At 38.5% G+C, this 72,089-nt stretch overlaps 1 protein-coding gene across 1 annotated transcript; it reads right to left on the reverse strand.

Moving 5' to 3' along the window:
• Positions 1 to 7,056: 7,056 nt before the first annotated feature.
• On the reverse strand, positions 7,057 to 52,527 carry ECSIT (ECSIT signaling integrator). Its single transcript, XM_053717858.1, has 7 exons — positions 52,412 to 52,527; positions 49,434 to 49,803; positions 23,141 to 23,361; positions 22,997 to 23,051; positions 9,177 to 9,325; positions 8,986 to 9,085; positions 7,057 to 7,778 (listed from the first exon to the last, which is right to left on the reverse strand). Exons 1-7 carry the CDS (start codon positions 52,502 to 52,504, stop codon positions 7,516 to 7,518), a joined length of 1,251 nt encoding a protein of 416 aa, XP_053573833.1. The 5' UTR covers positions 52,505 to 52,527; the 3' UTR covers positions 7,057 to 7,515.
• Positions 52,528 to 72,089: the final 19,562 nt, after the last annotated feature.

A 72,089-nucleotide genomic window follows, 5' to 3' on the forward strand; every position in this document is an offset into this window, starting at 1 on the left:
GATTGGTGGATAAATTCATCCACCAATGAACAAGTGCTTTCCATGGTTCTGAACCAAATAAATAGCTTAAATGCCTTCTATTTCAAATGAAGATAGCAAGAGAACGAAGAAAAAATGATAATAGGAATAAATTAGAAAGTTGCTTAAAATTGCATGCTCTATCTGAACCATGAAAGAAAAAATTTGGGTTCAGTGTCCCTTTAAGTACCTCAGCTTGATCTTTATAATTATTTACATCTGTACTATTCCTCCTAACCCTATAAAATTGTCCCTCGGGAATGTTATTCAACCAACAGTTATAATGGTAACTATTCTTTTCTATATATGAATTTGAAATGTTGAAAAAGTTTTTGGTTTTAATTTTATTATTTTCAATATAGATTTCCAGATCTAAATAATTAATAGCTATTTGGCTAGCTTCCCAAGTTAGTTTAATACCCCAGTTATTATTAAGGTAATCCATATATTTTTCCAAATCTGTTCTTGGGCCACTCCAAGTGAACAACATAACACTGCTGTATACGTTTGAGCTTTACAAATTAAGCTCTAAATCACGTGAATAATTAGCTGTGAAGTTGCTAGAATCTATTAAGAAGTTTAACAAGATTGCACTATTGTGTATTTTTTCTTTATGTTTTCATGAGGAAGAATTGTGGATAAAGTGTGGGACATTGTATCCTCTTTTAGATATATATAATATATATATATATATATATATATATATATATATATATTTATTTCCAAAGATGATTGCACTCCAAGTATACAACTTAGCATCTCTCAGGGTGCAAAAAGTCAGTATTGATACAGTATTCAGTAAAAGGACTGCACTCTCTGGTATCCATAAAAGATAGTTTTTATTATAGACAATTAAAAGTAGGGAAGAAACATGACATTTTGATGCCTTACTGGCACCTTTATCAAATGTCCCCAAAAATCAAACGAACACCACCATAGTGATGTCCCAGAGGAAGGCATTTAATTGTCTCTAATAAAAGCTATATTTTATGGAATACCAGAGAGTGCTGTCCTTTTACTTAATACTATATATATTTTTTTTTCCACTAGTACAATTTTACTTTATTTATATATTTTTATGTCACATAATATATTAGACAAAGAATAGGCCAAATACTCTTCTATAGTTTTGCATATGTTTGTATAATAAGAAAAAATGTAGTCTCAATGTTTTACCCAGTATAGTTTGTGAATATTCTAGGGATTATGTGGAATCATAATACCATATAATTTATCCCTAGAATATCCACAGAGTTTATATTTAAAATATACTGTGTAAAGCATTGAGACAATTTTTTCTTATTATACAAACTTTTGCTGTGGTCTAGTAGCGGAAGCGAGCTACATTGAGTTTAATAGTGCGATGCGCTTAGGAGAAGAGAACAGACCCGCTCCGTAAAGTCAGGAGCGGCATTCTTTTTTATGTTGTAAAATATCTAACGCTTTGCTAGCAAGACGCACCATCTCAGAGCTCCTGGCATTTGCTCTAAAAAAGCTTTATTTCTGACATAATAAGTCTCTTCCCTAACCTATTATTTTATACCTATACGTAGAGCATAACATCTTGGAAGTTGTGCCGGCCTGGGACAATAAACACAAGCAATTTGTGCCACGGCTGAACTGGGGCCTACTAGCTAGCTGAGACGGCGAGGCCAAGTAATCTGCCATACCTGGATACTCCTACTATACTTTCTGCTATAGCCGCAACTTCTCTTCTATCAATCTCATCTCTACGGCTTATCTATGGAGAGACAAATCATCTCTGCACTAAATGAACTCATGCTTTCCATGGATCTCCATCGGCGGGCTATTTCCGCAGACCTTAAAGCCGCCATGAACCCTCTACAAGCAGAGACACAGATAATGTTCATTACTGAGGTTGCAGGTGGCTATACACATGACTCGCCGCATCGGAGAGCAGATCTGCTTCGAGATCTGGAGGAGACAAGAATCGCAGTAAAAGATGGTCCCACTCTGGAGCTTGAAGCACAGATAGCCATGGATGGCCAAAACAACCTCCCACAGCCCTCCCCTAGCCGCACTGAGTCAGCGCAACATGCCGTAGCTCAGTTAGAGCTCCCACAGACCGGACCCAATACCATATATCCCCCAAGAGCTATCGCCACCCTACAGACGGCAGTGACAGACAACCCTGCCGAGGGAGCTGCAGCGCACACAGTTACTCTGCATTCCAAGAGTCACCGCGACCCATACCATGAGCTCACTACAGCTCCCACTCGACACTCTGAACTCTCTCGGCTGTGCAGCGGTCGCTCCTCCATTGCCTATGTGTACCTTACTAAAAAGATAATGGCTTTGACTTCTCCCTGCCTGCATATGCCGGTGAGACCGACATGGGATCCAGGGAGGTTTCTTATCTCACTGCTGCGGATCGTCTGACCAGCTGGCTCTCATAACACTAACGGCTCATTGCTGGCTACATCTTGCAAGCTTCTGACCACACAAGGACATCCAGCTATGGTTCCAGCTAGTTGGTATTAGAACACAAACTGCATCAGGGTGTTACTAAATATTAAAGTCTTGTAATATATACTATATACTGGCAGCACCACTGTTGGATACTACCTTTAACTATTTAAATATCATGATTGCATGTATGTCTCAGTTTAAAAGTTATTTTCTAGCCTACTATTAGATCCAACTTAATGTCTTGATTGTTAGCAGCCTTATCAGTGTTAATGACAACTTAACTTGCTTAACTCCTCTTATGCATATTTGGGTACATATAGCTTAATATTTCTTTTTTAGCCCTACACCATTCATAATGTCTGTCATTGTATTTCATCCCTCATAAGCCTTTGAAATACTAGCTTACTCCACTTCAGTTATTTTTGCTCATATAATACTGCAATTACTTTCATCACTGTTTATGATAGCACACAGTATATCCCTTACTAGGTTATGTATGTGCTTCTAGAAATAGTGCTGTTTAATGTCTAATGTCTGTTAAACTCCTTAATTATGGTATGCTTATATATATATGGTAACTTTGGGATGGCAGGAGATAATTGTTATAACCGCTATAGTAGGTTTAATAGTACAATAAGTACAGTATACATATTATATTCAGCCCCCTAGTATATAGCTGACAGGCGAGCAAGATAGAATACAAAGGAGTCCCTCAGGAGTAACTGAAGTCATGTTGCTATGTGAGTATTAATAGGATTATTCTAGGAGATATAACAGCCCACTTAGTACCTTTAATAACAAGCTTTACAGCAGAATATTGCACATGCAAGTAGTAACCCTTTAATTAAGCTAGCCTACTTATTTTAATCTTTTCCCCACCCTGCTTCATTAAGAACTCTTCTCCCACCCCAGGCAAACTATATTACATTAGCAGATGACTCCCCCATCCCACATTTCATCTAAGAATATATAATCTCACCTTTAGTTATTGTAGACGCTGCTGGGCCGTGTTCACTGGGAAGACACGGCTCGGCATAATAGTTGATTTAGTGAACTTGATCTGAGATATATATATACAATACCTAACAGCATACATGGTGATAGAGATATCTGTCTAAGTGGGTGCCTTGTTTTAATTATACCCCTTAATCGGTGCATACTCAGTCATCTTACTACTTCTCCTACCGTACACTAGCAGGATGTACGTCGGGTTTCCCCCAGCCTCTATCTAACTCTACGTCATGAATAATACAAATACAAAGAATTAACTAAGTCATCCCATAATTTAGAAGCATCTCCCCCACACAGACATTATCTATACATACCTGCAATCACTATACTAATTAGAATGTTCCCCAAATTAGCTTCCTGTTTGTCTATATGTCTGGGCCTAGCATTGTGGCTTACCATAAGCTTACCTAACACCATTATTTTGCTCCCAGCATAATATTTACCTTGACCCTTAGCTGTGCGGGGGGCATTTCCCCCAATACACCTGCAGTTTAAATAACTATCCCTGAATACCTTTAGACTAACTCATCTATTAGGCCCACTTTACCATGTTCCCAAGAATCTCACAAAGAAATTGATATTTCACCTCACCTTCAAAGATACATTCCCCAAGCAGACATCCCATGTATACATATATACTCATGATGCTAATTAAAAGACTCCCCAAGTCATGTATACCACCCTCATCTAATCTAAATTTATTTATTTTTTTTATTCATTTTGGAAACCCAGATATGCTATTCAGTTACCTTAAAAGGCTCCGCCCCCCCCCCCTTCACTCCCCTCCCCCTTTTACCGAGCGGTTCTTGTCCGCTGAATTTCCCCTCTATACACTTTGGCCCAAGAGAGGCCAGACAAAAGCCAACTCCCTACATCATACAGTTTAAATATTATAAAGCACCTATGTCAGATTAGGGATCATTTGCTATATTATATAAAAAACGAGGTTCCATTATTATGTGTCTCAGTCACCCTTGTTCATTATAATCTAAGCTACACTTTAAGCTCATGGTCTCAGAAGTAGTGTTACAACTCATCTCACTGGTTATGCCATCTCTATTGAATATATTTTGATATATGATTACGGTTCTCATCTATAAATGTACAGTAATACTACTACTTGAATACAGTGATAACCATTGTTACACAGAGACTTTAATGTTCTAGTTCAAATCTCCTTTTTATAAGAGTCATGTATAATTATTCTTATTACTTATGATCCGTGCCTGAACACATTGTTTGTTTTGTTGATACTGTTCAATACCTCAATAAAAAATTATTTAAAAAAAAAAAAAAAAACTCACGATGACCCATTCACAGGCAACAAAGTCGTCTTAAACCATAGTGGGACTCATCCCACTGAAAAGTGCTGAAAAATCTCGACAACAGCTCCCAACCAGAAAATTACGGAATCCAAGGAGCGATCCATCCCAGCAACAGCCTCCGCCGGTAGAGAGATGGTCACTCAGAGTCCCACCAACAAAGGGGGAGGACAGATTCAAAAAGTAAACGGTCCATGCTGCAAAAGCAGACTAATCCCCGACCTTCCTTCCAAGATAACGGTCCCAGCCCCCAAGGCTAGTGAAAGACCTTTGCAGACAAGATTCTCAGACCCTGGGAAGAAAAAAGGATTGATCTACGAGGCATCAAAGCCCCAGAGTAGAACTCTGACTGCTACTAAAAATTAGCATGCTACCTTAAACCATGAGAGGAACCTCATGCTCGGGGTCCAAGGAACCCTACACTGCAGCCTTCCATAAGAAGGAACACTCCTCCAGGGAAGAAAGTACTCTGACCCACAGCATTCCGATACCAGTAATCAATTCCGTGATACTGAAAACGCAAGAGAGGATAAAAACCTACAAGGCGAGAACAAGGACCCACTGGCCCTCAACAGATACTGAGGTACCTCCAACCCAAGGAGAACAAGTAAAAATCCCTTCCCCACCCTAGGTGAGAAGATCAACGGAAAACACCCTACCAGAGGCCAACCCTCGGCCGATATTGTCAGCTCAGTTGAATAGCAACTGGAGCCTACCAAGAAGCATCAGATGTCCCAGCAGACAAGTAGGGACCCGTCAGAAAACCTCAAACTGAAGCCTCAGGTTGATATCTCTCATAAGAGTCAGAAAACCCCCACCCCCTCCAAAGGGACACGCGAGAGACCAAACCCTAAGGTTAAGCAGAACCATCCATACCCTTTCCAGGCAAGAGACATGGTCCTTAACCGGAGCCTTTGAAAAACGGAACCAATCCGAAGATCTGAAGCCCCTGAGGAACCCATAAGCTGCCTCCTATAGTTAGGAGCGCACCCATACAGAGCCTTCCGCCATCTAAAGTCCTTAGATGTAAAATACAGAGCAATATCCACAAACCCAAGAGTCTGAAAAGAACTCCCAACCGGTTTAGGAAAGGGCCACTAGTACCCTTGGATCACAGGTAATACATGTAGACAGGCCTAACGACCTGACCCCACGCTGGAAGGCTAAGTGGTCAGTTTCCTGATCCCAGACAGGCAAGCAGACTAACTGACCCCAGACCTCCTACTCTCAAGCCCGAAGGGCTAGATTTTCAAAAAGATCGATGGATAGCACCCTAGAGTCAAGGACAATGGTATTACAAGGGGCAGTTTTTATCTTCAACAGACGACAGTCTCCAGAGATCTCCCGACATCCTTGAATGGAATAACGGGAGCCTCGCAGCTCCTGGTAGAACAGCAGGGAGACCCCTGCACTCCACGCACTAGAGAAAACGAAACACTGATAAAAAGAAGAGCTGTTAATAGGAGTCGGAATGGTTTTGCAGAAAAACTCTTCCTGCATCTCTGGACGCTAACCTTCATCCATGCTCTCACTGAGAGGCTGACAGGACTACTTAAAACTCCAGTCCCATTTTCGAAGATTACTAACCTCTATAAGAGACTTAACTTGAACTTCTGACACTTCTCTGCCAACCTCCTGTGACAAAAGGCAAAGAATGACTGGGGGATGAGGGAAGTGGGGGAGGTATTTGAAGCCTTTGGCTGGGGTGTCTTTGCCCCCAACTAGTGGCCAGGTTCTGAATTCCCAAAAGTAATGAATGCAGCTGTGGACTCTTCCTGTTTAAGAATAAAATAACATTGGCTAATTTCAGCTTAATATTTGCTCAAATTGTAGCTGGGTGATTAGTAAAAACAGCCGGGCGGTGTTCCCATCAAATAGGTCCTGGGGAGGACACAGTTTTGTATGTGTCCACTCAGGCCCTCGGCACCTACCTCCCTCTAACTTAGACAAACATGAGAACCCTCATTTGAAAAAGAAGTCACATGCAATTCTTATAATACATGATTATCAGAAAGTCAACAATCAAAGATAATAAAGTTTAAAAATTTAAAACTGCTTACAATTTTTTTTTTTGCCTTTGTTGTGTGGAAAAATTTACAACTTATAATTATTTAGTTATTTCAAACATACTGTGTATTGTATAAGACTCAGCACTAATTTTGCCAACGACTAACCTTATTTTATGATTGCTTTTTGCAGGTTTCACAATTCAGAATGATGTAGATTACAATATTCAATATGTAGCACAATCAAAAAAAAAGAAAAAAAACACAACTTTTTTTTTAAATAACTTATTTAATACATCCTTGCAGAAACATATGTTCCTGCATTATGAATAGCTTGCACACATTACAAAGACTGAATTCTATAATGCAAAAATGGTGGAGGCTTCTGTTATTTCAATACCCCCTTAGTCATATGGATGTGGATCACCTTTAAAATGCATTATACACAAGGAAAGTGTGTATAGCTTTGTGTCGCATTACAAAGGGCATAAAAAGATTCAGTCATTCACTCACTTGTATTACAATTATTAGGATGCCTGTTTGTAATTCTACCTTTAGCAGTTAGAGACTAGTCAATTGTCTCAGACAAATAAAGCTGTAGAAGTCCTATGATTTATTTTTTTGTCTCTAGTCTCTGGCTACAGTAGCACCACTAAATTCTAGAGGTGCCATATTTATTATAGAAGCCTATATATTTGTATAGGTTTCAAGGAATTTCCACAATAAATTCATTGTTTCTGTCCCATTCTACGATTCACTGGTTCCTGATCTTCCTCTTCAAACTGTTCCTCCTGTTTTTGTTCCTTAGGTTTGGATTCAGTTTCTCTTTCTTCGGATGATATCAGTTCTTGGGGACCTGAGTTGAGACGAAAGAGGACTGGTGTTTGAGCAAGAATTGGGTTGGTCTCCTGAAGAGATCGGATCCACTTTCCTAGTGTCCTCTCATCTCCTGAACCTGCCATGCACATGGCAAAAACAGGACCTTCTTCAACTGTACCACACGATAAAGAAAAAGATATGAAGAGTCACATAAATACAAAGTCTTTGCAAGATATAATAGGTTTTGTTGTGTGTACACTCTACAATAGCAAGATTTTATTAGGATTTTATCATACACAAGGTCACTTGAAGAACCTATAGTATTATTTTATGGAATGGTGTCAGTCATATATCCCTGCGACATACTGTATTTAAAATGTTGTTCATAGTAGTTTGGCAATTAGCCCTATGGGCATGATGCCATTTCAGAATGTATTTGGCCCAAAGATACTTATAATATTTATACAGATTTTTCCTTGAGGCTTTTCCCACATTACCTGATACTGATGAACATGAATTTCAGTAACATATAGATTGAACATTTGGAGTGACTGGTGCAGACCAATGAAGCTGAATTCACTGAATAATTGATATCAGAAATTAAATGAGGAGTACATAAAGAGTGTACGTGGATTACAACAATTTACAGTTGGGGGGGTGCAGAAGTTCTCATTCAAGATTTGAAGCTCAAAGTGACTGAATGCAGATGGAAAGTGTAAATAGATGCTGTAAATGAAAGTTGCATAGCGATGGTGTGAGTGGGGAGCGGTATATATTTGGTGTGAACATTTAGGAAGTGAAATAGAATAAGGGAAAGAAAATATGGTGATGAAGCACTGAGAAAGGCTATGGTGGGAATTTAAATGATTGAAGAAGATTCAACTAAAGATTTTTTTATATACATATATTAAATGCACATTACAAGCAAAATAAAATGTAAGTTAAAGTCATTGTTATACATGCATAGAATAATTAGCCTGTGTGCACTGACTGTAAACAGAAATATGTGCTTTATTTGTGAACAGAGGTGTGGTCTGGGAACTGCTCAATATTTTATAACCTGATATTAATATTTAAAGCACGCTGCTCAGTAGCATGTTGGCCTACAAAAAGACTTATACTAGACAGCAGTGAGATATGGTTATGTATATAGTTTTACAGATGCATACAAGCCGTTGGTTATATAATCAGATACTTCCCTACCAAGGACAGGTTACCCTACGCAAATAGGTCTAATGACCTATATAATTATACATGAGCTATTTTCATTATCTGCTACATTTCATTAAATGCTGCTTGCCAGATATGCAGATGATCATTTTATTAACCCTTAATTTTGAAGCCACTACAAGTGAACTGATCCATTAGACCTTCCTTACCATCATCAATATCAAAGGTTTCTTCATCACCAAGATCTCTCTCCAGCTCTAAATCCAGGCTAAGTGGATAATAGAAACACCGCTCTGGGTCCACTTCCTCCTGAAAACAGAAACTCAGTGAGTGTTAAAAAAAAAGATGGAACCATCTATAAAAAGATACAGGATGTGATATATTTATTCACATTGCTCACCTCCTGCTTCTGAGGGAGGGGATCAGCACGCAGTATGTAGTAATACACACAAGTCTTCCTTAGCCAGAGAGGAAAAGGGCCCTCAACAATGACTGGAACACTAGGATCATGCGCAGCAAGTGATGACATCTGATCAGGAGACTGAATACCTTTAAAAGAGAAAGAAAACATAGTGACATATACGTAACATCTGTCCCTTAAAATGCTACACACTATAGGGTGCAACAACATGTGCAGTTTGTCTCTGACATTGCAGGATAACATGGGCATAAGGGAACTGTAGGACATGGAGTCTGCTCTTTCCAACTACATTGTGACAAAACTACATAGAGTGGAGATGCCTATAGGAAATAGTGTGACCCTCATGCATGATCACAGAATGCAGGAGCTATCGGGAATGACTTTCACACTGTAGGAGTATCTATAGCACATGACGATTGACCTTCTCACCCCAGGGTGACAGAGGAGGAAGATAAGCGTGTAAAATTCCTCAAAGCTTTATTTTATACTAAATTAAAAATCATAACACATGTACAGTGTCACATATATCATAAAGCAAAGGTTGACCAAATTTACAATAGAATATTGTACCTCGGAAGCTGGGCATTCTGTCGAGATGCCATGAAATCCAGTTCCGGCTGTCCCCATCTGAGAATCAAATTTGAAAACACTTCGGAATGGAGTTCCCACTCCCCCGGGTGAAAAGTCTGTCTGCTCAGAAAATCTGCTTCCCAATTGTCCACCCCTAGAATGTGGATTGCAGATAGACAGCAGTTGTGGGCCTCTGCCCACTGAATAATCTTGGCTACCTCTGTCATGGCCAAGGAACTCTGAGTTCCTCCCTGATGGTTGATGTAAGCCACTGAAGTTATGTTTTCCGACTGGAACCTGATAAACCGGGTTGATGCTGAGGCCAGGCCAGAAGAGCATTGAAGATTGCCCTCAGCTTCAAGATGTTTATGGGGAGAACAGACTCCTCCCGAGTCCATGTCCCCTGAGCCTGGCTGGCAGGCTGGCGTCCGTTGTCACAATCACCCAGGTGGGTCTGCGGAAGCAAGTTCCCTGGGAGAGATGTTCCTGAGCCAACCACCACAGATGAGAATCTTGTCACCTGATCCAGAAGTAATCACAGAGCAGGGCCGCCATCAGGGGGTGACAGGGGTGACTCCTGTCAGGGGCCCAATGGGCTAGGGGGGCCCCATGAGGCAAGAACTAAAAAAAAAAAAAAAAAAAATTTTTTTTTTTTTTTTTTTTTTTTTTAAATTTTGGCAGCCACCAGTGGGTACTACAGCAGAGTGCTAATTGAGCATGAGAAATGTTATTACAATGAGAAAAGTATTAGCATTTGAGAGGATTTCTGAGTGTGCACTAAACCACTATGCACAGTGTGAGACAGACTTGGCACTTTGTTTGTAGAGTGTGTGCCTGAATCAGACGGCTGATCACTTTCATTTGCAGAGGAGGTAGGAATTACTTAGCAAATGTTTTTTTATTTCTTTGTGCAATTTAAAATTGTAACTTCAGTGTGGTAGTAGTTGTATGGTGGGGACAGGGGTCCATAAAAACGCATTTTTTTAGCAGCAGTGTATTTATGATTATTTGACAATGCTGTAGAAATTCTATATTTAAAACCATGCAGAAATGTTTCCTCCTCAATACACAAATGATATATATTACATTCCAGTTTACTGCCCCTTTATGCAAGGACATTCCAGATACAAGGAGGCATTTTATCTAAGTTTTTTACATCTGCATAACATGTTATACTCTCAGACTAAGATTGCTCAGTGTTGGAAATGAGACAGGTTAACTTAAAACTGTTCAGTTTACTCTACAGCTGACTTAATTTTGAAATGCATACCAACAATCTTAAATCCTGCATTTAACCAGATCTAATGGCATGAGTACCACAGCTTATGGTTCCACCAAGACCATATAGAGTACAGCATTTTCTAAATCCACAAGTACAGCTGACAGATGGGAACATTTGTACACTATATTTGAAGTGGTGCTCTTGGTTGGGGAAAATGGAGAAAATATCAAACAAAACATATGTCAACCTTTTAAAAATACTTTTCTTCATCTAGCCATCTACCCAGATCATTAATGTACAATTTTGAATTCACAGAATTATTTTTGTTTGCACATTTACAAATACGATTCTTTAAAAAGTGATCTCTTAATTTCTGCATTTTTTTATCATGCATGTCACACACTTTTGATTTAGGGGATGCAAGGTGCATAAATGTTTCCTACTGTGAGTGTTTCTGTGGGTGTCTGTGTTTATGTCTTTGTGCTTTTATTTGTGTCTCTATGAGTGTGTATGTATTTTTTTCTGTTGGTATCTCTGTGAGGGTGGGTGTGTATGTCTTTGTGCATTTTCTGTGGATGTCTGTGAGGGTGTGTGCATATGTCTTTGAGCTTTTTCTATGGGTGTCTCTGTGAGGGTGGGCGTGTTTGTCTGTGTATTTTATATGGATGCCTCTGTGAGGGTGGGTGTGTATGTCTGTGTTTTCTGTGGATGTCTCTGTGAGGGTGTGTATTTTCTGTGGGTGTCTCTGTGAGGGTGTGTGTATGTCTTTGTGTGTTTTCTGTGGATGTCTCAGTGAGGGTGTGTATGTAATGTCTTTCTGTGTTTTTTGTGGGTGTCTCTGTGTGTGTGTGTGTGTGTGTGTATGTCTTTGTGTGTTTTCTGAGGCTCTCTGTTGGTGTTTCCTTGGGTGTATGTGCAAGTTTGAGTTTGTGTGCGTGTCCATTGTCTGTTCATTTTTAGGACATTTTGATCTTACTACTGATTATTCACATCTTTCTACCGACTTTTAGACTAATGAGACCTTTCCGGAAGTCACCAATCTACCATTTAACCTTTAAATTATTGTTTAGGCAGTTCAGGGCCCTTCCTTTCAGCCACTGCATGCTGTTGTCATCATTTACTTGGTATCTTCCTTTACAAAAAGATAATCAGAACTCCATATTTTGTTTTCTAAATCTCCTTTTTGTTACAAAACTGTAGTTTACCTCATTACTTGTCAGGTCAATGTAAACCAGTGCTAAGTGTCTGTTTGGGTGTCTGTGTCTGAGTTTCTTTGCGTGTTTGCTAGAGTGTCTATATGTGAATTGTTATGTGTGAGTGTGTGTGTGTGTTTCAGTGTATGTTACTACCTTTACAACATTTCCAAGTTTAAATAGACACTTAAGAATAAAGTGCATATACGTTTTAGTCACTTGGTCAAAAATTGCACATGTCAAAGGAGGGGGGGGGGGCCTGATCAATGGTTAAGTCAGGGGCCCCAAAATTTCTAGTGGCGGCCCTGCACAGAGACAGATCTGCATAATCCCCGTTCCATTGCCTGAGCATGCATAACTGCAGAGATCTGAGGTGGAAACGGGCAAACGGAATGATGTCCATGGCAGCTACCATCAAACCGATCACCTACATACATTGAGCCACTGACGGCTGAGGAGAGGACTCAAGGGCCAGACAAGAGTCGAAGATCTTTGATTTTCTGACCTCTGTCAGAAAAACTTTCATTGATAGGGAACCTATTATGGTTCCCAAGAACACTACCCTTGTAGCTGGAATTAAGGAACTCTTTCCCAAATTCACCTTCCATCCGTGAGAACGCAGAAAGGATAACAACATCTCCGTGTGGGAGTTTGCTTGTTGAAAGGATGGCGTCTGGACCAGAATGTCGTCCAGATAAGGTGCCACTGCAATGCCCCGTAACCGGAGAACCGCCAACAGGGACCCCAGAACCTTTGAAAATATTCTGGGAGCTGTGACAAGGCCGAATGGAAGAGCCACGAACTGCAAGGGTTTGTTTAGAAAAGCGAACCTCAGAAACTTGTGATGATCCCTGTGGATAGGAACATGCAGGTATGTATCCTTCAAATCTACTGTTGTCATGAATTGACCCTCTTGAACCAAGGGAAGAATGCAACAAATAGTTTCCATCTTGAAGGACGGTACTCTGAGGAACTTGTTTAGACTCTTGAGATCTAAATTTGGACTGAAAGTTCCCTCTTTCTTGGGAACCATGAACAGATTGGAGTAAAAACCCAGACCCTGTTCCTGCATGGGAACAGGAACTATCATTCCGAGATCGGAAAGGTCTCGAACACAGTGTAAGAACGCCTCTCTTTTTATCTGGACTACAGATAATCTTGAGAGAAGAAACCTGCCCCTGGGAGGAAAGGTCTTGAACTCTAGTTTGTATTCTTGGGACACAATGTCCACCGACCAGGGATCCGGAACTTCCCGAACCCAGGCCTGAGCAAAAAAGGAGAGTCTGCCCCCCACAAGATCCGGTCCCGGATCGGGGGCAGACCCTTCATGCTGACTTTGAGTCATTAACGGGCTTCTTAGATTGCTTTCCCTTGTTCCAAGACTGGTTAGTCATCCAGGAAGGTTTGGACTGATCTTGCTTGGCAGAGGGAGAGAAAGGCTTACCTTTGAAGTTTTGAAAGGAACAAAAATTACTCTGACATCCCCTTCTGCTTATTCCTCTTATCCTGAGGGAGAAAATGACCCTTTCCCCCGTAATGTCAGAAATAATTTCAGCCAAGCACTGCCCAAACAAAGTCTTACCATTGTAGGGGATCGCCAAAAGCTTAGACGAAACATCCGCAGACCAGGATTTCAACCATAAAGCTCTGCAGGCCAAAACCAGAAATCTTTGCTCCCAGTTTGATAACCTGAAGGGAAGCATCCGAAATAAAGGTATTGGCCAACTTCTTATCCATAGGACCCTTAAAGGAACTATCCTCTATGGGAATAGTGGTTCTCTCAGTCACAGTTGAAATTGCCCCCTCCACCTTGGGAACCATTTGCCAAGACTCCTTGATAGTCTCAGCAATAGGAAACATCTTCTTAAAAATAGGTGATGGAGAAAAAGGGATACCAGGTCTCTCCCATTCCCTAGCAATAATATTTGTAGCCCGATCTGGTACAGGAAAACCTCCACCATGGAAGGTGCATCAAAATACTTGTTTAGTTTACTAGACTTCTTAGAGTTGACTACGACAGTAGTGTCGGATATGTCCAAGGTAGCCAAAATCTCCTTAAGTAACAAACGGAGGTGTTCCAGCTTAAATCCAAATGATACCACTTCAGCATCAGCAGAAGGAATTACACTGTCATAGTCTGAGGATTCCCCCTTAGATGCCACCGAAGTATCCTCCTCCTCAGATTTCTTGGAAGGAACACACGGAATAGCTACTACTGTGTCAAGAACGTTACTCCCTGAATCCATAGATTTCCTCTTGCGCTTTCCCTGCAACATGGGAAAGGCAGACAACGCAACGGATACCACAGAAGACATGAGGCTAGAGATGTCTTGCAACGTAACTCCAGGTGGAGCTTGAGAGGAAGCGCAGGGCACTGCATGTGTGGACGACAAAATTTTGGACACTTGAGGAGAAAGCTGTAGAATATCTTGAACATTGTCAGAAGACCCCTGAACAGCATCCGCCTTAGACAATGTTGGCTCAGAAACAGAATTTATGTTTACCTGATAAATTACTTTCTCCAACGGTGTGTCCGGTCCACGGCGTCATCCTTACTTGTGGGATATTCTCTTCCCCAACAGGAAATGGCAAAGAGCCCAGCAAAGCTGGTCACATGATCCCTCCTAGGCTCCGCCTACCCCAGTCATTCGACCGACGTTAAGGAGGAATATTTGCATAGGAGAAACCATATGGTACCGTGGTGACTGTAGTTAAAGAAAATAAATTATCAGACCTGATTAAAAAACCAGGGCGGGCCGTGGACCGGACACACCGTTGGAGAAAGTAATTTATCAGGTAAACATAAATTCTGTTTTCTCCAACATAGGTGTGTCCGGTCCACGGCGTCATCCTTACTTGTGGGAACCAATACCAAAGCTTTAGGACACGGATGAAGGGAGGGAGCAAATCAGGTCACCTAAATGGAAGGCACCACGGCTTGCAAAACCTTTCTCCCAAAAATAGCCTCAGAAGAAGCAAAAGTATCAAACTTGTAAAATTTGGTAAAAGTGTGCAGTGAAGACCAAGTCGCTGCCCTACATATCTGATCAACAGAAGCCTCGTTCTTGAAGGCCCATGTGGAAGCCACAGCCCTAGTGGAATGAGCTGTGATTCTTTCAGGAGGCTGCCGTCCGGCAGTCTCGTAAGCCAATCTGATGATGCTTTTAATCCAAAAAGAGAGAGAGAGGTAGAAGTTGCTTTTTGACCTCTCCTTTTACCGGAATAAACAACAAACAAGGAAGATGTTTGTCTAAAATCCTTGGTAGCATCTAAATAGAATTTTAGAGCGCGAACAACATCCAAATTGTGCAACAAACGTTCCTTCTTTGAAACTGGTTTCGGACACAGAGAAGGTACGATAATCTCCTGGTTAATGTTTTTGTTAGAAACAACCTTTGGAAGAAAACCAGGTGTAGTACGTAAAACCACCTTATCTGCATGGAACACCAGATAAGGAGGAGAACACTGCAGAGCAGATAATTCTGAAACCCTTCTGGCAGAAGAAATTGCAACTAAAAACAAAACTTTCCAAGATAATAATTTAATATCAACGGAATGCAAGGGTTCAAACGGAACCCCCTGAAGAACTGAAAGAACTAAATTGAGACTCCAAGGAGGAGTCAAAGGTTTGTAAACAGGCTTGATTCTAACCAGAGCCTGAACAAAAGCTTGAACATCTGGCACAGCTGCCAGCTTTTTGTGAAGTAACACCGACAAGGCAGAAATCTGTCCCTTCAGGGAACTTGCAGATAATCCTTTTTCCAATCCTTCTTGAAGGAAGGATAGAATCCTAGGAATCTTAACCTTGTCCCAAGGGAATCCTTTAGATTCACACCAACAGATATATTTTTTCCAAATTTTGTGGTAAATCTTTCTAGTTACAGGCTTTCTGGCCTGAACAAGAGTATCGATAACAGAATCTGAGAATCCTCGCTTCGATAAAATCAAGCGTTCAATCTCCAAGCAGTCAGCTGGAGTGAAACCAGATTCGGATGTTCGAACGGACCCTGAACAAGAAGGTCTCGTCTCAAAGGTAGCTTCCAAGGTGGAGCCGATGACATATTCACCAGATCTGCATACCAAGTCCTGCGTGGCCACGCAGGAGCTATCAAGATCACCGACGCCCTCTCCTGATTGATCCTGGCTACCAGCCTGGGGATGAGAGGAAATGGCGGGAACACATAAGCTAGTTTGAAGGTCCAAGGTGCTACTAGTGCATCCACTAGAGCCGCCTTGGGATCCCTGGATCTGGACCCGTAGCAAGGAACTTTGAAGTTCTGACGAGAGGCCATCAGATCCATGTCTGGAATGCCCCACAGCCGAGTGACTTGGGCAAAGATTTCCGGATGGAGTTCCCACTCCCCCGGATGCAATGTCTGACGACTCAGAAAATCCGCTTCCCAATTTTCCACTCCTGGGATGTGGATAGCAGACAGGTGGCAGGAGTGAGACTCCGCCCATAGAATGATTTTGGTCACTTCTTCCATCGCTAGGGAACTCCTTGTTCCCCCCTGATGGTTGATGTACGCAACAGTTGTCATGTTGTCTGATTGAAACCGTATGAACTTGGTCCACGCTAGCTGAGGCCAAGCCTTGAGAGCATTGAATATCGCTCTCAGTTCCAGAATATTTATCGGTAGAAGAGATTCTTCCCGAGACCAAAGACCCTGAGCTTTCAGGGATCCCCAGACCGCGCCCCAGCCCATCAGACTGGCGTCGGTCGTGACAATGACCCACTCTGGTCTGCGGAATGTCATCCCTTGTGACAGGTTGTCCAGGGACAGCCACCAACGGAGTGAGTCTCTGGTCCTCTGATTTACTTGTATCTTCGGAGACAAGTCTGTATAGTCCCCATTCCACTGACTGAGCATGCACAGTTGTAATGGTCTTAGATGAATGCGCGCAAAAGGAACTATGTCCATTGCCGCTACCATCAACCCGATCACTTCCATGCACTGAGCTATGGAAGGAAGAGGAACGGAATGAAGTATCCGACAAGAGTCTAGAAGTTTTGTTTTTCTGGCCTCTGTTAGAAAAATCCTCATTTCTAAGGAGTCTATAATTGTTCCCAAGAAGGGAACCCTTGTTGACGGGGATAGAGAACTCTTTTCCACGTTCACTTTCCATCCGTGAGATCTGAGAAAGGCCAGGACAATGTCCGTGTGAGCCTTTGCTTGAGGAAGGGACGACGCTTGAATCAGAATGTCGTCCAAGTAAGGTACTACCGCAACGCCCCTTGGTCTTAGCACAGCTAGAAGGGACCCTAGTACCTTTGTGAAAATCCTTGGAGCAGTGGCTAATCCGAAAGGAAGCGCCACGAACTGGTAATGTTTGTCCAGGAATGCGAACCTTAGGAACCGATGATGTTCCTTGTGGATAGGAATATGTAGATACGCATCCTTTAAATCCACCGTGGTCATGAATTGACCTTCCTGGATGGAAGGAAGAATAGTTCGAATGGTTTCCATCTTGAACGATGGAACCTTGAGAAACTTGTTTAAGATCTTGAGATCTAAGATTGGTCTGAACGTTCCCTCTTTTTTGGGAACTATGAACAGATTGGAGTAGAACCCCATCCCTTGTTCTCTTAATGGAACAGGATGAATCACTCCCATTTTTAACAGGTCTTCTACACAATGTAAGAACGCCTGTCTTTTTATGTGGTCTAAAGACAACTGAGACCTGTGGAACCTCCCCCTTGGGGGAAGTCCCTTGAATTCCAGAAGATAACCTTGGGAGACTATTTCTAGCGCCCAAGGATCCAGAACATCTCTTGCCCAAGCCTGAGCGAAGAGAGAGAGTCTGCCCCCCACCAGATCCGGTCCCGGATCGGGGGCCAACATTTCATGCTGTCTTGGTAGCAGTGGCAGGTTTCTTGGCCTGCTTTCCCTTGTTCCAGCCTTGCATTGGTCTCCAAGCTGGCTTGGCTTGAGAAGTATTACCCTCTTGCTTAGAGGACGTAGCACTTTGGGCTGGTCCGTTTTTACGAAAGGGACGAAAATTAGGTCTATTTTTTGCCTTGAAAGGCCGATCCTGAGGAAGGGCATGGCCCTTACCCCCAGTGATATCAGAGATAAACTCTTTCAAGTCAGGGCCAAACAGCGTTTTCCCCTTGAAAGGAATGTTTAGTAGCTTGTTCTTGGAAGACGCATCAGCCGACCAAGATTTCAACCAAAGCGCTCTGCGCGCCACAATAGCAATCCCAGAATTCTTAGCCGCTAACCTAGCCAATTGCAAAGTGGCGTCTAGGGTGAAAGAATTAGCCAATTTGAGAGCATTGATTCTGTCCATAATTTCCTCATAAGGAGGAGAATCACTATCGAGCGCCCTTATCAGCTCATCGAACCAGAAACATGCGGCTGTAGTGACAGGGACAATGCATGAAATTGGTTGTAGAAGGTAACCCTGCTGAACAAACCTTCTAATTTTTTATCCATAGGATCTTTGAAAGCACAACTATCCTCTATGGGTATAGTGGTGCGTTTGTTTAAAGTGGAAACCGCTCCCTCGACCTTGGGGACTGTCTGCCATAAGTCCTTTCTGGGGTCGACCATAGGAAACAATTTTTTAAATATGGGGGGAGGGACGAAAGGAATACCGGGCCTTTCCCATTCTTTATTAACAATGTCCGCCACCCGCTTGGGTATAGGAAAAGCTTCTGGGAGCCCCGGCACCTCTAGGAACTTGTCCATTTTACATAGTTTCTCTGGGATGACCAACTTTTCACAATCATCCAGAGTGGATAATACCTCCTTAAGCAGAATGCGGAGATGTTCCAACTTAAAATTTAAATGCAATCACATCAGGTTCAGCCTGTTGAGAAATGTTCCCTGAATCAGTAATTTCTCCCTCAGACAAAACCTCCCTGGCCCCATCAGACTGGGTTAGGGGCCCTTCAGAGATATTAATATCAGCGTCGTCATGCTCTTCAGTATCTAAAACAGAGCAGCCACGCTTACGCTGACAAGGGTTCATTTTGGCTAAAATGTTTTTGACAGAATTATCCATTACAGCCGTTAATTGTTGCATAGTAAGGAGTATTGGCGCGCTAGATGTACTAGGGGCCTCCTGAGTGGGCAAGACTCGTGTAGACGAAGGAGGGAATGATGCAGTACCATGCTTACTCCCCTCATTTGAGGAATCATCTTGGGCATCATTGTCATTATCACATAAATCACATTTATTTAAATGAATAGGAATTCTGGCTTCCCCACATTCAGAACACAGTCTATCTGGTAGTTCAGACATGTTAAACAGGCATAAACTTGATAACAAAGTACAAAAACGTTTTAAAATAAAACCGTTACTTTAAATTTTAAACTAAACACACTTTATTACTGCAATCGCAAAAAAACATGAAGGAATTGTTCAAAATTCACCAAATTTTCACCACAGTGTCTTAAAGCCTTAAAAGTATTGCACACCAAATTTGGAAGCTTTAACCCTTAAAACAACGGAACCGGAGCCGTTTTAAGCTTTAACCCCTTTACAGTCCCTGGTATCTGCTTTGCTGAGACCCAACCAAGCCCAAAGGGGAATACGATACCAAATGACGCCTTCAGAAAGTCTTTTCTAAGTATCAGAGCTCCTCTCACATGCGACTGCATGCCATGCCTCTCAAAAACAAGTGCGCCACACCGGCGCGAAAATGAGGCTCTGCTTAAGCTTTGGGAAAGCCCCTAACCTGCCGATATTATGATATCAAAATACCCAGATAAAATGATTCCTCAAGGCTAAATATGTGTTAATAATGAATCGATTTAGCCCAGAAAAAGTCTACAGTCTTAATAAGCCTTTGTGAAGCCCTTATTTACGATCGTAATAAACATGGCTTACCGGATCCCATAGGGAAAATGACAGCTTCCAGCATTACATCGTCTTGTTAGAATGTGTCATACCTCAAGCAGTAAGAGACTGCACACTGTTCCCCCAACTGAAGTTAATTGCTCTCAACAGTCCTGTGTGGAACAGCCATGGATTTTAGTTACGGTTGCTAAAATCATTTTCCTCATACAAACAGAAATCTTCATCTCTTTTCTGTTTCTGAGTAAATAGTACATACCAGCACTATTTCAAAATAACAAACTCTTGATTGAATAATAAAAACTACAGTTAAACACTAAAAAACTCTAAGCCATCTCCGTGGAGATGTTGCCTGTACAACGGCAAAGAGAATGACTGGGGTAGGCGGAGCCTAGGAGGGATCATGTGACCAGCTTTGCTGGGCTCTTTGCCATTTCCTGTTGGGGAAGAGAATATCCCACAAGTAAGGATGACGCCGTGGACCGGACACACCTATGTTGGAGAAAAAGAGTTTATCCCTGTAATTTAAAGTTCTCTCAATACATGAGGAACAGAAAGGGATTGGTGGTTCCACGTTAGCATCAAAACATAAAGAACAAGTAACATTTTGCAGGGCCTCCATCTTTACTAAGAATTGAACAAATTATAAATAAATAAACTTATATTTTAATTTGAAATTAACACACAAAAACCGTTACTGTCCCTTTAAATTTTAAAACTTAACTGCTTTATTTTTTATGCAAAAAAATGAATAAACTGTCACAAACACTCCGGACAGCCTCTACACTTCAGCTTAGCTTTGCTGAGGTGCCTACCTGCCTTGCTGACACCGGAGACAAAATCCTGCTAGAAGAATTCCGGACTCAACTCATAGCACTGTAAAACGCAGTTCGGCAAGCGTAGCACTGCTTACAAAGCTGCAAGGACACTGTCTCCCCTTCAGAACACAGGAAGTGAAGGAGAAAAGGCGCGCAACAGAAATCTTGCCGCCAAAGCTAGCCCCGCCCATCATGGACGTATCAAAATTAACCTCCCGGTCGGCAAATTGTACTCTGAAGTAAAGCCGCCGGGAGTAAGTTAAAACACAACACACATTGAGCCTATATCTCCTCGTTCCCAGTGCCTGCAAATACTGCCCTTTTTAACATTATCCCCTAATACCATAGGAGAATGTCTTGTGTCCCATCCCAATGAATATTAAAAGTGCCATATTTTTCATACACAGTCTCAGAAAAATAAAATCAGCACTTACCTCCTTTTAATCTGCCAGGCAGCAACGCAGCTCACTAGGTTTGAGAGGCATGTTCCCTCACATGGACCTGTAGAAAAAAAACAAAGACTGAGTAATCTTACTCAGGCTTTTAAGTTAGGGCAACAATAACTACTTGGGAGGCACAGTGAGGATTATACCCCACCAGTACCCAATTGCTTAAAAGCCACCACTGCTCTACTTAAGAGACTGGCATGGGCTACGGCTACACCCCAGGACAAATCAGAACAAACTTGCACTGCTGAAAAAATAATAAAATCTTGATTGAAGAATCTTCTTCCAGACACCTAAACTTTACCACCTCCTTGCTCTTAACGTAGGCAAAGAGAATTACTGGGGTTAGAGGGAAGGGAGGTGATATTTACCAGCTTTGCTGTGGTGCTCTTTGCCGCCTCCTGCTGGGCAGGAGTGATATTCCCAATAGTAATTAGAGATGATCCATGGACTCACCGTGTCATTAGAAAGAAATACATTTTTAATTTAAAAGTTAAGCCATAACAGCAGGATAATTTGAGCTATAATGTGGAGTTCACCCCCCCCCAGTTGGGGCTATAATAGCTTCCACTCTCTTCTGGGAGGGCTTTCCACAAGCTTTAGGAGTGTGTTGATGGGAATTTGTGCCCATTCATCCAAAAGAGCATTTGTGAGGTCAGGCACTGATGTTAGATGAGAAGGTCTGGCCCGCAATCAGCATTCCAATTCATCTTAAAGGTGTTAATGTCAGGCCACTCAAGTTCCTTACACCAAACTTGTTAAACCATGCCTTCATGGACCTAGCTTTGTGCACAGTCATGCTTCCCAAACTGTTGCCATAAAGTTAGAAGCACCCAGTTGTCTAAAATGTGAAGGGTCATCTTAATGCTACAAGATACAAAGGGTACTAGCCCAAACCTTGATAAACGCCCCAGACCATACTCCTCCCCAAACTTTACAGTAGGCACTATGCATTGCAGTAGGTAGTATTCTCCTGAAAGTCGTCACACCTATATTCTTCCAAAAGACTGTCAGATAGTGAAGCGTCATTCATTATTCTAGAGAACACGTTTCCATTACTCTAGAGTCCAGTGGTGGAGTGTTTTACGCCACTCGAGTCAAAGTTTGGCATTGTGCATGTTGATGTAAGGCTTGTATATTATTATCATTTATTTGTATAGCGCCACCAAATTCCGTAGCGCTTCCAAATTCTGTAGTGCTGTATATAGCTGCTTGGCTATGGAAACCTATTTTATAAAGCTCCTGACGCACAGTTTTTGTGCTGATGTTGCTTCTAGAGGCAGTTTGGTGTGAGCTAAACACTTCCACTTCAAAATACTAGCACTTACGATTGACTGGAACAGGTCTAGTACGGCTAAAATTTTATTTGTGGCAAAGGTGGCATCCTATGACAGTGCAACGTTGAAAGTTACTGTATATACATACACACACACTGTATATACATACACAGCTTGAAATTTCCACTAGTCTCAGACAAGTAGGAGATTGCAGCAAACTAGTTAGACATTTTCCTATCTTTGACACTGTGTGGACTAGTAACTTTTATTTTCCCTTTTAGCTATTAACCTTCGACTATATTTTCACCCCTGTATTATGTGTGTGTATATGTATATATATTTATTATTTATTATTTGTAAACAATAAAACATACATACATTTGTAATTAGTATATTTAGCAGCATTAATTTCACTGTAGAGTGACACAGAGACAGAAATAGATGCAGCTATGGATGGGACATGGACATACCCACAAGGTGCCTATGCTCTTGATTCCCACTTTCACATTCCTCTTCTGGGGACATCTTTGAAAAAAAGAAATTCACATAATATTGTCAGTTACTATTACTAGTCAGTAATACTAATACCAAGGATAAGGAGGGGAGATACTCACATGATAAACAGTAACACGTGCATCCCTGTCTGCGGCTATGCGCTGCAGACACACCTTCGCCAGGTCCACAGGATCAGTTATATCAGCAGGTACTGGGAACGGGTTGGTATGTTTAAACCGGGGAAACCAGTACATCAGTCTCTGATATTTTCTTATTGGATGACTGCGCTCACCAAAAATCTGCAGCAGTAAGAATCGGGTCTGGCTGTTTGGCATGACACCTGCAGAGTGAAGAACAAGACACAGTCACTGCCTTAAACACAAAGTTCACCTAGACAAACATTCTGGAATTGCATCAATATATAGGTTAAATATAATTTAAGGGTGCATTGTATGCACACTGTCGGAAAAAAAACACCTAAAATCATATATAAAATAACAAATAAATCAAATGTATTAAGAAATAACCATTTCTGGTAAATAGAAATCTGAACAATAAGGAAAATTCTTGAAAAAAAGAAACTCAGGGACACTCAGGTTAAATTCAATTTTCATGATTCAGATACAGCATGTAATTTTAAACAACTTTCCAATTTACTTCCATTAAAAAAAAATGTGCACAGTCTTTTATATTTACAATTTTTGAGTCACCAGATCCTACTGAGCATGTGCAAGAATTCACAGACTATACGTATATGCATTTGTGATTGGCTGATTGCTATCACATGGTACAAGGGGAGTGGAAATATACATAACTTTGAAATCTGTTATAAAAAAAATCTACTACTCATTTGAAGTTCAGACTAAGTGCTATTGCATTGTCTTGTTATCTTGCATTTGTTGATTATGCAAAGCTAATGTGTTGACTGGTCCTTTAAGCTTTTATATTACATAATTACCAGTCTCTCCTGGTGTGATCCTATGGCATTTGGGGTTAGGTGAGAATGAAAATTTCTCATTTCTTGTTTTAAATTTATGGTTATTTCCATTTACATCCTCTTAGCTAGAGTTTTTCAATTTCAGTCCTCACAACCCACAGGACACATTTTAGGGATATCTGAACTAGAATATAGGGGAAATAATCTGCTGCTTGGTAACCATGGTTACCATCCTGCTCTCACACAAGGTAATCCTGAAAATCTGGCCTGTAAGTACATCCAACTGAATAACCATGTCCTGGAGTCTGACATGTTTTTCATTCTTGGATAAGCTTACTAATAAGCAGGAACTTTTTTGGGCATTCAGCGTCTGAATATTTTTTTCCCTCTAACAGACTAAAAAGTGGTGTCCCCAGAAAAATCTATTACACTGAATAGACTATTAACTCTTTTTGTCGGACTAGTAAATAATAGCAATATTTTTTGAGATTCAAATAAACAAATACAAAAACCGTGCACATAACAAATACATTTAAAAAAAATCACCATTTTGTGCTCATAGTACGTATAGAATGAAGATAGTAATATTTAATAGTTATGGCCATTTGGACAATAAACAGATGAGGTATAAGAATTACGTGAGTAAATAACATAAACCACTGTGTAAAACCCCACAAAGTACCTCACAAAGTAATATACAGGGAGTGCAGAATTATTAGGCAAATTAGTATTTTGACCACATCATCCTCTTTATGCATGTTGTCTTACTCCAAGCTGTATAGGCTCGAAAGCCTACTACCAATTAAGCATATTAGGTGATGTGCATCTCTGTAATGAGAAGGGGTGTGGTCTAATGACATCAACACCCTATATCAGGTGTGCATAATTATTAGGCAACTTCCTTTCCTTTGGCAAAATGGGTCAAAAGAAGGACTTGACAGGCTCAGAAAAGTCAAAAATAGTGAGATACCTTGCAGAGGGATGCAGCACTCTTAAAATTGCAAAGCTTCTGAAGCGTGATCATCGAACAATCAAGCGTTTCATTCAAAATAGTCAACAGGGTCGCAAGAAGCGTGTGGAAAAACCAAGGCGCAAAATAACTGCCCATGAACTGAGAAAAGTCAAGCGTGCAGCTGCCAAGATGCCACTTGCCACCAGTTTGGCCATATTTCAGAGCTGCAACATCACTGGAGTGCCCAAAAGCACAAGGTGTGCAATACTCAGAGACATGGCCAAGGTAAGAAAGGCTGAAAGACGACCACCACTGAACAAGACACACAAGCTGAAACGTTAAGACTGGGCCAAGAAATATCTCAAGACTGATTTTTCTAAGGTTTTATGGACTGATGAAATGAGAGTGAGTCTTGATGGGCCAGATGGATGGGTCCGTGGCTGGATTGGTAAAGGGCAGAGAGCTCCAGTCCGACTCAGACGCCAGCAAGGTGGAGGTGGAGTACTGGTTTGGGCTGGTATCATCAAAGATGAGCTTGTGGGGCCTTTTCGGGTTGAGGATGGAGTCAAGCTCAACTCCCAGTCCTACTGAAAGTTTCTGGAAGACACCTTCTTCAAGCAGTGGTACAGGAAGAAGTCTGCATCCTTCAAGAAAAACATGATTTTCATGCAGGACAATGCTCCATCACACGCGTCCAAGTACTCCACAGCGTGGCTGGCAAGAAAGGGTATAAAAGAAGAAAATCTAATGACATGGCCTCCTTGTTCACCTGATCTGAACCCCATTGAGAACCTGTGGTCCATCATCAAATGTGAGATTTACAAGGAGGGAAAACAGTACACCTCTCTGAACAGTGTCTGGGAGGCTGTGGTTGCTGCTGCACGCAATGTTGATGGTGAACAGATCAAAACACTGACAGAATCCATGGATGGCAGGCTTTTGAGTGTCCTTGCAAAGAAAGGTGGCTATATTGGTCACTGATTTGTTTTTGTTTTGTTTTTGAATGTCAGAAATGTATATTTGTGAATGTTGAGATGTTATATTGGTTTCACTGGTAAAAATAAATAATTGAAATGGGTATATATTTGTTTTTTGTTAAGTTGCCTAATAATTATGCACAGTAATAGTCACCTGCACACACAGATATCCCCCTAAAATAGCTAAAACTAAAAACAAACTAAAAACTACTTCCAAAAATATTCAGCTTTGATATTAATGAGTTTTTTGGGTTCATTGAGAACATGGTTGTTGTTCAATAATAAAATTAATCCTCATAAATACAACTTGCCTAATAATTCTGCACTCCCTGTATAAACCAAAAAGCCAATCTTGATCTCCTGAACAATCTTAGTAGTTTAAGCATTTTTTGTCAAAAAAGAAGGAAATCCAGGCATCCCAGGTAATACAAAATCAAAAGGCTTTATTCGTCAGTTTAAAAGCGTTAGTAAAAGAGCTTCCAAGGATAAAAGAAAAACACGGTCCAACATGTTTCAGCTATTATGACCGTAATCATAGACACACTCCTTCAACATAGAAGGGGTGTTTTTATAGGGCTTTCCTCTGCCCCCTTAAAAAACAATTAATTTAACTATTGAACTACCAGCAGGAAGAAATCACATGCAATTTGTATACAAAAACAAGCAAACAATTGTTCAGCAGAATGTTTGGATAAAGCATGCACAATATACAGAATATACATATTGGATTGAAGTATTGCGTATTATTGCATATAGTTTTACCAAAAGTTCCTTATGCACATCATTCATATTACAATTTATTTATTGTCCAAGTTTCTATCAAAGGACTATCCTTATAAACCTAAGGAAATGCATATACTTCCTATCATGTGCCCATTCCTCCATTCAAGTATAGAGACAACTTTTATAAAGAACGTTTATTATATTCATATATGTCCCTCATTCTATGATGGAAACAAATAACATATATTATTAAGATTATTTTTAAAGAAAAGTAATGTTTGGATTTCTCTCCACAGCATTTATGACCATTTTTATCTCCAATTCCTATTAAGGCAGTTATATATATATATATATATATATATATATATATATAAAACACACACCCTTGCAAAAGTATTCACCCCCTTGGCATTTTTCGTGTTTTGTTGTCTCACAACCTGGAATTAACATGGATTGTTTGAGGATTTGCATCATTTAATTTACAGAACTTGCCCACAACTTTGAAGATGTTTTTTTTTTATTATTATTGTGAAGCAAACAACAAATAGGACAAAATAACAGAAAAAGTAAATGTGCATAACTATTCACCCCCCTAAAGTCAATACTTTGTAGAGCCACCTTATGCGGCAATCACACCTCCAAGTCGCTTTGGATAAGTCTCTATGAGCTTGCCACATCTTACAACTGGGATATTTGCCCATTCCTCCTTGCAAAACTGCTCCAGCTCCTTCAAGTTGGATGGTTTGCGCTTGTGAACAGCAATCTTTAAGTCTGAACACAGATTTTCTATTGGATTGAGGTCTGGGTTTTGACTAGGCCATTCCAACACATTTACATGTTTCCCCTTAAACCACTCAAGTGTTGCTTTAGCAGTGTGTTTGGGGTCATTGTCCTGCTGGAAGGTGAACCTCTGTCCTAGCCTCAAATCATGCACAGAGTGGTACAGGTTTTGCTCAAGAATATCCCTGTATTTAGCACCATCCATCTTTCCCTCAACTCTGACCAGTTTCCCAGTCCCGGCTGCTGAAAAACATCCCCACAGCATGATGCTGCCACCACCATGTTTCACTGTGGGGATGGTGTTCTTTGGGTAATTTGATGTGTTGGGTTTGCGCCAGACATAGCATTATCTTTGATGGCAGAAAAGTTCAATTTTAGTCTCATCAGACCAGAGCACCTTCCTCCATACATTTTGGGAGTCTCCCACATGCCTTTTTTGCAAACTCAAAACGTACCATTTTGTTTTTTGCTGAAAGTAATGGCTTTCTTCTGGCCACTCTGCCATAAAGCCCAACTCTATGGAGCGTACGGCTTATTGTCGTCCTATGTACAGATACTACAGTCTCTGCTGTGGAACTCTGCAGCTCCTCCAGTGTTACCCTAGGTCTCTGTGCTGCCTCTCTGATTAATGCCCTCCTTGCCCAGTCCTTGAGTTTTGGTGGGTGGCCGTCTCTTGGCAGGTTTGCTGTTGTGCCATGTTCTTTCCATTTGGTTATGATAGATTTGATGGTGCTCCTGGGGATCATCAAAGATTTGGATATTTTTTTTATAACCTAATCCTGACTTGTACTTCTCAACAACATTGTCCCTTACTTGTTTGGAGAGTTCCTTGGTCTTCATGGCAGTGTTTGATAGTGGTGCCTCTTGCTTAGGTGTTGCAGCCTCTGGGGCCTTTAAAAAAAGGTGTGTATATGTAATGACAGATCATGTGACACTTAGATTGCACACAGGTGGACATCATTTCACTAATTATGTGACTTCTGAAGGTAATTGGTTGCACCAGAGCTTTTTATGGGCTTCATAACAAAGGGGGTGAATACATACGCACATGCCAATTTTCTGTTTTCTATTTCTAAAAAATAGTTTTATGTATATATTTTTCTCATTTCACTTCACCAACTTAGACTATTGTGTTCTGATCCATCACATAAAATTCAGATTAATAAAACATTGAACTTAAGGCTGTAATGTAACAAAATAGGTAAAAAGTCAAGGGGGTGAATACTTTTGCAAGGCATTGCGTGTATGTGTATATATATATATATATATATATATATATATATATATATACACATACACACACACAAAATGGAGATAAGGGAGCCATTTACCAATATTTTTGCTCTGTGTAGTAATATCAAACTAGAGGTGCAGACCCTATATGAGTATTGCAAACTATTATAAATAGGGAGAAAATAAGAAGTAGTCCTTATAAAAAGATAGGGAATTCAGCACTCTCATATACACATTTAAAGAGACAGAGATATAAATATCTCAAGGTATCAACCTAAGTATTAAGATAAATAGAGCTAAGTGTGGAGCCAGGTGGAAACCCAGAATAAAGACTTGACAACTAGCATGCTTGCAAGGCACTCATAATTTTATTATTTACAAAAAAGCAACAAAATTCTTAGTAAAAGGTCATGTGACCATAAAGGTAATTTGAAACAAAATTTAATCAAAAATATGAGCTAAAAAGCTACGTGAGACGTCTCATAGGAAAAACATAATTTATGCTTACCTGATAAATTCCTTTCTCCTGTAGTGTAGTCAGTCCACGGGTCATCATTACTTCTGGGATATTAACTCCTCCCCAACAGGAAGTGCAAGAGGATCACCCAAGCAGAGCTGCTATATAGCTCCTCCCCTCTACGTCACACCCAGTCATTCGACCGAGAACCAAACTAGAAAGGAGAAACTATAGGGTGCAGTGGTGACTGGAGTATAATTTAAAAATTTAGACCTGCCATAAAAAACAGGGCGGGCCGTGGACTGACTACACTACAGGAGAAAGGAATTTATCAAGTAAGCATAAATTATGTTTTCTCCTGTTAAGTGTAGTCAGTCCACGGGTCATCATTACTTCTGGGATACCAATACCAAAGCTAAAGTACACGGATGACGGGAGGGACAGGCAGGATCTTTATACGGAAGGGACCACTGCCTGAAGAACCTGTCTCCCAAAAACAGCCTCCGAAGAAGCAAAAGTGTCAAATTTGTAAAATTTGGAAAAAGTATAATCACCACAGTCTTCTCACACATCCTATCTATTAGTTGGGTGCAAGAGAATGACTGGGTGTGACGTAGAGGGGAGGAGCTATATAGCAGCTCTGCTTGGGTGATCCTCTTGCACTTCCTGTTGGGGAGGAGTTAATATCCCAGAAGTAATGATGACTCGTGGACTGACTACACTTAACAGGAGAAATAAAGACACTTAGCTCTATTTATCTTAAAACTTAGGTTGATACCTTGAGATATTTATATCTCTGTCTCTTTAAATGTGTATATGAGAGTGCTGAATTCCCTATCTTTTTATAAGGACTACTTCTCCTTATTTTCTCCCTATTCATATATATATATATATATATATATATATATATATATATATATATATATATATATATATATATATATATACACATACACACACACACACATTTTATTTATCATATATACGCACACAAACTATATATATATATATATATATAAAAAAAAATATCTGACTAAGCAAAATATGGCCATGTTGTGTGACTAATATCCCAATTTTATTTAAAAAGAAAAAGGCTGGACTGACTTTACTTGGCGGGATCAGACTGATATACTTCAGGAAAGTTTTCTTCTGTGAAAAGCACACTGGTCTAAAAGAGGCTGCCTCCGGGTGGTAAATCGCCATAGAACAAGCCACTGAGCTGTTGTTCATTCCTGGTAGAGCGCTTCTCTCTTTGTATGCAAATTATTATGACCCTGGGGAAGTCTCCCTATGGGTGATGGGGGAAACCAGACGTGGACTCCTTGCCCAGTGTGCTTAGAGGAATGTGGCTGCACCTCACTGACGAGGCCCATAGGAGGCCGAAACGATCGTCTGGCGTTGTCATGTTCCTTGTTCAGAGGAGAATTGCCTGGTATTTCGGGGCTGGACTGACCTTACTTGGTGGGATCAGACTGATATACTTCAGGAAAGTTTTCTTCTGTGAAAAGCACACTGGTCTAAAAGAGGCTGCCTCCGGGTGGTAAATCGCCATAGAACAAGCCACTGAGCTGTTGTTCGTTCCTGGTAGAGCGCTTCTCTCTTTGTATGCAAAGTATTATGACCCTGGGGAAGTCTCCCTATGGGTGATGGGGGAAACCAGACGTGGACTCCTTGCCCAGTGTGCTTAGAGGAATGTGGCTGCACCTCACTGACGAGGCCCATAGGAGGCCGAAACGATCGTCTGGGGTTGTCATGTTCCTTGTTCAGAGGAGAATTGCCTGGTATTTCGGGGCTGGACTGACCTTACTTGGCGGGATCAGACTGATATACTTCAGGAAAGTTTTCTTCTGTGAAAAGCACACTGGTCTAAAAGAGGCTGCCTCCGGGTGGAAAATCGCCATAGAACAAGCCACTGAGCTGTTGTTCGTTCCTGGTAGAGCGCTTCTCTCTTTGTATGCAAATTTATTTAAAAATAATTTTTGTCTCAATGTTGTTTGCCAGCAAATTTTTGCAGTAGTACAAAAAATATGTTGTGCCTTTGAAAATGGATGTGCGCCAATACCTTTTTGTTTGTGTAATTACTGGGTTACTGAGAACAAAAAATATGCAACACACTTAAAACCAATACAGTGTATTGGTTTTAAGTGTGTTGCATATTTTTTGTTCTCATGCTGACATTTGACAAAGGCACAACTTGGTGCCGAAACGTTATGTCATTTTAACTATGCTTTAATAAATTTGGAATATTTTAACAAGACCAATGAGTGCCTGCATTCTGTGGAATTAATGAAGTGGTGAGATTGTGCTTTCCCTTTAAGAGTCTCTCTCTCTCTCTCTCTCTCTCTCAGGAACTTTTCGATGCCGTTTTTTTTTTTATTTCTAATATTTTTAATTTAACAACCTTTTGACAACTCATATGCACAGAAAACTGTAATATTGACTGTTAATCATTTAAACAATCCTGTAATGTCCCCCAGCCACAGGCATAAGTGAACATCAATAGGGTTGTTTAATCCAAAAAAAGAATTTACAAATAAACAAGACCATCTTGTTCTAGAGCAGGGGTCGCCAACCTTTCGGACCTCAGGGACCACTAAACTCACAATTTTGAATCCCGTGGACCACTAACATGAATTTTTTTAAAAAGGTACAAACCTGTATAATGTGTGTATATTTAACCATAGATAAGTTTACATTATGTATATATTTACACATTTTTAAGAATAATTTTTTTAAATTAACAAACTGAATGACAGATGAAGGGTGAGTGTCAAGTTTTGAGCTGCAAACAGAGAAGCAGAAAGTGGGGAAAAAAGAATTATGTTCAAAAGGACCACAAGACTTCCAAGTTACCTCCCCAGTTAGGAATTGTTCAAAACTACTTATGATCATGGACAGACATTGGAGTCAGTGGCGGATCCAGAGCCTGGTCTCGGGAGGGGCACTTCCAGATTTTTTTTTGTGGCGGCGGACAGAAAATAATGAGTGCTTATAGAACAGACTATTTTATTTAACCTATCGTACAGCTCTAACCTTATTTAAAAACAGTCACATTTGTCTTTCCAAATTATGGATTTAAAAAAAATTAGAAACAGGTGACGTTTAACCACATATAACTTTATTATTTAACAGTTTTGTAGACTTTTTTTATCAGGAGTTTGTATACTGATTATAGAACAGAATATTCACAGACAAAATCGTAACAAACCATACACAATTATGTGTAAAAAGGTAGAAATATACTGATAACAGTGTCACTTTCCAAACACTAAAAGCAACAGAGCGAGGCTGGACTAACCCCAAATGTAAACATAGCAGTTGCAGAGAAACTGCTATGTTTGCATCTGAAGGGTTAAAACCTGAGGGACCTGGCACCCAGACCACTTCATTGAGCTGAAGTGGTCTGGGTGACTATAGAGTCCCTTTAATTTTGCCAATAAAGATTGCAATTTACTAATTAAGCAAACCCTTTAAGTGACATAATGTATAGATTGAAATCAAATAATAAAAGCAGGGTCATAATCTTAAATAAAATGTTCCAGACGAATGCCCAAATAAACAGTATTGCATAATTGCTGTTACTACTTGGCAGTCTGGACACTACAGTATAGAGTGATAACAGAGAATATAGAATATAAGCAAAAAACAGACAGCGCTATATAGCACCATATATAAATAAATCAGAATCACACAATCTATACTTAAATCTATAAAATATATAAGTTATTAGTAAGTTGAATGAGGACGTCAGAAATGTCACCACTGCATATCAAATACTGCTACACAAATTCAGTGACCTAAACACAGAGTGTAAACAATATATATAATAAGTCACATAGAAAATGCTTACAAAATATCGAATCAAATTTAAATTATAAATATAAACACAATAAACGTAAAAATTAATGATAAGAATTACCTCCAAACAAACACTATCAAAATAGTGTACCTGGCAGGGAAAACAGAGGCTAAGGCGCTTCAAAACCAACGCCTCAGACAAATCACGCTAGCACGGCTTACGGTGTCTGCTAGCACGGCCGCTTACGGTGTCTGCTAGCACGGCTTACGGTGTCTGCAATGGAAAAATTAACAGGCAATGTACTAAACTGCAGTCTGGTGCGTAATAGCCTTCCATTGCTTTCCTAAGGACTAGCATTGGATTGGCTGAGATCAAGACTAATGATCTCAGCCATGGAGGTGGGAACCCACAGAGAAAAAGAGGAGAGTAAAAATACATTTCCCATGTGATTGAAAGGGGGGGCAGTCACCTAAACAGAAACACTCACTGACAGGCACAGATACACTTGCGGCTTTGACACACACTTACTGACACTGACAGACACACTCACAGAGAAAAACACTCTGTGACACAGATACACATACACTCTGACAGACACACACTCACTGACAGGCACACCCGCGCACTCACTGACACTAACAGACACACAGAGAAACACACTCTCTGACATAGATACATACACTCTGACAAACACACACTCTCTCTCTGCGGCGCCGGCGGAATAGGGAAGCCCTCTCTCACTATATTCTCGGGGGGGGGGGGGGGCAATTGCCCCGTTGCCCCCCCCCTGGATCCGCCAATGATTGGAGTCATAAAGTTTATATCAGAAAGCTCTCAATATGGATGTGAGCTAACCACAACTGATGTTACTGGCAATTACTATAATACTGGTGAGATATGGCTGATCTGCTGGGTGACAATTACTGGAATTCAGGTGGAATGGCTTTGTGTGCTGGAAAATTATTAGAATGAAAAATAATTGATATTTAATAAAAAAAAGAAAATGGAGGGGAGGAAGACAAACAGTGATGTAATTCCATCTGAAGGAATTAGGAAAACTTCTACAAAGAGACAGGTAAAGGGAGGAAAATAAATAAAATATAAGAGATAATTTTTTTTATAAGATTTTCCTTTTTTCTATACTATAATTCCACTTTTTCAAGCCAATACTATATCAACCTCTCTGAGCAGCGCTCCAGGCAGGAGGAGTCAAATATACAATCTAGCTATGCAAGTTGTGCAGTACTACGCAATGTGTGTAGGAAGATTGTAATTTAACTCCTCCGTCGGCTTTCACTGATGTCCAGCCAGACACGAGGGTGACACCATCAGAGAAGATTAATTCCTGCTTGATGGTGTCAGGGACCACCAACATCTTCTTGTGGACCACCAGTGGTCCACAGACCACTGGTTGGCGACCGTTGTTCTAGAGTATATGGATCTTAATAAGATTGTGCAACTAACAATGAGAACCTGTCCACCACTATCTCAGTTTTTGTTGTAAGGAATGTAGGCTACCAACACTGCTCGGTGACAGGGCATTTAATATATATGAAACCGAAAAATGTTCTTGTGATTCACTCAAAGCATCCAATTTTATAAAAGTGTCCTATATGCTTCTATTATCAGATTTGCTTCGTTTTCATAGTATTCTTTTGTTGAAGAGACACCTAAGTCGGCATCTGAAGCACTACATGGCAGGAAATAGTGCTCTTGCAAACGGATAACATTCTTCCAAACTGCTGGCATATAGTGCTACCGACACGTGCATGCTCCTGAGCCCGCCTACGTCCCTGCTTTTCAACAAGATACCAAGAGAACTAAGACAATTTGATAACAGGAGTTGGAATATGACCACGTCAATACGAGCAATACTTTAACAAATATCTATGAACGAGATTAGAAAAAGCATTTAAAAACAATAGTATAAAATGACTTCTGGGCAATTTAGTGCTAAATCTTCATGTAAGTATAAAAATGGGTGGGAGAAGATCATTTGTTAAAAACACATTATAGATTTGACCACTTTTCTGGTTTTTTTTGTTTGTTTTTGCAAACTAAGGGCTGGTTTTCATTCCAGTTGTATATTTTATGATCCAATAGGAACCTCACAGTAAACACCATGAAATTGCAACAAGAGATATTTTTTTGTGGCAAAACAAGTTTGCAATGTCCTTGTATTGTTTATGTTGTCCCCTTTCGAGCAATGTGAGTTTTTCATGTAATTCGAGTTTACCACTTCTGCGAGTACCTGTCCCTAATAGGCTTCAGCAGACATGCGAAGATAAACTGCAAAACAATGATCATTTTCCTAACAAAATGACAGCTGCTTGCCGTGCCTACGTCTGTAACATAGCTTGATTGGCTCATCTAAATAAGGCAAGTGGTGGGAGACAAGTTTCCAACCGCAACATAATCTAGCCCTTAATTAGCTACCAAGGTTGTAACCACCAAGAAGATTACATTAGGGAGAGTGCAGATGCACTAGTTGGGAATCTATGGTTTTTCTGAAATCATTAAGTATCTAGAACACAGTCTAGAGTATGAGTATAAAAAATGTCATAACCTATTAAACACATCAGGAAAAAGTCTACACAGCTGGCAAGGGTTGCTAGTTGCCATTTTAACCACCCACTGGACACAGCTTTAGGGTGTGGTAGGCATCAATGGATCTCAGGCAGGGATAAACATAAGGCTAAACTACGAACTTACTAAAGTGATGGTAAAGTAACTATGTGCCTTGCTTATTTTAAAATGTTAAAGGGACAGTAAAGTCAAAATTAAACTTTCATGATTTAAATAGAGCATGTAATTTTAAACCACTTTCCAATGTAGTTATGTTATCAAATTTGCTTTGTTCTCTTGATATCTTGTATTAACCTCTTAGTGACCAGATCATTTTTAAATTTTCTTACCATCAAGGACCAGGGATATTTTTACATTTCTGCAGTGTCTGTATTTAGCTGTAATTTTCCTCTTACTCGTTTACTGTACCCACACATATTATATACCATTTTTCTCACCATTAAATTGACTTCTAAAGATACCATTATTTTCATCATATCTTATAATTTACTATAAAAATTATTATTATAAAAGATTAAAAAAAAATCAAAAAACAAAACATTTTCTAACTTTGCCCCCCCCCCCCACATCTACAACCACCAAACACCCATGCTAAATAGTTTCTAAATATTGTCCTGAGTTTAGAAATACCCAATGTTTACATGTTCTTTGCTTTTTTTGCAAGTTATAGGGCAATAAATAGAAGTAGCACTTTGCTATTTCCAAACCGATTTACATTGTAACACTGATATCTGTCAGGAATCCCTGAATAACCCTTGACATGTATATATATTTTTTTTTAGTAGACAACCCAAAGTATTGACCTAGGCCCATTTTGGTATATTTCATGCCACCATTTCACCGCCAAATGGGATCAAATAAAAAAAATTGTTCACTTTTTCACAAACTTTAGGTTTCTCACTGACATTATTTATAAACAGCTTGTGCAATCATGGCACAAATGGTTGTAAATGCTTCTCTGGGATCCCCTGTGTTTAGAAATAGCAGACATATATGACTTTGGCATTGCTTTTTGGTAATTAGAAGGCCGCTAAATGCTGCAGCGCACCACACTTGTATTATGCCCAGCAGTGAAGGGGATCCCCCAAACAACTCTCTATCCCTCCCCCCTCTACTTATTTGGTGCCATCTTGGGTACTGGCAGTTTTGTTTGTTTTTTGTCAAAAAATGTCAAGTTTATGTAGTGTAGCTGCCCCCCTCAATACCCCGCCCCCCTCCCAGATCCCTTTCCAAACATTTATTTCCCCCCTCTCCCTCCTTCCCTTACACTGTGCTGTAGTGTAGCAGTCCCACCCGCTCACGCACGCCCCCGTGCGCTCCAGGCCCCATCATCCGGCCTAACCGGAAATCCCTCTAGCGATGGGCCGCCCACCCGCTATGGCTCCCACCCACCAACGATCGGCACCATCACTGGCCGATGCAGAGAGGGCCACAGAGTGGCTCTCTCTGCATAAGTGGCTAAAAAAAGGGTATTGCAGGATGCCTCAATAGTGAGGTATCACTGCAATACCTTGAAAGCAACTTCCAGCGCTTGAAATCCCTGAGGACGCGTCAAGCACGTCCCTGGTCGTTAAGGGATTAAAGAGTAAAACTAGGTAGGCTCATAAGAGCTCAGGAGTGTGCACGTGTCTTTAGTACTCTATGGCAGCAGTTTTTTGCAACATTGTATAAAAAAGCTACATTATGTTTCAAGTTTTAGACACCTTGGTTCTACCTTGCCGCATATTTCACTGAAGCAGTGAAAGCCGCTATAGACTTACACATAGTGCAAGGTGGTGCAGTTTCTATTGGCTGTACTGCCTGCCTGCTTAAGCACCTAAAAACTTGGAACATAATGTAAGTCTTTTATAGAAAAGATGCGTTTTAAAAGGATATGAAACCCCAAAATTGTTCTTTCATGATACAGATAAAGCATACAATTAATTACTAATTTACATCTATTATCAAAATGTTCTTGTTCACTTGGAATCTTTTGTTGAAAAGCTGGGACTTAAGCTCAGGAGCGTGCATGTGTTTGGAGCACTAGTTCTGATTTTTTTTTTTATCCATTTGCAAGAGCACTAGATGTCAGCACTATTTCCTTTTATGTAATGCTACAGACACCTACCTAGGGCTTATTTGTCTACATTGGAAGAAAGTTGAGATGTAAAAAAATAAGACTGAACGATCGCGTGATTTCAATGATGGGATCAGAAAAGGGGGAAGTGCCTATGACGCTAGGTACGCCCTCCAGCTCACGATCCTCACGGTATCCTTTGTTGAAAGAGCAGCAATGCATAAATGTAAGCTAACTGAACACACCAGATGAGCCAATGACATGAGGCATAAATGTGCAGTCACCATACAGCAGCTAGCTCCCAGTAGTGCACTGCTGCTGCTAAGCCTATCGGGGTATGCTTTTCATTAAAGGATACCAAGAGAGCAAAGCAAATTAGATAGAAGAATTGGAAAGTTGTTTCAAAAGTTTACTTTTGACTTTACGGTCTCTTTTACACTTTATAGAGAATGTGGGCAGACTTGTTGGGCCTATAGTTCTTTACTGCCATCAAAATCTATGTTTCTATGTTTTATGCTTTTAGCCTTAAAATTAGGGCCAATGTTTAAGGTGCCCAAAAAAGAATCACTGAATGCAGGTAGGGTTGCCACCCAGCCGGTATTTTACCGCCATGACCGGTATTTTTAAGGTTCATGTCAATGTAGAAAATAAATAATAAATATTGAAAGAAAGCCCCTTCTTCTGAGTGTGATGAATACTAGTTATAAGCAAATGAGCATTTAAAATCAGTCCTATCAGCTATAGTTTTTGAGTTATGTGGTTTAATTATTTATGCAAATTTATGTTAATTAGCATGGCCGGTATTTTCTTCCAAGAAAGGTGGCAACCCTAAATGCAGGAAAATACCAGAACAGTATGTAAGTCGTTAAACTTTTATGTGATAAATATATGCCAACAGACTCCTGACCAGGCACACTGCACCCAGGACCAACAATAGGCCAGCTATTTGTATCTATCCATTTTCTGCTGCTTTCAGATACATACTGCTTGCAGAGCACAAATTCAAAGTATGCTGCATCGTAACAGCAGAAGGACAGCTATACGGGAAGTAGGGAAGTCCAAGCAGAAGTGTATTCCTCTCACTTTGAAGCAACAGCAATACCAATTAAAAAAAACAACTCTAAACTATAAAAATCACACCTATTTTTGTATACATGTACTGCAATGCCTGCTGCCTAACTGGTCTAATACTGGGGCTGCTGCAGGGCTGGTGAGCTTCTTGCATGGAATGAAAGGCTGACCTGCTCAAGAAGATACTGTGCAGCATGGCATTTCTGGTTGTTCTCTCTCCGAATTATATACTAACTTGGTGAACTAGTAAAGCCTCCCGGGAGTGGGGAGCACAAGCCGGGCGGGACAAGACCCCAAGCAAGTTGTAAGAAGATGCAAATGTGTGCTTGCTGAAGGTGTATGTGGGGGGACATTAAGTCTCCTGTGTGGTACACCTACAACTATGCACTTATATTTTGGCAATATTGTCCTCCCCCCACCCCCAAAAGTCAATTTACTATAATCTAAGCAATTGCTCTGCATGACATCATCATTGAGGCAAGATAGAGACAGTTATAAATTCCATAAAATATTCAAGGACACAGAGGCCTCCAATAATATTCTGCAATAGAAATATAACTGGGATGAGCTCATGGCAGGTGCTGAGCTAGCACGGTCAATGACTACTATACACAGGTAGTGAGCTAGCACAGTCAATGACTACTATACACAGGTAGTGAGCTAGCACAGTCAATGACTACTATACACAGGTAGTGAGCTAGCACGGTCAATGACTACTATACACAGGTAGTGAGCTAGCACAGTCAATGACTACTATACACAGGTAGTGAGCTAGCACAGTCAATGACTACTATACACAGGTAGTGAGCTAGCACAGTCAATGACTACTATACACAGGTAGTGAGCTAGCACGGTCAATGACTACTATACACAGGTAGTGAGCTAGCACAGTCAATGACTACTATACACAGGTAGTGAGCTAGCACAGTCAATGACTACTATACACAGGTAGTGAGCTAGCACAGTCAATGACTACTATACACAGGTACTGAGCTAGCACAGTCAATGACTACTATACACAGGTAGTGAGCTAGCACAGTCAATGACTACTATACACAGGTAGTGAGCTAGCACAGTCAATGACTACTATACACAGGTAGTGAGCTAGCACAGTCAATGACTACTATACACAGGTAGTGAGCTAGCACGGTCAATGACTACTATACACAGGTAGTGAGCTAGCACAGTCAATGACTACTATACACAGGTAGTGAGCTAGCACAGTCAATGACTACTATACACAGGTAGTGAGCTAGCACAGTCAATGACTACTATACACAGGTAGTGAGCTAGCACAGTCAATGACTACTATACACAGGTACTGCGCTAGCACAGTCAATGACTACTATACACAGGCAGTGAGCTAGCACAGTCAATGACTACTATACACAGGTAGTGAGCTAGCACAGTCAATGACTACTATACACAGGTACTGAGCTAGCACAGTCAATGACTACTATAAACACACAGGTAGTGAGCTAGCACAGTCAATAACTACTATACACAGGTACTGAGCTAGCACAGTCAATGACTACTATACACAGGTACTGAGCATGCACAGTCAATGACTACTATACACACACAGGTAGTGAGCTAGCACAGTCAATAACTACTATACACAGGTAGTGAGCTAGCACAGTCAATGACTACTATACACAGGTACTGAGCTAGCACAGTCAATGACTACTATACACAGGTGCTGAGCTAGCACAGTCAATGACTACTATACACAGGTGCTGAGCTAGCACGGTCAATGACTACTATACACAGGTAGTGAGCTAGCACAGTCAATGACTACTATACACAGGTAGTGAGCTAGCACAATCAATGACTACTATACACAGGTAGTGAGCTAGCACAGTCAATGACTACTATACACAGGTAGTGAGCCAGCACAGTCAATGACTACTATACACAGGTAGTGAGCCAGCACAGTCAATGACTACTATACACAGGTAGTGAGCCAGCACAGTCAATGACTACTATACACAGGTAGTGAGCCAGCACAGTCAATGACTACTATACACAGGTAGTGAGCCAGCACGGTCAATGACTACTATACACAGGTAGTGAGCCAGCACGGTCAATGACTACTATACACAGGTAGTGAGCCAGCACGGTCAATGACTACTACACACAGGTAGTGAGCCAGCACGGTCAATGACTACTATACACAGGTACTGAGCTAGCACAGTCAATGACTACTATACACAGGTACTGAGCTAGCACAGACAATGACTACTATACACAGGTAGTGAGCTAGCACAGTCAATAACTACTATACACAGGCACTTAGAAGGTTTAATATAGCTGTCACTTTCAGGGATTGTTTTAAATTGGAATTGATACCGCATGCTGCTGCTGGCACACTCATGGATTACTGGAAACTGGTATTCAGAAGGGTTACTGAAGCGTAAACACTCAGTGATTACTTTATGCTTGCACTAAGTTTTACTGTATCAGGCACACTCAGTGATTACTTTATGCTTATACTAAGACGTTGTACTGTATCTGTCACATTCAGTGATTACTTTATGCTTATACTAAGACGTTGTACTGTATCTGTCACATTCAGTGATTACTTTATGCTTATACTAAGACGTTGTACTGTATCTGTCACATTCAGTGATTACTTTATGCTTATACTAAGACGTTGTACTGTATCTGTCACACTCAGTGATTACTTTATGCTTGTACTAAGACGCTGTACTGTATCAGGCACACTCAGTGATTACTTTATGCTTATACTAAGACGCTGTGTACTGTATCAGGCACACTCAGTGATTACTTTATGCTTGTAATAAGAAGTTGTACTGTATCAGGCACACTCAGTGATTACTTTATGCTTATACTAAGACGCTGTGTACTGTATCAGGCACACTCAGGGATTACTTTATGCTTGTACTAAGACGTTGTACTGTATCAGGCACACTCAGTGATTACTTTATGCTTGTACTAAGACGTTGTACTGTATCAGACACACTCAGTGATTACTTTATGCTTGTACTAAGACGTTGTACTGTATCAGGCACACTCAGTGATTACTTTATGCTTGTACTAAGACGTTGTACTGTATCAAGCACACTCAGAGATTACTTTATTTTTGTACTAAGGAATTTTACGGTATCAGGCACACTCCGTGATTATTTTATTTTTGTACTAAGGAATTTTACGGTATCAGGCACACTCCGTGATTATTTTATTTTTGTACTAAGGAATTTTACGGTATCAGGCACACTCCGTGATTACTACAAGCTTACAGAGAGAACACATACGTTTACACACACACCATAGCCATGTTTTCTACACCTAGTAATACTCACTGCCCTATATTTATGATAAAAAAAAAATGAGGTAACTATAAGCGAAGGAAGAGAATCCAGGAGGAAGGAGCAGTACAAGGTAGTTGTTTAGAATGGGGCAAGCTCACAGCTGAGATAGTGAGGCGTCAGTGCTACTCCTGTCCCAATGCCACCAGTAAACCCATTACAGAGACAGCCCTGGTCTTTGTGGAAAAATATAGCAACCTGCACACTTGCAATAGTACTAATGTAAATAAGCAGTCAAGAGCATGCATGACACCCTGTAGCTAGATGCACCTAGACTTTGTCGCATTATTATAGGTATTATGGCTGCATGGCACAAATTCTATGGGGTTTTTTCACATAAATGTTATAGTAACACACACCCATTAGCTTTTGCAGTCTTTCTTAAAGGGATATGAAACCCAAAAATGTTATTTTGTGAATCAGATAGGGCATACCATTTTAAAAAGCTTCCACTTTATCCTTATCAAATTTAGGACTTCTGCAGTCAGGAGATTGATATTATCCTTCCCTAGTTCCTAAACAACCTGCGTTTAAAATATATTATTACAATGTATTCTTTATTTAGGCTAGGCATGTGCATTATTTTGGGCCTTGTTATTCAATAGTGAAACGAAGAGAGAGAAAATGGCCACAGTCTTCAGCATTCGGCTATTTTCAGAGCATGTATTGGGGGGGCGGGGGCAAACCACAAATATCTGTTCACATATAGATGTTTGTGTGTTGCACTTTTTCTCAGATATATATCCAGCAATGAAAACATATTCATATTTCAGTATAGGTAGCAGTTTCAACAGCCGAAAGCTATTTCAAAAAACAAAATAAAGGCAAAGTAGCGATTTATAAATAAACAATTTAACCCTTTAAGGACACAGCTTTCAGTTTGCTCAATTGTTTTATGACGGAAAAATTCCGTCATATGTCCTTAAGAGGTTAATATAATCAAGTAGGTAAAATTAATCATTGGAAACACATTAAAAGGGGGGAACATTTTACAGTACATTCTCCCCTTTAAACTTTCATAATTTAGATAGAACACACAATATTGCAGTTTACTTCTTGTATCTAATTTGCTTTGTTCTCGTGGTATCTATTTTTTTAAGAGCATACCTAGGTAGGCTCAAGAGCAGAAATGCACTTCTGGGAACTCGCTGTCTATTAGTGACTGCACATATATGCATTTTGCCACCGAGTTACCCAATATGTTCCCAGTATTGCATTTCTGCTCCTTCAACAAAGGATATCAAGAAAATGAAACAAAATAGATTTTTTTTTTATTGTATGCTCTATCTGAATCATGAAAGAAAAATGTGGGGTTTCATGTCCCTTTAACTGCAGCACAAACACCTATTTATTTGGCTCTAATATTGGTGTAATCGTAAAATGTCTTATGTATTATGTCAGGTGCCTTGTAAGTGAAACCAGACATACAGGTATGTCCACCAATGTTTTCCTAGATAAGACAGCACTCAGGATGCCATGCAAGGACATGAGTACATAACACTGGCAGCTAGGCTTTGATCTAATTACACTTAAGATCTTCAATATTTACTTTTCCCTTAACATTTACCTATTCTATTTAAATACTTCAATAGCTTTATGGGGCAAAAAAAGGGACAGTACACTGTAAAATTGTTTTTCCATTAATGTATTTTCAATGACTTGTTATACCAACTGCAGAGTATAAAATATTTGAGAAATTCCATTTTCATGCTTATTTATGTATCTGAAGTAGCTGGTTTTGTGCTTTGAAACCACAGCCTATTACAATGGGTTGAACTTAAAGGTGATATCAGATCTCATTATGTTCAAAGTTTGTGTAAACAGACTTGCTTCCTTATCTTTTATTTGGCTGGAACACCAAAGCTCAATACATAGAGAGAACAATGGAAAATTATCATTTTATTACTTAACTATCCTGCATCCCACTGAGAGTGTAATCTCTTCTGCTGGCTGTGTATACTTAGGCTATTCAATAGCCTATACTCCAGCATTAATTTGTTCAGTATAGGTGGCGATACCACATGCTAAATCAGCTATTTAAAATGCTGAAATAGGAGTAAAGGAGCTACTTGTACCTAATTTAATACACTCTAGCAGGTTGAAAGGATCATTGGGAATAATTTAAAGAGGAGAAAATTTATGGGTAAAATGTCCCTTTAAATAGGTTCCAGCATCCCTTTAAACAAAAAGCACTAAGCAATAGCTTATACTTAGGGCTCGATTTATCAAGCTAGGGTGGACAGGGGCGCACATATTCGCCCCTGCTCGCCTGTGGCGGGCAGCAATCCACTGCCAAAATATAGCGCTCACGTGTATTTGAAAGGGAATTAAATAACCCCTTGCTTTTGTGTAAATAGTATGCTTTATCCCAAAAGGCAAAGTCTGTAACCTAGGTTTTCAAAATGCTGCAAATTGCCTAAACTAGCTATTTGATCTGTGGCATTTGCAGGTATAAAGAACTCTAGGGAAAGCAGGACGAATATATATATATATATATATATATATATATAATATATATATATATAAATATATATATATATATATATATATATATATATATATATATATATATATATATATATATATATATATATATATATATATATATATATATATATATATATATATCCTCAAGGAAGAAAACGCTTCACTCTCCGGTCTTTTCGTCAATATTTATTTATTATTCACAAGAGTTGTATTACAGCATTCCCAGACGTTTCGACACCTATAGGTGTCTTTTTCAATGGGTATTTGCCAAAATTATTTTGTCCCAAAAGGCTCCTAACAAACTATTCCTAACCGCTTACCTATAAACCCCCGTATGTGCTCACGTCACTTCCGGTGCCATGGAGGCCGCTCCCCCTTGCGCGTGTCACTGCTCCTTCTCTGCCGCGTGGCTAATTAACATAGCTCCACCTGCGTGTTGACATATATCAACACATAGTACACCCAAATATGCGCATGTCAGGGGCCAGCAACTCCGATAGCTTCGGACTGACGAATAAACGTGTATTGTAAAAACTTGTCTATTAAAAAAAGTGCTATGAAAGCACAAGATAAGACCCTTAATATTTCCTATTTACACAGTGAACCTCATACCCAATTTATTTTGTCAACTATATATCCATTAACTTCATCTCAAGCTTGTTTGTACTAACATAACGACTGTTCTATAGTTGATTATAAAAAAATGGTATTAGAAGTGGAGTTACTTGGTTGGTGGGAAACTTATCATAATAACATTCATCCCTAATGGAATAAGGTAGAAAAAACTTTTTGGTCCGCAACAGTACACTATATCATGGAGCTTCTTTGGTTTACAAATGTCCTTATTCCATCCACTCTATACAAATGGGTAATACAGTCCCTTATAATAGAAATGACCTGGATCAAACAATCCTAGACTTCCCATTAAAGGAAAACATTAAAATCCAGTTGTATATTTAGTCCTTTTGGTGCTACTGTATCCAGTCGGTAGATCCAGGAGGTTTCCACCTGGAGGAGTTTGGTATTTCTATCTCCCCCTCTTCGTAAGGGCGGCACATGATCTATGAGTATGGTCCTTAGACTTGCAGCTGTGTGTCCTGCCTGGAGAAAATGTCGAGCCACAGGTTGATCAGACTCACGTTTCTCAATCGCTTGCCTGATCGCATGGCGATGATTCGCCATCCTCTCACGAAAGGTGGTCGATGTTTTCCCCACATACATCAGGGAACACGGACACATCAGTACATAGATCACGTAGGTACTAAGGCATGACAGCCTATGCAGAATCTTGTACTTCCTCCCAGTGTGTGGATGATGGAAGTGCATACCAGTCAGCATGCTATTACACGTAGTGCAGTCACCACATCTGTAGCATCCCAGTTTCCTTTTTGTATCCAACCATGTCCCCTTTTCGTAACACTTAACCGGGTCGTTGTGGACCAAAATATCCTTTAAATTGGGTGCTCTTTTGTATACCATCCGTGGTGCTTTTGTACGTGTAAAGGGTAAGGTCTTGTCAGAACTCACGATTTCCCAATTCTTCTTTACCGACTCTGATAGAATCTTAGATATGGGGTTGAACGTTGTTATAAAATTGATGTTGTCACTCACATCTTCCACATTTTTCTTCACACCCTGAGGCAGAAGTAATGACTTTTGATCTTGTTGCACCAATTCAGTGTGTACCTTTTTGATCAATTTTCGTCCATAGCCTCGTTGTTCCAATTTATTGAACAAAAATTGATCAAAAAGGTACACACTGAATTGGTGCGACAAGATCAAAAGTCATTACTTCTGCCTCAGGGTGTGAAGAAAAATGTGGAAGATGTGAGTGACAACATCAATTTTATAACAACGTTCAACCCCATATCTAATATTCTATCAGAGTCGGTAAAGAAGAATTGGGAAATCGTGAGTTCTGACAAGACCTTACCCTTTACACGTACAAAAGCACCACGGATGGTATACAAAAGAGCACCCAATTTAAAGGATATGTTGGTCCACAACGACCCGGTTAAGTGTTACGAAAAGGGGACATGGTTGGATACAAAAAGGAAACTGGGATGCTACAGATGTGGTGACTGCACTACGTGTAATAGCATGCTGACTGGTATGCACTTCCATCATCCACACACTGGGAGGAAGTACAAGATTCTGCATAGGCTGTCATGCCTTAGTACCTACGTGATCTATGTACTGATGTGTCCGTGTTCCCTGATGTATGTGGGGAAAACATCGGCCACCTTTCGTGAGAGGATGGCGAATCATCGCCATGCGATCAGACAAGCGATTGAGAAACGTGAGTCTGATCAACCTGTGGCTCGACATTTTCTCCAGGCAGGACACACAGCTGCAAGTCTAAGGACCATACTCATAGATCATGTGCCGCCCTTACGAAGAGGGGGAGATAGAAATACCAAACTCCTCCAGGTGGAAACCTCCTGGATCTACCGACTGGATACAGTAGCACCAAAAGGACTAAATATACAACTGGATTTTAATGTTTTCCTTTAATGGGAAGTCTAGGATTGTTTGATCCAGGTCATTTCTATTATAAGGGACTGTATTACCCATTTGTATAGAGTGGATGGAATAAGGACATTTGTAAACCAAAGAAGCTCCATGATATAGTGTACTGTTGCGGACCAAAAAGTTTTTCCTACCTTATTCCATTAGGGATGAATGTTATTATGATAAGTTTCCCACCAACCAAGTAACTCCACTTCTAATACCATTTTTTATAATCAACTATAGAACAGTCGTTATGTTAGTACAAACAAGCTTGAGATGAAGTTAATGGATATATAGTTGACAAAATAAATTGGGTATGAGGTTCACTGTGTAAATAGGAAATATTAAGGGTCTTATCTTGTGCTTTCATAGCACTTTTTTTAATAGACGGGATAGATAAGTTTTTATAATACACGTTTATTCGTCAGTCCGATGCTATCGGAGTTGCTGGCCCCTGACATGTGCATATTTGGGTGTACTACGTGTTGATATATGTCAACACGCAGGTGGAGCTATGTTAATTAGCCACGCGGCAGAGAAGGAGCAGTGACACGCGCAAGGGGGAGCGGCCTTCATGGCACCGGAAGTGACGTGAGCACATACGGGGGTTTATAGGTAAGCGGTTAGGAATAGTTTGTTAGGAGCCTTTTGGGACAAAATAATTTTGGCAAATACCCATTGAAAAAGACACCAATAGGTGTCGAAACGTCTGGGAATGCTGTAATACAACTCTTGTGAATAATAAATAAATATTGACGAAAAGACCGGAGAGTGAAGCGTTTTCTTCCTTGGGGTTGAACGTAAATCTACATTTTTCCATGCAGCACCCCGGCAGATGATCCTTGGAACAGTGAGTGCACTATAACTGTTATTGCTATATATATATATATATATATATATATATATATATATATATATATATATATATATATATATATATATTCTATAAAGCACACTCTCAATCAAATATTCGCCAGGGTGCCAGCGGTTAAATATAACAAATAAATAGAGGCAATTAACTAGTCTTTTCAAATCTGTGGTTTTTAATCCATGTGACGTTTCGGGGGGACACTGAGGGCAGTGTTTCCCTGAAACGTCACATGGATTAAAAACCACAGATTTGAAAAGACTAGTGGACTGCCTCCATTGATTTGAGATTATATATATATATGAGTTCAATGTAGATTGTGGTTTTTACAGGTGAAATCAACTGTTTCAAATAGCAATATAAAGGTAGTGGATTGGTTTACAAACATTTAAATATACTACAGCAGGTAAAATGGACCATTGAGAAGATATTAAAGGAGATAAAATATTAGAGTACAATTTCCCTTTATAAAAGATTATCCTTTGCTATTTCAGTAATTAGATAGGCAAAAGAAAGCCCAGATCCTCATAGGATTGGTATGGTGATAGATTTCTGTGCGTTATACACACAGGATCACAGCCTCTAGTTAAAGTGTTGTCCTAAAAGGTTTTTATATTATATCAACTGTTAAAGATATTATTAACGTTTCATCATGTTGATAGTGCATGATATTTTTAAATATTTTTCATTTTACTTCTATTACCAAATGTATTTTGTTCTCTTAGTGTTTTCTGTTGAAGAACATCCATATAAATCATTAGTGTGCATGTGCCTTGAACAGTATATGGCAGCAGTAATTATGACAATGTATAATATTGTAACATTGTTGCAAATACTGTTGCAAATAGTTGTCGAGTTACATGCAGGTTCCTAAGCACATGTAGCTAGGCTTTTCAACAAAGGATACCAAGTCTAAAAAAACAACAACAACAAAAACTGTTTGCTGCAATTGTTTTTCTCCAATAGCCTGACTCTATCCACCACTTGCCTTATCTGAAAGAGCCAATCCAGGCTTGCTTCTGGAGAATCCTTTGTTAGTGTAACATGCATTGTTTTACCATTGCAAACTGCTGAATTCTATTAGGGATAGATATGAAACAGCCTTGAGAATCTGCAGTGTGTATTTCCATTTTAGAGCTAAATTACATGAAAAAGAGAGCAAATTAAATAATAAAAGTATATTGCAAAGTTGCTATGCATAACTAAACATTTTATATTAAAATCATAAGTACTTAAAGGGATATGATTTTTTTTTTTAGATAGAGCATGCAATAGCAACTTTCTAATTTACTCCTATTATTTTTTTGTTCTCATGGTATCTTTATTTGAAAAGCAGAAATGTAAGCTTAGGAGACGGACCATTTTTGGTTCAGCACCTGGGTGGCTCTTGCTGATTGGTTGTTTAATATCCCTTTAATCTCTAAAAAAAAACAATAATACATACTTTTAAAACAAAATAACAGTAAACTATCAGCAGGAACAATAAACATTCATTATAATTTCAAATTTCTGTCTGAAGAGTGGAATAAAAATGACAATAAGGGCTCATTAAATTATGATAAAGATCTGTAGAGATGACAGTATCATCAATATAATCTGAATACTCAGTTTGATTGCATTGGGTTTCTTGGCACATTTGTACATACCATAGTTTTCCATCTGCTCTAGTACCCTGATGGCACATTCCTGCTGACGAGGGAAATGATGAAACATTCTTTGAATGAAGTTTTGGGCCACAAAGACTTCCTTGGGAAATATATCAAGCAGCTGGTTGTAAACTTCTAGGTCTTTCTCAACCCCAAACTCTGGCATCCATTTGAGTGCCACCTCAATCATCTCTACGTGGCCTCTTCTCCTAACATCGTTATTGCAAAATAGTTTCAGCACTTGGACAAAAGAGGATTTGGTACGCTCCTCCTGGGTAAATACATCTTCATAAGTCAACACAGAGCGCTGGGAGGAGGATGATGCCTGCGGAGGACCAGGAGGTGGTGATGTGTGGAGAGGCTTTGTCACCTGTAATATCAAGAGAGCAACAAATCACACTCCATAATGTAGTTCTTTTCAATATGTTTTCCACAAACAGAGCAGTTGAAATGCAAAAAGTGTGTATTGTGCAGTGAAGAACAATCAAAATTTAGATTCCTGTAAAATGCTTAATTCAGTAAAATAAAACAACATTGTAGTATACATTCATTATTTATTTTAGCTGTATCTTTGAAAAGTGGGCCCCTTCGACTCCCTCCAGAGAGGTTGTGCCTCCATTATGATTCAAGGAAAAGTAAACACCTTGAGATTGTTAAATAAATATTTTTTTATGCATAATGAAACAACCTTGCAATATATTTTAATGATGTATTTTGCCTCCTGTTCATGTAAGATAGCTCTGAAAATTTAGAAATTTTTCATTTTAAAGTGAATGTAAAGTTTGAGGAATGAGTGCCCGATTTTTAATAATCCTATTAAAAAAAGGGGCACTTTCATTCAACAAACTTCAAATTACACTGCTTTTGTTAAAATACTTACCTTTTCTTTCTGCAAGCCGCTCCAGCGCTTCTCCAGCCCGTCACAAGCCTCTTCTTACGTCAAGAATGACGATTCCGGCATCCTCTAATCACAGCTTCCCCCCCGGGGGAATCATTGCCTAAAGTAACGTTGTGGAAAGCCGGAATCGTCATTTCTGACGTCGGCAGAGGCTTGCGCTGGAGCTGCTTGCAGAAAGAAAAGGTAAGTATTTTTAAAAAAGCAGTGACATTTAAATTTTGATGAATTAAAGTGCCTATTTTTTTTAATAGGATTATTAAAAACTGGGCACTGATTCATCAAAATTTACATTCACTTTAAATGAATAGTCTGGTCAAAATTAAACTTTCATGATTCAGATAGAAAGTGGTTTAAAATGGCATGCTCTAATTTACTCCTGTTATCAAATTTTCTTTGTTCTCTTGGTATCTTTATTTGAATGCAAGCTTAGGAGCCTGCCCATTTTTGATTTAGCACCTGGGTAGCGCTTGCTGATTTAGTAGGTACATTTAGACACCAATCAGAAAGTTCTACCCAGGTCCTGAACCAAAAATGGGCCGGCTCCTATGCTTACATTCTTACTTTTTCAAATAAAGATAAAAAAAGGACAAAGAAAATTTGATAATAGGAGTAAATCAGAAAGTTGCTTAAAATTGCTTGCACTATCTGAATCATGAAGGTTTAACTTTGACTAGACTATTCCTTTAAGAGCTTCAAAAGCACCTTGCTGACTTCTCAAGGCTAATTCTGCTATATATCTGTCCCTAATTGCTGCTATCAGGTAGAAACAACAAAGCAATGCATTTTATACTAAATGTATGACTGTGGCTAGCCTTGTTGCCTGTAAACTAAAGCACAGACTGGCTCTCCAAATAAGGCAGATCATGGGTGGAGTTGGGCTATTGAAAAATAGCTGCAGTAAAAAGGATGTTAATTTTTAAAAAACAAAGACTTGGGTGACATGTTATTCTAACATGAACTTTATTTAATTCTTAGCGCCCCTTTAACTAAAAATTAAAGGCTTTGCAATTCCCCTAAGCTTTAAAAAAGTAATGGGTGCCACCATATTGAAACCTAGGGGTCATATTAAAGTGTACAAACAATGGCTGTGTATAATGTAGCATTGTTTAAAGGGCCATGAAACTAAACATTTTTCTTCCGTGATTCAGACAGAGCATACAATTTAAAAAAGTTTCAAATTTACTTTTTTTAATATCTAAATTTTCTTTGTACTCATTGTATTCTTTGTTGAAGATATACCTAGGTAAGTAGAGTGCACATATCTAGAGCACTACATAACAGGAAAAATGCTGCCATCTAATACTCTTGCAAATATATAACATTCTTGCAAAACTGCTGCAATATAAGGCTGCTGACGCTCCTGAGCTTTTCATCAAAGGATATCAAGAAAACATTGAAACTTTTATAAAAGAAGTAAACGGAAAAGTTGTTTAAAATGCCTTACTCTTTCCAAATTATGAAAGAAAAATGATGGCTTTGATATCCCTTTAAATTACTTTAAACACCGTTACATACTTCCAGTAGGATTGGTATACTCCACTCACACTTTAATAACTTTATTATTAGGAGAGATTAGATAAGGGAAATGTTGGGTTCATCATGGTGGCACCCTTTACATTATAGAAACTAAAACTTTAGACTTATATCGTCAATAATTAAACAAATAACATATTTTAAAAATGTGCATTTAGATATTATTCTCAACATATTTGCTCTGAATAGATCTTTACATCTAGCACTTATTTACGGTTTAATGTCCCTCTAAATGGCGATAAGGATTGCAGCCATCTAAAACGCAGACCCAGACTAAACAGTTGAGCTATTAAAGTTCTAGTAAACAATCCCCTTTATAAAAACAGATATGGAATGTTAGTGATATTTTAGATGGAGTTTAATTTGAATTTCATATTTATATTAAAGAGTGTTTAATATAGTGCATCTTCATTACAACTGATGAATAAAACTCAATCTAAAATATCACTAAACTTCCGGATCTGTTTTTATGAAGGGGAGAGTTTACCATCACTTTAATGTGTGGGGTGTTTCACAGTCGAGATAAACATTTTCCCCCTGTTTTCACCTGGACCACAACACTTGTCTTGTATGCCTCTGGTATGTTTCGTCCCCATACATACAGCTGCCCAGCTGTAAACAGAGAGTGAAGCCTTCTCATTCTTACAGTTCTTTAGCCTGTAAATAGATATATACAGTAGTAAAAACATGTTAGACTAGTTAACAAAATGCTACAGTTCTTTATCCTGTAAATAGATATATAGTAAAACATGTTAGACTAGCTAACAAAATGCTACAGTTCTTTATCCTGTAAATAGATATATACAGTAGTAAAAACATGTTAGACTAGTTAACAAAATGCTACAGTTCTTTATCCTGTAATTAGATATATAATAACACATGCTAGACTAGCTAACAAAATGTATAAGCTTGACACCAAACAGGGGATGTACTAAAAGGAATGACAAGGGTGAATGACAAAATGGAATGCCCATAGACTATAATGGGATGTAAAATTAAAAGTGTTGAAGCAACAAAACTATGATACATATCAACTAGATATTTACCCGATATGTTCCCCAGAACCAGTAACATATTCTGAAAGTGAGATAACATCAGATTATAGCTGCTTTCTATGGAATGACAAGGGTGAATGACATAATGGAATGCCCATAGACTATAATGGTATTAAATTTAAAAGTGCTATAGAAAATAAACTATGATACATATCAACTAGATATTTACCAGATATGTTCCCCAGGTACAGTAGCATATTCTGAAAGTGAGATTACTTCAGATTATAGCTGCTTTCTATGGAATGACAAGGGTGAATGACAAAATGGGATGCCCATAGACTATAATGGGATTACATTTAAAAGTGCTATAGAAACTAAACTATGATACATATCAAATAGATATTTACCAGATATGTTCCCCAGGTACAGTAGCATATTCTGAAAGTGAGATTACTTCAGATTATAGCTGCTTTCTATGGAATGACAAGGGTGAATGACATAATGGAATGCCCATAGACTTTAATGGGATGTAAAATTAAAAGTGTTGAAGAAACAAATCTATGATACATATCAACTAGATATTTACCAGATATGTTCCCCAGGTACAGTAGCATATTCTGAAAGTGAGATCACTTCAGATTATAGCAGCTTTCTATGGAATGACAAGGGTGAATGACATAATGGAATGCCCATAGACTATAATGGGATTACATTTAAAAGTGCTATAGAAACTAAACTATGATACATATCAACTAGATATTTACCAGATATGTTCCCCATGTACAGTAGCATATTCTGAAAGTGAGATTACTTCAGATTATAGCTGCTTTGTATGGAATGACAAGGGTGAATGACAAAATGGAATGCCCATAGACTATAATGGGATTACATTTAAAAGTGCTATAGAAACTAAACTATGATACATATCAACTAGATATTTACCAGATATGTTCCCCATGTACAGTAGCATATTCTGAAAGTGAGATTAATTCAGATTATAGCTGCTTTCTATGGAATGACAAGGGTGAATGACATAATGGAATGCCCATAGACTATAATGGAATTAAATTTAAAAGTGCTATAGAAACTAAACTATGATACATATCGACTAGATATTTACCATATATGTTCCCCAGGTACAGTAGCATATTCTGAAAGTGAGATTACTTCAGATTATAGCTGCTTTCTATGGAATGACAAGGGTGGATGGCAAAATGGAATGCCCATAGACTATAATGGGATTACATTTAAAAGTGCTATAGAAACTAAACTATGATACATATCAAATAGATATTTACCAGATATGTTCCCCAGGTACAGTAGCATATTCTGAAAGTGAGATTACTTCAGATTATAGCTGCTTTCTATGGAATGACAAGGGTGAATGACAAAATGGAATGCCCATAGACTTTAATGGGATGAAAAATTAAAAGTGTTGAAGCAACAAAACTATGAGACATATCAAATAGATATTTACCCGATATGTTCCCCAGAACCAGTAACATATTCTGAAAGTGAGATAACATCAGATTATAGCTTCTTTCTATGGAATGACAAGGGTGAATGACATAATGGAATGCCCATAGACTATAATGGTATTAAATTTAAAAGTGCTATAGAAACTAAACTATGATACATATCAACTAGATATTTACCAGATATGTTCCCCAGGTACAGTAGCATATTCTGAAAGTGAGATTACATCAGATTATAGCTGCTTTCTATGGAATGACAAGGGTGAATGACATAATGGAATGCCCATAGACTATAATGGGATTACATTTAAAAGTGCTATAGAAACTAAACTATGATACATATCAAATAGATATTTACCAGATATGTTCCCCAGGTACAGTAGCATATTCTGAAAGTGAGATTACCTCAGATTATAGCTGCTTTCTATGGAATGACAAGGGTGAATGACAAAATGGGATGCCCATAGACTATAATGGGATTACATTTAAAAGTGCTATAGAAACTAAACTATGATACATATCAAATAGATATTTACCAGATATGTTCCCCAGGTACAGTAGCATATTCTGAAAGTGAGATTACTTCAGATTATAGCTGCTTTCTATGGAATGACAAGGGTGAATGACAAAATGGAATGCCCATAGACTTTAATGGGATGTAAAATTAAAAGTGTTGAAGCAACAAAACTATGATACATATCAACTAGATATTTACCAGATATGTTCCCCAGGTACAGTAGCATATTCTGAAAGTGAGATTACTTCAGATTATAGCAGCTTTCTATGGAATGACAAGGGTAAATGACAAAATGGGATGCCCATAGACTATAATGGGATTACATTTAAAAGTGCTATAGAAACTAAACTATGATACATATCAAATAGATATTTACCAGATATGTTCCACAGGTACAGTAGCATATTCTGAAAGTGAGATTACTTCAGATTATAGCTGCTTTCTATGGAATGACAAGGGTGAATGACATAATGGAATGCCCATAGACTATAATGGGATTAAATTTAAAAGTGCTATAGAAACTAAACTATGATACATATCAACTAGATATTTACCAGATATGTTCCCCAGGTACAGTAGCATATTCTGAAAGTGAGATTACTTCAGATTATAGCTGCTTTCTATGGAATGACAAGGGTGAATGACAAAATGGAATGCCCATAGACTTTAATGGGATGTAAAATTAAAAGTGTTGAAGCAACAAAACTATGATACATATCAACTAGATATTTACCAGATATGTTCCCCAGGTACAGTAGCATATTCTGAAAGTGATATTACTTCAGATTATAGCTGCTTTCTATGGAATGACAAGGGTGAATGACATAATGGAATGCCCATAGACTATAATGGGATTAAATTTAAAAGTGCTATAGAAACTAAACTATGATACATATCAACTAGATATTTACCAGATATGTTCCCCAGGTACAGTAGCATATTCTGAAAGTGAGATTACTTCAGATTATAGCTGCTTTCTATGGAATGACAAGGGTGAATAAAAAAATGGGATGCCCATAGACTATAATGGGATTACATTTAAAAGTGCTATAGAAACTAAACTATGATACATATCAAATAGATATTTACCTGATATGTTCCCCAGGTACAGTAGCATATTCTGAAAGTGAGATTACTTCAGATTATAGCTGCTTTCTATGGAATGACAAGGGTGAATGACAAAATGGAATGCCCATAGACTTTAATGGGATGTAAAATTAAAAGTGTTGAAGCAACAAAACTATGATACATATCAACTAGATATTTACCAGATATGTTCCCCATGTACAGTAGCATATTCTGAAAGTGAGATTACATCAGATTATAGCTGCTTTCTATGGAATGACAAGGGTGACTGACATAATGGAATGCCCATAGACTATAATGGGATTAAATTTAAAAGTTCTATAGAAACTAAACTATCATACATATCAACTAGATATTTACCAGATATGTTCCCCAGGTACAGTAGCATATTCTGAAAGTGAGATTACTTCAGATTATAGCTGCTTTCTATGGAATGACAAGGGTGAATGACAAAATGGAATGCCCATAGACTTTAATGGGATGTAAAATTAAAAGTGTTGAAGCAACAAAACTATGATACATATCAACTAGATATTTACCAGATATGTTCCCCATGTACAGTAGCATATTCTGAAAGTGAGATTACTTCAGATTATAGCTGCTTTCTATGGAATGAGAAGGGTGAATGACAAAATGGAATGCCCATAGACTATAATGGGATTACATTTAAAAATGCTATAGAAACTAAACTATGATACATATCAACTAGATATTTACCAGATATGTTCCCCAGGTACAGTAGCATATTCTGAAAGTGAGATTACTTCCGATTATAGCTGCTTTCTATGGAATGACAAGGGTGAATGACAAAATGGAATGCCCATAGACTATAATTTGATTACATTTAAAAGTGCTATAGAAACTAAACTATGATACATATCAAATAGATATTTACCAGATATGTTCCCCAGGTACAGTAGCATATTCTGAAAGTGAGATTACTTCAGATTATAGCTGCTTTCTATGGAATGACAAGGGTGAATGACAAAATGGAATGCCCATAGACTATAATGGGATTACATTAAAATGTGCTATAGAAACTAAACTATGATACATATCAACTAGATATTTACCAGATATGTTCCCCAGGTACAGTAGCATATTCTGAAAGTGAGATTACTTCAGATTATTGCTGCTTTCTATGGAATGACAAGGGTGAATGACAAAATGGAATGCCCATAGACTATAATGGGATTACATTTAAAAGTGCTATAGAAACTAAACTATGATACATATCAAATAGATATTTACCAGATATGTTCCCCAGGTACAGTAGCATATTCTGAAAGTGAGATTACTTCAGATTATAGCTGCTTTCTATGGAATGACAAGGGTGAATGACAAAATGGGATGCCCATAGACTATAATGGGATTACATTTAAAAGTGCTATAGAAACTAAACTATGATACATATCAACTAGATATTTACCAGATATGTTCCCCAGGTACAGTAGCATATTCTGAAAGTGAGATTACATCAGATTATAGCTGCTTTCTATGGAATGACAAGGGTAAATGACAAAATGGGATGCCCATAGACTATAATGGGATTACATTTAAAAGTGCTATAGAAACTAAACTATGATACATATCAAATAGATATTTACCAGATATGTTCCCCAGGTACAGTAGCATATTCTGAAAGTGAGATTACTTCAGATTATAGCTGCTTTCTATGGAATGACAAGGGTGAATGACATAATGGAATGCCCATAGACTATAATGGGATTAAATTTAAAAGTGCTATAGAAACTAAACTATGATACATATCAACTAGATATTTACCAGATATGTTCCCCAGGTACAGTAGCATATTCTGAAAGTGAGATTACATCAGATTATAGCTGCTTTCTATGGAATGACAAGGGTGAATGACAAAATGGAATGCCCATAGACTATAATGGTATTAAATTTAAAAGTGCTATAGAAACTAAACTATGATACATATCAACTAGATATTTACCAGATATGTTCCCCAGGTACAGTAGCATATTCTGAAAGTGAGATTACATCAGATTATAGCTGATTTCTATGGAATGACAAGGGTGAATGACAAAATGGAATGCCCATAGACTATAATGGGATTACATTTAAAAGTGCTAGAGAAACTAAACTATGATACATATCAAATAGATATTTACCAGATATGTTCCCCAGGTACAGTAGCATATTCTGAAAGTGAGATTACTTCAGATTATAGCTGCTTTCTATGGAATGACAAGGGTGACTGACATAATGGAATGCCCATAGACTATAATGGGATTAAATTTAAAAGTTCTATAGAAACTAAACTATGATACATATCAACTAGATATTTACCAGATATGTTCCCCATGTACAGTAGCATATTCTGAAAGTGAGATTACTTCAGATTATAGCTGCTTTCTATGGAATGACAAGGGTGAATGACAAAATGGAATGCCCATAGACTTTAATGGGATGTAAAATTAAAAGTGTTGAAGCAACAAAACTATGATACATATCAACTAGATATTTACCAGATATGTTCCCCATGTACAGTAGCATATTCTGAAAGTGAGATTACTTCAGATTATAGCTGCTTTCTATGGAATGAGAAGGGTGAATGACAAAATGGAATGCCCATAGACTATAATGGGATTACATTTAAAAGTGCTATAGAAACTAAACTATGATACATATCAACTAGATATTTACCAGATATGTTCCCCAGGTACAGTAGCATATTCTGAAAGTGAGATTACTTCAGATTATTGCTGCTTTCTATGGAATGACAAGGGTGAATGACAAAATGGAATGCCCATAGACTATAATGGGATTACATTTAAAAGTGCTATAGAAACTAAACTATGATACATATCAAATAGATATTTACCAGATATGTTCCCCATGTACAGTAGCATATTCTGATAGTGAGATTACTTCAGATTATAGCTGCTTTCTATGGAATGACAAGGGTAAATGACAAGATAGAATGACCATAGACTATAATGGGAATACATTTAAAGGTGCTATAGCAACAACAATATGATGCATATCAACTAGATATTTACCAGATATGTTCCCCAGGTACAGTAACTGCTTTCTATGGAATGACAAGGGTGAATGACAAAATGAAATGCCGATAGACTTTAATGAGATGTATATTTAAAAGTGTTGAAGCAACAAAACTATGAGACATATCAACTAGATATTTACCAGTTATGTTCCCCAGGTACAGTAGCATATTCTGAAAGTGAGATTACTTCAGATTATAGCTGCTTTGTATGGAATGACAAGGGTGAAATACAAAATGGAATGCCCATAGACTTTAAAGGGTTTTAAACTTAAGTGTTATAGCATCAAAACTATGAAACACATCAAGTAGACTTTTACCAAATATCTTTACCAGGTAAAGTATAATAATCTAAAAGTAAGATTATGTGGTATTGTTGCTGCTTTGTATGGATTCATAAGAGTGAATGACAAAATAGGATGCCCAACATAGTGACTGATGGTGGCTGTCATTGCCTGAGGCACGCAGAAATTGCATTGTGTTCCCGCTGAAATGAGAGACATATGCTTCTAAATTAGGTATTTTGCTGTCATTAAGGGCTTAAAGGGACAGTCTACTCCTGAATTTGTATTGTTTAAAAAGATCGATACAGTACTCCATTTATTACCCATTCCCCAGTTTTGCATAACCGACACTTTTATATTATTAAACATCTTGTCTCTTTGATTACCTTGTATCTAAGCTTCTGCAGGCTTCCCCCTTATTTAAATTATTTTGACAGACTTGAATTTTAGCTAATCAGTGCTGACTCATAAATAACTCCACGGGAGTTATCTATTTGGCACACATGAACTAGCAGTATGTAACTATGAAAAAAGTGTCAATATGCACTATAATAAGAGGGCCCTTCAAGGACTTAGAAATTAGCATATGTGCCTACCTACTTTTAGCTTTGATCAAAGAATAACAAGAGAACAAAGCAAATTTGATAAAAGTGAATTGGAAAGTTGTTTAAAGAGACAGTCAAATCCAAAATAAACCTTCATGATTTCAGAGATTGGAATATGTTCACTGCTGGTGATGTATCCCAATCAAAGTGCAGATTAATCCCCTTGAACACTTTGCTAACTGCCACAGAAGGCCTATAGATACGTCATGTCTTCACTATACTCCCCTTGAATGCCCAGCTAACTCCCTAATACCGTCTACACCTACGGCATGACTTCGCTATACTCCCCTGGATTGCCCGGCTAACTCCCACAGACCGCCTACACCTACTGCATGTCTTCCCTAAACTCAACTGGAATGCCCAGTTAACTCCCACAGAACGCCTACATCTACATCATGCAATCTACCTCACTAAGAAATTATACAAAATAACCTCACTATTATAACTTATACTATCTTATATTAGCTGCTGGTGACATCTCCCCTAATCCTGGTCCCCAGCAACTTCCTAGCCGTGCACATCCATGTGTACCCTTCCATAGACTCAGAAAACAAAACTCTGGTAACCTTACTCACATTTTTCTTGTATCTAAAGCCACTAACCCCTTCACTTTTGCACTCTGGAAATCTCCCTCTGTTTGCAACAAGCTCTCTATCCATGACCTCTTTATCTCCCGCTCCCTCAACCTTCTGGCTTTAACAGAAACCTGGCTCTCTCCCTTAGACACAGCATCCACTGCTGCTCTGTAACATGGGTGTCTCCACTTCAGCCACACTTCTAGATCTGGTAATAGACAAGTAGTGTAGGTATTTTACTTTCCCCCCGTTGCACCTTTCAACAAATTCAACCAATCTCTTCCCTCACATTTTCCTCATTCGAAAACCACATGATTTGCTTATTCTCTCTATACGTGTTGCAGTAATATACCGACCCTCTGGCTACTCAACTCAATTTCTAGATCACTTGGCTGCCTGGTTACCTTATTTCCTCAGACACCCCTGCCCTCATTCTTTTTTGTCACAATGGACTGACTCTCCCACTCATAAAGGTGGTCACTCCCTTGACTGACCACCATCTCCTCACTTGCAACATCACCTCCCTCCCTACAACTCTCCCTCCGTCTACTCCTCACACCAAACTTTACAGAAGCATTATGTTTTAGATCAGCAACAGCCTGTTAATTCCCTCAAACCTCTCCTCTCATCCATCTCCTCCTTTTTCTGCCCTGATCAATCTATCTGCCACTATAATTCCACCCTTACATCGGTCCTTGACAATCTCTCTTACCATAGCTGGAAATCACACACTCATCCTCAGCCCTGACATACTCCTTTGACACGGTACCTATGCAGATGTTCCCATACTGCTAAGTGGCACTGGAGAAAATCTCAGAGTTCAGCTCACTACAAGTTGGTCTTGAACTCCTACTATTCTGCTATTAATCACTATAAGCAACATTACTTCTCTACTCTTATATTTACTTTCTTCAAACCCAAAATATCTGTTCTCCACATTCTTCACATTACTTCTCCGCCCACCCCCACCTCCTAATACAACTTCTCTGTCAGCTCAAGAATTTACCAGCTACTTCAACTCCATTAGAAACTAAATCAGCTCTCAACATACTTCCATTCTCTCACCTCCTCAAATGCTTGCAATCAACCACAACCTACATAGCCATAAATGTAGCTCTTTCTCCCCTGTAACTAAGGAAGAAGTCTCTGCACTTAAACTGTGCTCTCACCTCACTACCTGTCCCCTTGACCCTATCCCCTCACAGCTACTCCGCTCCCTCTATTCTACCCTTACCCCTATACTAACACACATTTTCAACCTCTCACTCGGTATATTTACCTCATCTCTGAAACATGCACTGGTCACACCTCTCCTCAGAAAACCTTCTCTCGATCCAACCTCCCCATCCAACTAATGCCCTATTTCCCTACTCCATCTTGTCTAAAAGCTTCTCGAAAAGCTAGTATATGCACACCTATCCCATTTCTTTACATTAAACTCCCTCCTTGACCCACTGCAATCTGGATTTCGTCCCCATCACTCCACAGAGCAATCAAACAATTGTTACAGCAATCGTTAAGGTTACCATCAACCTATTTACTGCAAAATCAAAAGGCCACTTCTCTTTGCTTATCCTCCTTGATCTGTCCGTAGCTTTTGTCCACCCTCTTTTGCTCCAAACCCTCCAATCCTTCAGCATTTGTGACACAGCCCTCTCGTAGTTCTTTTCCTACCTGTCTAACCGTAACTTTATTGTTGCCTTCTCTGGGGTTTCCTCTGCCCCATTACCACTTTCTGTTGGTGTACTGCAAGGCTCCATCCTCGGTCCCGTTCTCTTCTCAATCTACACGTCATCATTAGGTTCTCTAAGTCCCACGGGTTCCAATATCATTTGTATGCCGACGACACCCAAATCTACTTCTCTGCACCAGACCTATCTCTTTCCTTGCTAACCCGAAGTCCTCTCACTACCTCAAACTAAATCTCTCCAAAACTGGGGTCCTTATTTTCACCCCTTCTTCCAAAATCTAATCTCTCTAACTGTCGACAGCTCCATCATTACCCATATTATTATTATTATTATTCTTTATTTATAAAGCGCTGACAGATTCCGCAGCGCTGCCCATGGGTACAAGGATAACAGTACAGTGGAAAAACAATACAATAAGACACCTACTCTGCATGCCTGCTGTCTTGTGGTCGCACTTGACTCCGATCTTTCTTTCACTATTCACATTCAGTCATTGGCTAAATCCTGCCGCCCCAACCTTAAAAACATCTCTAAAATTAGACATTTCCTTACACAAGACACAACTAAGATTTTAATCCACTCTCTCATCCTTTCCCGCCTTGACTACTGCAATTCTGTCCTCTCTGGTCTCCCTAGCTGCCGCCTAACTCTTTTTGAAATCCATAATGAATGCCTCAGCCAGGCTCATCTTCCTTACACATCGCTCTTCATCTACTTCACCTCTCTGCCAATCCCATCACTGACTTCCTCTTGCCTCCAGGATTAAACACAAAATTCTCACAATGACATACAAAGCTATCAACTGCACTGCTCCCCCTATATCTCAGACCTTGTCTCCAAATACTCTCCCTCCATCCCCTTCACTCTGCTCACGACCTCCTACTCTCCTCCTCTATTGTCACCTCATCACACTCCCGTTTACAGGACTTCTCCAGACTGGCTCCCATCTTGTGGAACTCTCTGCCTCGCTCCACAAGACTCTCTTCTAGTTTTAAGAGCTTCAAGTGCTCCCTAAAGACTCTACTGTTCAGGGATGCATACGACCTACACTAACCTTTCTTTATACCAGTTCCTCTCCTCCATTGCTATCCCCTTAACTCCCTTAGCATGTAAGCATAAGAGTCCAGCTGTTTGTTGATCACCTTCTCAAGAGATGACTACAACAGTGAAACTCTTGGCAGGGCCCTCTACCCATTTGATCCCTATAATTGTTTTGTTGTACTCCGTCTTTGTTAATAGCGCTGCGGAATCTGTTGTCGCTCTACAAATAACCGATAATAATAATAAATAATAATAATAATATCTATGTAATATGTGTCATAGTTTTGCTGCTATAGCATTTGAAACATTACATCCTATTAAAGACTAGGGGCATTCCATGTAGTCATTCACACTTGTCATTTCATAGAAAGCCGCAATAATCTCACGTTATCTCACTTTCAGAATATGCTACTGTATCTGGGGAACATATCTGGTAAATATCTAGTCGATATGTCTCATAGTTTTGTTGCTTCAACACTTTTAATTTTACATCCCATTAAAGTCTAAGGGCATTCCATTTTGTCATTCACCCTTGTCATTCCATAGAAAGCAGCTATAATCTGATGTAATCTCACTTTCAGAATATGCTACTGTACATGGAGAACATATCTAGTAAATATCTAGTTGATATGTATCATAGTTTTGTTGCTTCAACACTTTTAATTTTACATCCCATGAAAGTCTATGGGCATTCCATTTTGTCATTCACCCTTGTCATTCCATAGAAAGCAGCTATAATCTGAAGTAATATCACTTTTAGAATATGCTACTGTACCTGGGGAACATATCTGGTAAATATCTATTTGATATGTATCATAGTTTAGTTTCTATAGCACTTTTAAATTTAATCCCATTATAGTCTATGGGCATTCCATTATGTCATTCACCCTTGTCATTCCATAGAAATCAGCTATAATCTGAAGTAATCTCACTTTCAGAATATGCTACTGTACATGGTTAACATATCTGGTAAATATCTATTTGATATGTATCATAGTTTAGTTTCTATAGCACTTTTAAATGTAATCCCATTATAGTCTATGGGCATTCCATTTTGTCATTCACCCTTGTCATTCCATAGAAAGCAGCTATAATCTGAAGTAATCTCACTTTCAGAATATGCTACTGTACCTGGGGAACATATCTGGTAAATATCTATTTGATATGTATCATAGTTTAGTTTCTATAGCACTTTTAAATGTAATCCCATTATAGTCTATGGGCATTCCATTTTGTCATTCACCCTTGTCATTCCATAGAAAGCAGTTACTGTACCTGGGGAACATATCTGGTAAATATCTAGTTGATATGTATCATATTGTTGTTGCTATAGCACTTTTAAATGTATTCCCATTATAGTCTATAGTCATTCTATCTTGTCATTCACCCTTGTCATTCCATAGAAAGCAGCTATAATCTGAAGTAATCTCACTATCAGAATATGCTACTGTACATGGGGAACATATCTGGTAAATATCTATTTGATATGTATCATAGTTTAGTTTCTATAGCACTTTTAAATGTAATCCCATTATAGTCTATGGGCATTCCATTTTGTCATTCACCCTTGTCATTCCATAGAAAGCAGCAATAATCTGAAGTGATCTCACTTTCAGAATATGCTACTGTACCTGGGGAACATATCTGGTAAATATCTAGTTGATATGTATCATAGTTTAGTTTCTATAGCACTTTTAAATGTAATCCCATTATAGTCTATGGGCATTCCATTTTGTCATTCACCCTTCTCATTCCATAGAAAGCAGCTATAATCTGATGTAATCTCACTTTCAGAATATGCTACTGTACATGGGGAACATATCTGGTAAATATCTAGTTGATATGTATCATAGTTTTGTTGCTTCAACACTTTTAATTTTACATCCCATTAAAGTCTATGGGCATTCCATTTTGTCATTCACCCTTGTCATTCCATAGAAAGCAGCTATAATCTGAAGTAATCTCACTTTCAGAATATGCTACTGTACATGGGGAACATATCTGGTAAATATCTAGTTGATATGTATCATAGTTTAGTTTCTATAGAACTTTTAAATGTAATCCCATTATAGTCTATGGGCATTCCATTTTGTCATTCACCCTTGTCATTCCATAGAAAGCAGCTATAATATGAAGTAATCTCACTTTCAGAATATGCTACTGTACCTGGGGAACATATCTGGTAAATATCTATTTGATATGTATCATAGTTTAGTTTCTATAGCACTTTTAAATGTAATCCTATTATAGTCTATGGGCATTCCATTATGTCATTCACCCTTGTCATTCCATAGAAAGCAGCTATAATCTGAAGTAATCTCACTTTCAGAATATGCTACTGTACCTGGGGAACATATCTGGTAAATATCTATTTGATATGTATCGTAGTTTAGTTTCTATAGCACTTTTAAATGTAATCCCATTATAGTCTATGGGCATTCCATTTTGTCATTCACCCTTGTCATTCCATAGAAAGCAGCTATAATCTGAAGTAATCTCACTTTCAGAATATGCTAATGTACCTGGGGAACATATCTGGTAAATATCTATTTGATATGTATCGTAGTTTAGTTTCTATAGCACTTTTAAATGTAATCCCATTATAGTCTATGGGCATTCCATTATGTCATTCACCCTTGTCATTCCATAGAAAGCAGCTATAATCTGAAGTAATCTCACTTTCAGAATATGCTATTGTACCTGGGGAACATATCTGGTAAATATCTATTTGATATGTATCATAGTTTAGTTTCTATAGCACTTTTAAATGTAATCCCATTATAGTCTATGGGCATTCCATTTTGTCATTCACCCTTGTCATTCCATAGAAAGCAGCTATAATCTGAAGTAATCTCACTTTCAGAATATGCTACTGTACCTGGGGAACATATCTGGTAAATATTTATTTGATATGTGTCATAGTTTAGTTTCTATAGCACTTTTAAATGTAATCCCATTATAGTCTATGGGCATTCCATTTTGTCATTCACCCTTGTCATTCCATAGAAAGCAGCTATAATCTGAAGTAATCTCACTTTCAGAATATGCTACTGTACCTGGGGAACATATCTGGTAAATATCTATTTGATATGTATCATAGTTTAGTTTCTATAGCACTTTTAAATGTAATCCCATTATAGTCTATGGGCATTCCATTTTGTCATTCACCCTTGTCATTCCATAGAAAGCAGTTACTGTACCTGGGGAACATATCTGGTAAATATCTAGTTGATATGTATCATATTGTTGTTGCTATAGCACTTTTAAATGTATTCCCATTATAGTCTATAGTCATTCTATCTTGTCATTCACCCTTGTCATTCCATAGAAAGCAGCTATAATCTGAAGTAATCTCACTATCAGAATATGCTACTGTACATGGGGAACATATCTGGTAAATATCTATTTGATATGTATCATAGTTTAGTTTCTATAGCACTTTTAAATGTAATCCCATTATAGTCTATGGGCATTCCATTTTGTCATTCACCCTTGTCATTCCATAGAAAGCAGCAATAATCTGAAGTAATCTCACTTTCAGAATATGCTACTGTACCTGGGGAACATATCTGGTAAATATCTAGTTGATATGTATCATAGTTTAGTTTCTATAGCACTTTTAAATGTAATCCCATTATAGTCTATGGGCATTCCATTTTGTCATTCACCCTTCTCATTCCATAGAAAGCAGCTATAATCTGATGTAATCTCACTTTCAGAATATGCTACTGTACCTGGGGAACATATCTGGTAAATATCTAGTTGATATGTATCATAGTTTTGTTGCTTCAACACTTTTAATTTTACATCCCATTAAAGTCTATGGGCATTCCATTTTGTCATTCACCCTTGTCATTCCATAGAAAGCAGCTATAATCTGAAGTAATCTCACTTTCAGAATATGCTACTGTACCTGGGGAACATATCTGGTAAATATCTATTTGATATGTATCGTAGTTTAGTTTCTATAGCACTTTTAAATGTAATCCCATTATAGTCTATGGGCATTCCATTTTGTCATTCACCCTTGTCATTCCATAGAAAGCAGCTATAATCTGAAGTAATCTCACTTTCAGAATATGCTACTGTACCTGGGGAACATATCTGGTAAATATCTATTTGATATGTATCGTAGTTTAGTTTCTATAGCACTTTTAAATGTAATCCCATTATAGTCTATGGGCATTCCATTATGTCATTCACCCTTGTCATTCCATAGAAAGCAGCTATAATCTGAAGTAATCTCACTTTCAGAATATGCTATTGTACCTGGGGAACATATCTGGTAAATATCTATTTGATATGTATCCTAGTTTAGTTTCTATAGCACTTTTAAATGTAATCCCATTATAGTCTATGGGCATTCCATTTTGTCATTCACCCTTGTCATTCCATAGAAAGCAGCTATAATCTGAAGTAATCTCACTTTCAGAATATGCTACTGTACCTGGGGAACATATCTGGTAAATATCTATTTGATATGTATCATAGTTTAGTTTCTATAGCACTTTTAAATGTAATCCCATTATAGTCTATGGGCATTCCATTTTGTCATTCACCCTTGTCATTCCATAGAAAGCAGTTACTGTACCTGGGGAACATATCTGGTAAATATCTAGTTGATATGTATCATATTGTTGTTGCTATAGCACTTTTAAATGTATTCCCATTATAGTCTATAGTCATTCTATCTTGTCATTCACCCTTGTCATTCCATAGAAAGCAGCTATAATCTGAAGTAATCTCACTATCAGAATATGCTACTGTACATGGGGAACATATCTGGTAAATATCTATTTGATATGTATCATAGTTTAGTTTCTATAGCACTTTTAAATGTAATCCCATTATAGTCTATGGGCATTCCATTTTGTCATTCACCCTTGTCATTCCATAGAAAGCAGCAATAATCTGAAGTAATCTCACTTTCAGAATATGCTACTGTACCTGGGGAACATATCTGGTAAATATCTAGTTGATATGTATCATAGTTTAGTTTCTATAGCACTTTTAAATGTAATCCCATTATAGTCTATGGGCATTCCATTTTGTCATTCACCCTTCTCATTCCATAGAAAGCAGCTATAATCTGATGTAATCTCACTTTCAGAATATGCTACTGTACATGGGGAACATATCTGGTAAATATCTAGTTGATATGTATCATAGTTTTGTTGCTTCAACACTTTTAATTTTACATCCCATTAAAGTCTATGGGCATTCCATTTTGTCATTCACCCTTGTCATTCCATAGAAAGCAGCTATAATCTGAAGTAATCTCACTTTCAGAATATGCTACTGTACATGGGGAACATATCTGGTAAATATCTAGTTGATATGTATCATAGTTTAGTTTCTATAGAACTTTTAAATGTAATCCCATTATAGTCTATGGGCATTCCATTTTGTCATTCACCCTTGTCATTCCATAGAAAGCAGCTATAATATGAAGTAATCTCACTTTCAGAATATGCTACTGTACCTGGGGAACATATCTGGTAAATATCTATTTGATATGTATCATAGTTTAGTTTCTATAGCACTTTTAAATGTAATCCTATTATAGTCTATGGGCATTCCATTATGTCATTCACCCTTGTCATTCCATAGAAAGCAGCTATAATCTGAAGTAATCTCACTTTCAGAATATGCTACTGTACCTGGGGAACATATCTGGTAAATATCTATTTGATATGTATCGTAGTTTAGTTTCTATAGCACTTTTAAATGTAATCCCATTATAGTCTATGGGCATTCCATTTTGTCATTCACCCTTGTCATTCCATAGAAAGCAGCTATAATCTGAAGTAATCTCACTTTCAGAATATGCTACTGTACCTGGGGAACATATCTGGTAAATATCTATTTGATATGTATCGTAGTTTAGTTTCTATAGCACTTTTAAATGTAATCCCATTATAGTCTATGGGCATTCCATTATGTCATTCACCCTTGTCATTCCATAAAAAGCAGCTATAATCTGAAGTAATCTCACTTTCAGAATATGCTATTGTACCTGGGGAACATATCTGGTAAATATCTATTTGATATGTATCATAGTTTAGTTTCTATAGCACTTTTAAATGTAATCCCATTATAGTTTATGGGCATTCCATTTTGTCATTCACCCTTGTCATTCCATAGAAAGCAGCTATAATCTGAAGTAATCTCACTTTCAGAATATGCTACTGTACCTGGGGAACATATCTGGTAAATATTTATTTGATATGTGTCATAGTTTAGTTTCTATAGCACTTTTAAATGTAATCCCATTATAGTCTATGGGCATTCCATTTTGTCATTCACCCTTGTCATTCCATAGAAAGCAGCTATAATCTGAAGTAATCTCACTTTCAGAATATGCTACTGTACCTGGGGAACATATCTGGTAAATATCTATTTGATATGTATCATAGTTTAGTTTCTATAGCACTTTTAAATGTAATCCCATTATAGTCTATGGGCATTCCATTTTGTCATTCACCCTTGTCATTCCATAGAAAGCAGCTATAATCTGAAGTAATCTCACTTTCAGAATATGCTACTGTACCTGGGGAACATATCTGGTAAATATCTATTTGATATGCATCATAGTTTAGTTTCTATAGAACTTTTAAATGTAATCCAATTATAGTCTATGGGCATTCCATTTTGTCATTCACCCTTGTCATTCCATAGAAAGCAGCTATAATCTGATGTAATCTCACTTTCAGAATATGCTACTGTACATGGGGAACATATCTGGTAAATATCTAGTTGATATGTATCATAGTTTTGTTGCTTCAACACTTTTAATTTTACATCCCATTAAAGTCTATGGGCATTCCATTTTGTCATTCACCCTTGTCATTCCATAGAAAGCAGCTATAATCTGAAGTAATCTCACTTTCAGAATATGCTACTGTACCTGGGGAACATATCTGGTAAATATCTAGTTGATATGTATCATAGTTTAGTTTCTATAGAACTTTTAAATTTAATCCCATTATAGTCTATGGGCATTCCATTATGTCAGTCACCCTTGTCATTCCATAGAAAACAGCTATAATCTGATGTAATCTCACTTTCAGAATATGCTACTGTACATGGGGAACATATCTGGTAAATATCTAGTTGATATGTATCATAGTTTTGTTGCTTCAACACTTTTAATTTTACATCCCATTAAAGTCTATGGGCATTCCATTTTGTCATTCACCCTTGTCATTCCATAGAAAGCAGCTATAATCTGAAGTACTCTCACTTTCAGAATATGCTACTGTACCTGGGGAACATATCAGGTAAATATCTATTTGATATGTATCATAGTTTAGTTTCTATAGCACTTTTAAATGTAATCCCATTATAGTCTATGGGCATCCCATTTTGTCATTCACCCTTGTCATTCCATAGAAAGCAGCTATAATCTGATGTAATCTCACTTTCAGAATATGCTACTGTACATGGGGAACATATCTGGTAAATATCTAGTTGATATGTATCATAGTTTTGTTGCTTCAACACTTTTAATTTTACATCCCATTAAAGTCTATGGGCATTCCATTTTGTCATTCACCCTTGTCATTCCATAGAAAGCAGCTATAATCTGAAGTAATCTCACTTTCAGAATATGCTACTGTATTTGGGGAACATATCAGGTAAATATCTATTTGATATGTATCATAGTTTAGTTTCTATAGCACTTTTAAATGTAATCCCATTATAGTCTATGGGCATCCCATTTGTCATTCACCCTTGTCATTCCATAGAAAGCAGCTATAATCTGAAGTAATCTCACTTTCAGAATATGCTACTGTACCTGGGGAACATATCTGGTAAATATCTATTTGATATGTATCATAGTTTAGTTTCTATAGCACTTTTAAATGTAATCCCATTATAGTCTATGGGCATTCCATTTTGTCATTCACCCTTGTCATTCCATAGAAATCAGCTATAATCTGATGTAATCTCACTTTCAGAATATGCTACTGTACCTGGGGTACATATCTGGTAAATATCTAGTTGATATGTATCATAGTTTAGTTTCTATAGCACTTTTAAATTTAATACCATTATAGTCTATAGGCATTCCATTATGTCATTCACCCTTGTCATTCCATAGAAAGCAGCTATAATCTGATGTAATCTCACTTTCAGAATATGCTACTGTACCTGGGGAACATATCTGGTAAATATCTAGTTGATATGTATCATAGTTTAGTTTCTATAGCACTTTTAAATTTAATCCCATTATAGTCTATGGGCATTCCATTATGTCATTCACCCTTGTCATTCCATAGAAAGCAGCTATAATCTGAAGTAATCTCACTTTCAGAATATGCTACTGTACCTGGGGAACATATCTGGTAAATATCTATTTGATATGTATCATAGTTTAGTTTCTATAGCACTTTTAAATTTAATCCCATTATAGTCTATGGGCATCCCATTTTGTCATTTACCCTTGTCATTACATAGAAAGCAGCTATAATCTGAAGTAATCTCACTTTCAGAATATGCTACTGTACCTGGGGAACATATCTGGTAAATATCTATTTGATATGTATCATAGTTTAGTTTCTATAGCACTTTTAAATGTAATCCCATTATAGTCTATGGGCATCCCATTTTGTCATTCACCCTTGTCATTCCATAGAAAGCAGCTATAATCTGAAGTAATCTCACTTTCAGAATATGCTACTGTACCTGGGGAACATATCTGGTAAATATCTAGTTGATATGTATCATAGTTTTGTTGCTTCAACACTTTTAATTTTACATCCCATTAAAGTCTATGGGCATTCCATTTTGTCATTCACCCTTGTCATTCCTTTTAGTACATCCCCCAAACAGTAAAAAGACAACACGTGTGTTCATATTATTTTGTAGTTTGTTTAAAACACATAGGATATTTGATTTACGCTGCTCGTGAACATTTAT

This window comes from Bombina bombina, chromosome 6 (genome assembly GCF_027579735.1).
Source record: "Bombina bombina isolate aBomBom1 chromosome 6, aBomBom1.pri, whole genome shotgun sequence".
NCBI classification, from domain to species: domain Eukaryota; kingdom Metazoa; phylum Chordata; class Amphibia; order Anura; family Bombinatoridae; genus Bombina; species Bombina bombina.

Bases quoted from the DNA above. Each gene is read 5' to 3' on its own strand.
- ECSIT (XM_053717858.1), bottom strand. From the start codon at position 52,504: ATGAGAAGGCTTCACTCTCTGTTTACAGCTGGGCAGCTGTATGTATGG. The intron at 23,362-49,433 runs GTATGTACAAAT...TTCACTCTGCAG, and splicing joins AGAGCAGATGGAAAACTATG to GTGTCATGCCAAACAGCCAG. The intron at 9,326-22,996 runs GTATGTCCATGT...TCTCTTTTAAAG, and splicing joins AGAGCATAGGCACCTTGTGG to GTATTCAGTCTCCTGATCAG.